The 72,089-nt window shown below is 32.4% G+C and overlaps 1 protein-coding gene across 1 annotated transcript; it reads left to right on the forward strand.

Moving 5' to 3' along the window:
* Positions 1–13,665: 13,665 nt before the first annotated feature.
* On the forward strand, positions 13,666–52,326 carry LOC143064592 (uncharacterized). The gene is made up of 23 exons (XM_076237511.1): positions 13,666–13,768; positions 17,230–17,430; positions 18,816–18,890; positions 20,530–20,604; positions 22,525–22,606; positions 23,669–23,792; positions 26,094–26,166; positions 27,113–27,304; positions 28,513–28,639; positions 30,312–30,428; positions 31,165–31,274; positions 31,928–32,046; positions 32,395–32,540; positions 35,278–35,391; positions 37,384–37,475; positions 38,449–38,599; positions 40,054–40,238; positions 41,639–41,720; positions 44,559–44,876; positions 46,328–46,413; positions 46,797–46,926; positions 48,626–48,810; positions 52,000–52,326. The coding sequence occupies exons 3-23, from the start codon at positions 18,858–18,860 to the stop codon at positions 52,084–52,086; spliced, it is 2,628 nt and encodes an 875-aa protein (XP_076093626.1). The 5' UTR covers positions 13,666–13,768; positions 17,230–17,430; positions 18,816–18,857; the 3' UTR covers positions 52,087–52,326.
* The last annotated feature ends 19,763 nt before the right edge of the window (positions 52,327–72,089 follow it).

Below are 72,089 nucleotides of genomic sequence, written 5' to 3' on the forward strand. Positions count from 1 at the left end.
AAACCAATCAAAGAAAATTGATTTATGTCAAATCGGGATAACGCCATCTATGCCCGGATAAATTTGAACAATTTCGAAAAATATTGTCATTTATAGTTTTCAAAAAATTACCGCATCAATGATATTTCATGCAGTACAATAATGTACAGGGGAACGTTAACTAGTAGATTCATCGACCCAGGGGTTGTGTCAAATTAATCAGACCTACTAACAAGTACGTCAGGCTAACGTCTCGGCTATTCAATTATCATCAGTGGGATCCGAAATCGGCTAAGGCCCTAGATGTCAGTACATTGGAAAAATCTAGTTTTGCGATTGATTTGACCATATATAAGTAGTGATTGGATAGAGATAATGTTTGAATCCGGATTAGGCCATCAAGCCAAGGGTAGACCAACCTAAGTGTCTCGAACGATTTATTATAATTTGATCATTAACAAACAGTAGTTTTAGAGAAAATTACCGTTCAATGATATCATGTCAGTATATAAGATTGTTATAAACTGGGAAGGTTATACCCTCGTTGTCAAAAACATTACGAGTATAACCAACATCACAACAGCGTCTGCATATTGAGTATGTATGTCACGAAATTCATGTATTAAGTTATGATTATTTTTTTTTGCTAGTCCGGTCAGATATTTAGTTAAGTCTTATGTACGCTGTTTGATTATTTTTAAATCTCGCTCTCGGGTATTTCGTTGATTCTTTCTTTTTCGTGTGGATCCGGTTGGTAATTTTTGGCTAAATTGTTGTCCTTTGCGGTTTGAACTCTGTATTTTCAGCATATTTCACATATGCCTTAATTATCAGCATAGTCGCGTTACTCGTTGTCAGTCTACAGGTTTATTTCATGCGTGTTTACTGTTTGGTTTTACATGATTTGGCCTTAGATTGCCTTAGATTGCAGTTATTTCATTTTGATTATCCATCTGTATGTTAAAGGTGAGATAAAAAAATCAGCTACCTCATTAATATGAATTTTTGTTTAAAAAACTATTCGAAGGATTTTCTGTTTAAACACAGTTTTGATTTAGAAGAATACCTAACATGGTTTGAAAATACTAATAATAACACCACTACGAACACGAACAATATTTTTGTTATTGTTGGAAAACAAATAAAATAACATCATTGCAAAATCAATCCCGATATAATTTTTCTTGTACGTGTTTATAAATGAAACAAAATCTATTTTATTTTTAGAAATTAACTTGTGATAATATAAACGTCACAAAGAATACGTTGATCCATTCATGTGACGCGCAGTTTATATTTGATCTTTAAATCTTACAACTCAATAATTGGTCAACCTCATACTTTATTATATTTTGGCTTTACGAAGAGCTTTTTGTAAGATCTCTTGACATCAAAAGAAGAACATAAAACTCAGCCCAATCTGAAAAAAGACATGGTCAAATTATGTGCTTTACAACTGAGCGACCATTAAGAGTCTAGCATACCAAATGATAATCATTTGATAATTTCTTTAGCACAATTATAAAAAATATACACCTTGCAAACCTTAAATATCTCCAGCATCTTGTATTAATTGGATGCACATGCATTTATTTCAGTAACAACAAATCTGAATATCAAATCTTTCAAACTGTTATACTTAAAGGCCCAGCAACAATGCTAGGCCCATACGATGGTTCACCAGACGCAGATATAAATATTTCAGATATTATTTGGGATATGGTGAACACTAATAATATTTACAAAATACATGAACATTATCTTAACATAAACTTGTACTTATATATAAATGACAGCTGGTGATCTTAAATGATTAACTTACGACAATACAGTAATTTTCACGAAAGACGTCATTACATCAACTTTAGTCTGGAAATTATCCAAGTTTTAGTGTCAAAATGAAAAAGTACCAGTATGAATAAAAAATTTGTGATGAGAACTTTACATTCCATTAAGTTTGTCTGTGTATATGCACTAGTCTCGGTAAACAGGTTTCGCTTATCGTACCCTTCAAACCAGAATATCATTTTTTTAACAATCATTCCATCTAGGATATTATTCTTGGTGTGATTGCACAAGTCCAGTAGGAAGTGCAACATCATTTCAGTTTTATTTTTCATTAAAAATCAAACCGACCTTCAACAGTACATTCACAGTTGGGGAAGTATGTTATATCGCAGTCATTACATAACATAGTCAATTATGGTTCGATTTTTAAGTATATTCATGTCATGACTTTAAAAGATATATTGAAAATAGACAAAAAAGTAGGGATTTTCTAATGAAAACATTTTTTTTAAATCATCCTGCAAACAGAAAGAGAGCAATCGCTCTATATGCTCATGAAACTATTCTAAACCAGAAATCAAAATGACATTTAATAACTATAGGTCACCGTTCGAACTTCAACAATGAGTAAAAGCAGTACCATACACAAGTAGTAATTGTTAAAGACCAGAAAAATGACGAAAGTAGATAATTTCAGATGAAAAAAAGACTAGCGGCCTACAAATAGCGGGAAATAAATATGATATTCATCAATAAACGACAACCACTGAATTACAGGCTTTTTGTATAACTTTGGATAAGCACATACAGATATACGGTGTTAAATATGTTTGAAGGCGCCAATCACCGACCCAGGTCCAACCTTTGACAGTGGTGTAACAGTACAATATAAGAACAAAGTATAAGCATCAGTTGAATATGGTTTAACATAAAAGACACAAAAAAAAACCACAAGAGACACTATGTACAGATTAGAGAGTACTCGTAGTTACTAGAAGCTAGTTCACAGTCAATAAAAACAAATAATAAAATCATATAAATATATAAGACCCTGATATGATACTGTTTCTATTGTTGAAGATATCCTTGTTTCTTTTTGTTTTGTTTTTTAGGAAGAAAGACGGTTGTTAGAATCTCTATTTCATCTCTTCATATTAATAGAAACAATTTTTTTTAGAGATTATTTTTAGGGCACTTCTTCAAATAACAGTTTTGAGAAAAAAATTTATTAAAAGCGGTATTTCTAGCTCTTGAAATTCAAAATATAGTACTTTGCCAAGTTTTGATATAATGATAATTTCATTGGTTATCAAAGAGGGGCGAAAGATACCAGAGGTGCATTCAAATTCAAAGACAAGACAAACAGACAAAAATACATTAAACAAAGCATAGAAAAATAAAGACTAAGCAACACGAACCGCACCAAAAACTAGGAGTGACATCAGGTGCTCCGAAAGGGTAAGCAGATCATGCTCCACGTGTGAAACTGTCGTGTTGTGTTAGTATAAACCCGGTAATAAGTCTCAAACGGTAAGTCACATTCGTGAAAAGGGAACGGGACTGTTGTTACGACATAAGGAACATTTCCGCTATCATCTGTCCAAAGCGGTCAACCAACTCGTGATGGCTTCCGCAAAATTTACACAGGGGTTATTTTAGTTGCATCATTTGGAATACTTCGTTTAAATAGAAAATACCACCCCGAGAATATTGTATCAATTGGGAAATATATACTCCGTATGCAAGTGCTGCTGAAATGTTGCTACATAGAAATGGCAAGTTCACAATTTGGAAGCTGAAGTGATCTCTTTTGTCGTAAAGTTTTGTTTTCAACCGACCCTTATTGTCAATTTATTTAGATATTATTAGTTACTTAGTGTGCTAGTGACCTAATACAGTATATATAGGGTCAGAGAAAAAAGTAGTAGTGTTACGTCCTTTTATAAAAACAAAACCGGTACTGAGAAAAAATTCGTTAAGGTTTCAACAGACGAAGAAATTGATAATTAAGATAAAAATAAATTCATAAAACACATTTATAATTATTTAAACAGCTAGAAATACCGCTTTTAATATATTTTTTTTCTTAAAACTGTTTTATATATATATATATGGGGTCAGTAATTATCATTATATCAAAACTTGGCAAAGTACTATGTTTTTTTTTCTCAGAATTGTTATATATATATATTTTTGTCATGCATCCGATTTCACCTTGAGAGATTAACACGCCTGATGAAGCTAATTTGTTTAGCGAAACATTGCGTATTTCTATTTAAAATCTAATAGAACTTTTTAATGTATTATTAGCGTGTTTAAGTTATATTCTTAGACATTTATATAAATTTAATTCAGTAACTGTATCAGTTTATTTTCACAAACTGATCTACGCTTACATAGATTGAATGTTGACTGTTGCTATTTTTAGACATTATAAATGTATATATATATATATATATATATATATATATATATATATATATATATATATATATATATATATATATATATATATATATATATATATATATATATATATATATATATATATATATATATATATATATATATATATAATAATATTTTTAAATTTGCAAACTACATTTCACATCAAATAATAACAGTTCGTTAAAATATTGTCACTAGCGCTTTCATGCCTTCTGGCAATCTTCTGGCGACGTTTTAACAATGTCCTTGACGACACTGCCGTTGGTAACGTTTATTACGTTACAATAACGATAAGGGGAGATAAATCAAACGTGTTTACGTAGATCCGTTTAATTTTGGCTGAAAGTCCTTTATAAAGTGTGCTTTCTTTGCCAGAAAAGGGAATAGAAAAGGCAAAAGCTATACCAATGACGGAACTCAGGTCCACAGCACGTAAAGAGAGTAATACAGAACTTATCCCGTTTGTTAGCACTCATAACCCGTACAATCCTGACATATTCAACGTCATAAAAGCAAATTTGCCAGTTTTACAAAAAACGAAAAGATTAAAAAAGCTTTTCCCTACAGAAAAATTCCTGAAAAGTAAAAGACAGCCCTTAAATCTTAAAAAGATTTTAACAAGGGCTAAGTTTTATGACCCAAATAGAATACAATACAACGTTTCAAAATGTAATGACCCTAGATGTGGTCTTTGTGAATACATGGCAACCGGCCCGCAAATAACATTGAAAAACGGCCAAACCATTGTTCCAAATGCAGACATGAATTGCAAAACGGTAAACCTTATTTACTGTATTGTATGCAGCACTTGCAAGGAATGGTACATCGGACAGACTGGTAACTCAATTTTTCAAAGAGTTCGTGTTCACAGACAACAGATACGAGATCCATCCACACGAATGCAAGATGTGAGCGAACATTTCGAAACGTGCAGTAGTGGAAAATTTACCGTATATCCGTTCTATAAAATGAACGAATCGAACAAATATATAAGACTGGCAAAGGAAGCACACTTTATAAAGGACTAAAATTAAAAATTAAACGGATCTACGTAAACACGTTTGATTTATCTCCCCTTATCGTTATTGTAACGTAATAAACGTTACCAACGGCAGTGTCGTCAAGGACATTGTTAAAACGTCGCCTGAAGATTGCCAGAAGGCATGAAAGCGCTAATGACAATATTTTAACGAACTGTTATTATTTGATGTGAAATGTAGTTTGCAAATTTAAAAATATTATTATATACATTCTGTACACCGTGTTTATTTACTTTTGCTATATATATATATATATATATATATATATATAACAGTAAATAGGTGAAATTAGGAATTACATGTAATTACTAAACATTTCAGTAAATACCTGTAATCACTAGTCAATTTAGTAATTACATGTATTTACTAGTTGTTTCAGTGATTACAGGTATTTACTGATTTTTTTTGTCATTTTTACAGCTATTTACTAACTTGTAATTTTTGTTTAAAAAATAAAGACATGTAATTCAAGATATCAAATAAGAAAGTAAGGGGTAGGGATTTTTAGGGCTTACTTAAGGATCAAGGATTATAAGGCACATTAAAAGTGCATACTCTTCAGTGTTTGTGAATTGAAACTGGAAAATGGTTGTTTTATAAGTTTTGAAACTCCCTAAAAATCATTTTGAGCATGCAAGACAATGATATCAATTCAAAATTGAGAAAAACATTTTTGAGAAATTTATAGGCAACTTAGCCAGCTATTTTTTGAGATAGACATTACATTATGGCAAACTTGGTTAAATGCTCTTGATAAGTCTTAAAATCTCATAATTTTGTTATATTAAAATCTCCATCAGGCATACTCTGCATATCAACTTGGCCAATAACATGAGTTAAATTCCTTTTACAAAATAGGTTTTACTACGACTTCTTTTGTCAGACATTTGCGATGAAGCTGACATTCTTCACAAACAAATTTATACAAATTGATGGCGTTAAGAGTCACATTTTCATATTTCCGTGTTTTTATGAGTTTTTCAAGACCTCCAAACTTAAGCTTATATACCTCCAATGTAACGTGTGGAACTTGCAAAATACAATATGTTGGTGAAACAGAAACACCATTTAACATCCGACTAAATAACCATCGGTCATTTTATACAAAAGAAAGGAACTGCCCAATTACAAGACACCTTTTAAAAGCAGGACATGATTTTGAAAACGTCACATTTCAAATCATTGAGAAAAATCAAAATTGGGATACACAAGGAAGACAAAAAAGAGAGAGATTTTGGATGCACCAGTTACGAACTCTTGAACCTGATGAACTCAATGAGAGAGACGAAAAAAGATTTAAAAACAAATCAAAACCATAATTATCTTGAAATCATACAAATTAATTCATAGAAATTCATACAATTAATCGAACATCTATAAATGTGTTAAACTTTTATTCCAAGTTCATGTAGTTGTAGCTACAAACATATTTTATGCAACATCAATCAATATGTTACACTTTTCCTCAACTCTTGTATAGATTAAGCTACAAAAATATTTTTTTGTCATGCATCCGATTACACCTTGAGAGATGCACACGCCTGATGAAACTAATTTGTTTAGCGAAATATTGCGTATTTCTATTTAACATCTAATAGAACTTTTTAATGTATTAATTAGTGTGTTTAAGTTATATTCTTAGACATTTATATATATATATATATATATATATATATATACAACTCGTCCAAACATCAACCCAACAATGTTATATCTGTAAATTTGCTTGCGCAAATTTTTTGTTCTTCCCTCGCCGTGATTCGAACCAATGCTACTGAGTGCCCGTGTGTTACCTTTCCTCGTCAATTTAATCTAGCGTCGTACTACAGTACATGATGTATAAGGCATGGAGATGTAATTGTTACAGATCAGCTCAATTATCTATAGTAAAGAATCCTACAAATTAATGCAAGATACAGTCACAGAAAATAATTATATTTAACAGTACGTCTGAGTCAGTGACAACCCTACAACAAATTTATCTATCGGATCACCAGCAATGATGGTGATACATGGCTGTGTACATATAAATATATATTTTTATGGGGTCAGTAAATTCCATATGGGGTGAGAGCGAGGCTCGAATCCCCATATGGAATTTACTGACCCCATATTTAGCGTATTAGGTCACTAGTACACTATGTAACGAATGTATCTTACCGCCTATCTTTACGTGTGAAATTTAGACAAGTGACATCAAAATGAGCAAGTCTTCAATACTGTTAGCATTAAGAAACTACTTCCATTGATCCTACAAAAACATATACCAACAATAACAACTTGTTAGGTTTAATTATAAATGTGTTTATGAATTTATTTTAATCTTAATTATCAATTTCTGCGTCTGTTGAAACCTTAACGATCTTTTTTCAGTACCAGTTTTGTTCTTATAAAAGGACATAACACCACTACTTACCGTGTATGAAATAAGCCCCGCCTCTCTTCTACTTTATATGGTATATAAAGGGACGTAACACCACTACTAACCGTGTATGAGATAAGCCCCGCTCCCTACTAACCTAATATAAAATATACACGGTCTCCACGAAGGCACTTTTAACCAATCACATTCCTAGAAATGTATAGGAGGTAAGATAAATCAAGATATGAAGCAGAATTGATTGACTGTATCTGTTTTATCCTTTATTCCAGTTCAATGGGATAGATGCGTTTAACATGGTCACTCAATTTTGAATTATTTAGTGAGAGAACATCATATATATATATAGCGGAAAGTAAAGTTAATTGATACTGCTAACTTCTTTTCTTTCTTCTTACAAAGTTCTTGTATGATGTCAGTAAAAAAGAAATAAGTCGGAAAAAGTTGGTTCCCAAGAGAATGCCGATAAACACATTTACATATCGTAACTAATATGTCTAAAAAACATATTGGTAAATATGAAAAAAGATATTTTTACAACATCATCATAATAGATATATTTTTACAACATCATCATAATAGATATGTACCGCTATTCTTAATGGATGAAACTACAATATATGAAGATAGCATTATACAATCCATCTACCATGCATCGGCCAGCTAATTACAAAATTTATCCAAATGCCATAAAACTGTAATGATTTTGTGTTCTAGTCTTGTCCATCAAATTAAATTTAATAAATGTGGTCATGTAATTTTCCCATGTGAAAGGTAAATCCAGAAAAACTCTTCGAAAGCACGAAAATTACAAAGCGTTTATTCCATTAACTTATGTTTACTTATTATTATTTGATACTAGTGACCTTTTTTTTATATCTTATTTTAAAATAACTTGAACTTTAAATCAGACAAACATAAATTATTTTTGGACAGATTAAGAAACGAGGTTACTGTAAGTAGGAGTTTCAAGTGTGCAACGAGTTACTGTTCTCAAACTATTAAAACATGAATTGAAAAACTTTATTTATGGAATATTAATTCGGGTAGTCTAGATAGTCGCACAGTTTTAGCAATAGTAATAGAAAAGGTTTTAACATATGTATACAATTCTTATGATTGACGTTTTGGTTGATTACTTATGAACTAATGATATTATCATGTGTATATGCACTTATCATACATGTCTAATTTTTACTTTAAAATCTCCTAATGTGTCAGAAATGTATTTGATATGAATTGGCAGAGTATTCATATTCATCCATACAAACTGCGTAATTGAAAATGATAACCTTGACTTTAAATATTTCTAAATAATCGTTTTTAAATTGTGAGGGATGACAATTCGATATTTCGTGGGGTGGGATGGGTTTGGAGGAACATTTAATATGAATAGTCATGGCTGATTTGAGCGGAAAAAAAAGTGTCAACAGAAAAAAAAAAATAGTATTCAATTCTGCAATCTAACGGCTGGTCATAATACTTCATTGTTTTTATTTCTGATTTTATAATATTATTTGGCACAATTTTTTGGAATTTTGGGTCCTCAATGCTCTTCAACTTTGTTTTTGTTTGGCTTTTAACTATTTTGATCTGAGCGTCACTGATGAGTCTTATGTAGACGAAACGCGCGTCTGGCGTATAAAATTATAATCCTGGTACTTTTGATAACTATTTACACCGCTGGGTCGATGCCACTGCTGGTGGACGTTTCGTCCCCGAGGGTATCACTAGCCAAATAGTCAGCACTTCGATGTTGACATGAATATCAATTACATGGTCATTTTTATAAATTTTCTGTTTACAAAACTTTGAATTTTTCGAAAAACTAAGGATTATCTTACCCCAGGTGTAGATTACCTTAGCCGTATTTGGCACAACGTTTTGGAATTTTGGGTCCTCAATGCCCTTCAACTTTGTATTTGTTTGGCTTTTTAACTATTTTGATCTGAGCGTCACTGATGAGTCTTATGTAGACGAAACGCGCGTCTGGCGTATAAAATTATAATGCTGGTACTTTTGATAACTATATAGATAACTCCAAATATTGATTTACATTGTACTTAGGTAGAGATATTGACAATAAGCCGCCTATGTCTGTTACTATACAGTTGATCAGTATATGTATTTTCTGAAAGATGACGTTCAACCATTTTAAGTATTTTTCCCAAATATATGCCAGGGTATTTTCGTTTTTTTTGGGTGGATAAAATTGTCAAATAGATATTGAGGGATGAAAGAACAATATCGACTATTATATACATTACAGTATATGAATGGACTACAATCACCCAATACCAATCGTTATTTAAAAAAAACAACCCCATATGCAAATTAGAAGAATCGAACCTGTTTGTTCCTAAAAACAAAATTGAAAATTTAGTTTAAAAAGTATATTAACATAGCATTTCATCCCCTTACTTACAATTTAGGCATAAGGAATAAAGAAATTATTTTTTAAAGTGTATAAAAAATGCTATTGATACACTGACCACAGTAAGGACCAAATTTGTAGACAACGAAAATCAAAAGACGATAGCTGTGTCCCAGGACCATTTATTTGTTATATGGGCAGTGCCATCAACACAGTGTATGAAAAATTATCAAAGATTCCAGGCATATCAGTTGGTATAGATACGTCAGTCGTGCGTTTATTGAAGTTTATATTAAAATTCCCATTTTTGTCATGTTCCATGTTACGTGAAACTTGTTACAAAGTTACAAATCGTATAATATTAAGCATTACATTAGCGCAAAGAATATTGAAACACCAGATATAACTCTAAACAGTTCTTTGGATACCCTTTGTGTCCACGATATGACAATTTCAAACAGTACAGTCCTTGGATGGTGTAAATTTCCCACTAACACCATACTCCATTACACAATAGATCATACACCATTACACCATACACCATTACACCATACACGTTACACCTTTGCACCATACACCTTACACATTACACCATACACCATTCCCGATTATATCTACACGATCCAAAATTACCCATAATGCAATTAAATTTCACGTATTAAGATACAGTTGATCAGTATATGTATTTTCTGAAAGATGACGTTCAACCATTTTAAGTATTTTTCCCAAATATATGCCAGGGTATTTTCGTTTTTTTTGGGTGGATAAAATTGTCAAATAGATATTGAGGGATGAAAGAACAATATCGACTATTATATACATTACAGTATATGAATGGACTACAATCACCCAATACCAATCGTTATTTAAAAAAAACAACCCCATATGCAAATTAGAAGAATCGAACCTGTTTGTTCCTAAAAACAAAATTGAAAATTTAGTTTAAAAAGTATATTAACATAGCATTTCATCCCCTTACTTACAATTTAGGCATAAGGAATAAAGAAATTATTTTTTAAAGTGTATAAAAAATGCTATTGATACACTGACCACAGTAAGGACCAAATTTGTAGACAACGAAAATCAAAAGACGATAGCTGTGTCCCAGGACCATTTATTTGTTATATGGGCAGTGCCATCAACACAGTGTATGAAAAATTATCAAAGATTCCAGGCATATCAGTTGGTATAGATACGTCAGTCGTGCGTTTATTGAAGTTTATATTAAAATTCCCATTTTTGTCATGTTCCATGTTACGTGAAACTTGTTACAAAGTTACAAATCGTATAATATTAAGCATTACATTAGCGCAAAGAATATTGAAACACCAGATATAACTCTAAACAGTTCTTTGGATACCCTTTGTGTCCACGATATGACAATTTCAAACAGTACAGTCCTTGGATGGTGTAAATTTCCCACTAACACCATACTCCATTACACAATAGACCATACACCATTACACCATACACGTTACACCTTTGCACCATACACCTTACACATTACACCATACACCATTCCCGATTATATCTACACGATCCAAAATTACCCATAATGCAATTAAATTTCACGTATTAAGATTATTATTATTATTTATGTTTACAATTCGAAAAATGAAATAAAAAGTACTTCGTTTTCAACCAATGAAATGTCGTAAACCATCATTCACTCTATTCCCGATCGCACGTTACACAATCACACCATTCCTCAAACACCGTTACATCATTCCCCTTGCACCATACACCACAGCACCATATACCTTACACCATTGCACCATATGTCATACACCATTACACCATACACGTTTTTTTGGAAGTTTACACCATCCAAGGGCTGTACACATGATTATTATTACTTCAATGTAAAATCGACGAAAATAAATTCATTCATTAAAGACCCTCCTTCATCTGTTATTTGTAAATAGTTCGTACCCAATAATACCCAATCTTTATACATTCAATTATGAGGACCAATTGAAAGATGTTTCATGTTGAGCATCATTCATTGGAACTCCAGTATTTAAAGCGTTTAAGTCCAGTAAAAAGTTATAGCTATTTTGTTTTTCGGTGAGACAACTAGATTGACTAAAAATGTACATCCGTCACGCTATTTGTCTGGTTCATTTTTCAGTTTTGAGTGGAGCTATTCGTACAAAGAAAGGTAAGCGATAACCAAGATATGTACATCAAATATAAATAACTATTTCAATTACATTTTGTTACCTACTACAAAACATATTCGACGGAATCCTGACTATAAGGAGCCTGTAGTTTGAAGCGATTGTCGATGATTGCTGTCTGCTATAGATTTTAGATGTTTGTTGTTTTATCATAAATCTGTCCGTTGGTTTTTCATTTGAATTGTTTTACATATTACCTTTGGTTGTTTTTCTTACTGACTTAAATCACTTACCATTCAAAAGTCATTTTGAATTCTATGCAAGCCCACTTGTTATATCCATTCCAGACATTTATCGACCTTTCCTGAGCTCCTAATAAAATTTAAATCCCGGATTTTACGAGAAATTTAGCCAGCCCTCTTCCATTTCGATTATGAAATAAATGGAAAAACTGTATTACCACATGAAGTGCATTACAATACTTTTAGATATTTCCCTTATATAGACTATTGTCAAATATCAGCTTGTCGATAATATAAGATATTTATTTCATAAAATTAAATGCTTGCAAAAAATAATACAATCAGAAGTCTATATTTGACCATTTTTTAACTGGTTTGTAATACACAACTAATAACATTAAGCTGTACCAATGTAAGCATCATTTCGGTAAATAATTTTCTTAAGTGATAATTGAAGTTAAGTTATATTTAAAAAGTACGATAAAGAGCTGATATAATCGAAACAGTTCATAAGTGTAGACATATCTGGATAACAAATCACTGTATGCGTATAAATGCTTGTACATTCCTAAATATCAACGATTTTCTAGGTTATACCACTGAACATTTTATAAAACCAATATCCGTATTTTCATGCCAGTAAAAAAGGGTGAGTTACACTTATGCTATAGGTAAAAGTTTATATATATTAATATTCGAAATTAAATTCAAAAGTCGAAAGGCAGATTTAAATGAAAAGGTATAAAATTATAGGAAAATGCTGTTACATTGATGAACACTTACTTACTAGGAATTCTCGATTTACCTATGCTTGAGGAATCTATATTTTAGAAAAAAAATCACTTAGCTTTAATTGTCCGAGATCTGTTTATTTTTTCATAATTCAAACTTAACTAAAAATTGTGTACCAGGGTAACTATTAAACAACAACATGGAATTCAGGAGTCATAACATGACTTGCAATATTGGCTTATTCATGTCGGACAAATAATAATTTCAAGAATATTTCGTTTGTTTTTATAGTTTCTTAATTTTTTAGTCTTCGAAGAGATAATGTTTACCTCTGCTTGATACATAAGTTGTTTCACATATTATTGATTATACTAGTAAAGAAAAGTTTGAACGAGTTTTGTATATTTTGATTGCTCTTGGTTTTTTTTAAATTTTTTTTCTAAAATTTTGTTTATCTGGCAAAGAATTTTGAGTAGGAAGAAGAATTGTTTTGATTGTATTACTTTTCCGTCTGATTGTTTTTTTTTCTACAAAAAAAAACTGGAAGTGACTATTCAGGAATTGTACAACCTTTATTTAGGATATGTGTTTCATTTTCTATTTTTTTATATACAGCAGAAACCATTAATGAATTGGATAACCTTTATGGAAGACAATTACGTGAGGTAAGTTTGTAAAACATTTTTAACTAGCTATGATAAAAATATAGGGTCTAAAAATAGCAACGATTAACATCCAAACTATCTTGGCGTGGACCAGTCTCAAGTCAAATTGTGCAGTTACCAAATTAGATTTTGTAAATGCTTAAGAGTGTAAATTAAAGATGCTGCAAATGTCAGGATTCTAAAATTATCTCCCCATTACGCCATTTCATTTTTACAACCGTAAAAATAAAAGCCATTGTAGGGATGACGCGCTACCAATTTTGCTCTTGAAAACCTATAAATTAACCCACATAGCACCATTACGATCCTAATATGTCAGTTGTATTTTAAAAGACAAATGTATCTACTAGCTAATGCGCATCAGTTATTGATCTTGTCTGCATTGATTCAACTAAAAACTATTGTCTGATCGGTTGTCAGGTGGAATTTTCGGAAATTCTTAAACCTTTAAAAAAAATTCTAATTTAATATTTCGTGGAAGGGCAGACTAAAAATTTTCAGTGGTTGAAGATTATAAACCCTAGTTATCACACACAAAATATTATATTTCTTCGAAGATATGCATTTTCATCATCGAACTTAAAAGACTGTCGTCAGATACTTTTAGTAAAAAATCGGAGGTTATGCATTTCCTACATCCAATTTGATAGATACCCATGTCGTCGACTTGATATCTAATTGTTCTGCATAACTATGCAATAGATAAATTGAAAACTTATGCAAATGATGTTTGTAAAATAAAACACTTCGTAATTGAGAAGAAAATTGTCGTTTGTTTATGTTATTTATACGTGTATCTCGTTTTTTAGCTCACCTGGCCCAAAGGGCCAAGTGAGCTTTTCTCATCACTTTGCGTTCGTCGTCAGTCGTCGTCGTCGTCCGTCGTTAGGTTTTACAAAAATCTTCTCCTCTGAAACTAATAATAAAACCTAACTTAGCCATAATCATCATTGGGGTATCTTGTTTAAAAAATGTGTGGCGTGACCCGGCCAACCAACCAAGATGGCCGACATGGCTAAAAATAGAACATAGGGGTAAAATGTAGATTTTGGCTTATAACTCTGAAACCAAAGCATTTAGAGCAAATCTGACATGGGGTAAAATTGTTTATTAGGTAAATATCTATCTGCCCTGAAATTTTCAGACAAATCGGACAACATTGGTTATTGGGTTGCTGCCCCTGAATTGGTAATTTTAAGGAAATCATACCGATTTTTGGCTATCATCTTGAATATTATTATAGATAGAGATAAACTGTTAACAGCAATAATGTTCCGCAAAAAATCTACAAATAATGTTATATGACTAAAATAATCAGTTGACCTTTATAGTCATTTTTTACCAATTTAAAAAAAAAATGGAATCTTTTACAAAAATCTTCTCCTCCGAAACTACTGGGCCAAATTTAACCAAACTTAGCCACAATCAACCAACCAAGATGGCCGCAATGGCTAAAAATAGAACATAGGGGTAAAATGTAGATTTTGGCTTATAACTCTGAAACCAAAGCATTTAGATCAAATCTGACATGAGGGTAAAATTGTTTATCAGGTCGAGATCTATCTGCCCTGAAATTTTCAGATGAATTGGACAACTGGTTGTTGGGTTGCTGCCCCCAATTGGTAATTATTAAAGAAATTTTGTCGTTTTTGGTTATTATCTTGAATACTTTCATAGATAGAGATAAACTGTAAACAGCAATAATGTTCAGGAAAGTAAGATCTAAAAATAATTTTTATATGACTAAAATGGTCAGTTGACCCCTTAAGGAGTTATTGCCCTTTATAGTCATTTTTTACCAATTAAAAAAAAAATTTGAATCTTTTACAAAAATCTTCTTCTCTGAAACTACTGGGCCAAATTTAACCATACTTGGTCACAATCATCATAGGGGTATGTAGTTAAAAAATGAGTCCGGTAACCCGGCCAACAAACCAAGATGGCTGCCATGGCTAAAAATAGAACATAGGGGTAAAATGTTGATTTTGACTTATAACTCTGAAACCAAAGCACTTAGAGGAAATCTGACATGGGTAAAATTGTTTATCAGGTCAAGATCTATCTGCCCTGAAATTTTCAGATGAATTTGACAACTGATTGTTGGGTTGCTGCCCCCAATTGGTAATTATTAAAGAAATTTTGCTGTTTTTGGTTATTATCTTGAATACTATTATAGATTATTTACAAATAATTTCCTCTGTTACTAATGGGCAAAGTTCATTATAGATAGAGATAATTGTAAGTAGCAAGAATATTCAGCAAAGTAAGAACTTAAAACACATCACCATCACCAAAACACAATTTTGTCATGAATTTATCTGTGTCCATTGTTTAATATGCACATAGACCAAGGTGAATGACACAGGCTCTTGAGAGCCTCTGGTTTTATATAGACCGTTGGTTTTCCCGTTTGAATGGTTTAGCACACGTAATTTTGGGGCCCTTTATAGCTTGTCGTTCGGTGTGAGCCAAGGCTCCGTGTTGAAAGCCGTACATTGACCTATAATGTCTTACTTTTATAAATTGTTATTTGGATGGAGAATTGTCTCATTGGCAGTCATACCACATCTTCCTATATCTATATAATATGCATTATAAATTAATTGTTATATTCAATAGCTTCACGCAATATCTTAATACTCACACTAGCTTGGCGGAGGGATCAAGGAGGGGTTGTGTAGTGGGCACAATTCTCTCATTATTTGAAAAAAAAACATATCACCTTAAGCAAACAATCTTCAAACATGTGTAAGCCGAGCTATACTTGGAGTTTATTCTTCACTTTTATAAATCTTGGATCCGACCCTGAACTATAGTTTCATCAGTGTACAGCCTCGTAGGTAACTTTGGCGGATAATAAGAAAATGTTGCAGCTTATTGTACATTTCGTGCAATTTTTCACAAATCACGCGACCTATGAAGCTAGTTTGTCGGATGAAATAGTGCATGAATCTTTAAAATATCACCATCTTTATAACACATATAGCGTGTTATCGTCTCAATCTGATGCATTTATACATAAAGAAGATGATGCATTCTCGTATCGATTTATTCCATTTCCGTTATCTCTTTAATTTGATGCATTCTTATAAAACTATTCTATTCCTCAAAGGCTACTCTGAGAGAAACGTATGTTATAATATTATTTATAAGACATGTACAAAGATCTTTCATGAGTAGTTGTCTCGGAAAAAATCCCTGGAATCCTGTCATACATCAATTAATTGTATGTTTTGTTCCGTAACACAACTATTTTTACTCATGTCTGAACCTCAAATTTTTTCCGTATACTTTTTGTACATAAATGTCTAACGTGGCTAAGAAAAGAGGAAAAAATTACCTTTCATCGTATATCGCTTTGCTATTTGTTTCTGTGTTTTATGCTAGCCGTTTCCATTTGTACATGTAGCTATACTTTAATAACATATATACAATTGCATTGTAAAATACGACTACTTTAGATAAGTCAACACAGGCGATTACAGGATAGAGACGAAGGCTATATCAGCAATGGAAATGCCTTTCAAGGCAATAGAAAACTAACTGAAAACTTTCGGACACTTGACCAGAAATCAAGCCTTGAGAAAAGAAAGAACGTAGACAAGCCGAAGGGAAATGGAAAAAAAGGTCTCGAAGAGGGTTACAAATTTGATAAACCAACGGTATGTGTTTTAATCTATATTCTGAGAAATCAAATAATTAGTAGTTATCTTATAACAAATGTAATCCAAAGTAGGAGGTTGAACTGGATTCTTTCAGGTTTTATAATTGAAAGGTTATTAGTTCTTTGTACATAATATATATGTTATTTAGTAAAAGTTGTCTTATTTTTAGTAGAGGTAATAGAAATAATGGTCTGTTGAGTTGCCTATAGCGGAAAAAAATCTTCCATAAAAACAGTGCCTCATTCAACAGAGGCTAAGAACAAAACAGTCTTTTACTTTATGAAATCATATTGGAATATAATGTCTGTTCTTATGGCATTAACCTATTTAGTTTAAAGCCTCTACAAAGCGAAATGAAGAACCTTAAATAGATGCTAAAATATCAAAGTAAAAAGTGAACCTGGCAATATGATTAAATAAACATGTCAATCCTTAAAATCACACCAAACAGCGATGTTTGAAAACCTAATGAAAAAAATATGTTCAAATATATATACATTCGATAAGTTGTTAAGTCATTAATTTCGAACTACTTCAAAGCGCATCTTATAAAAAATAAAATTACAAAATAACAGAACTCCTTGCAAAATTCAAATCGGAAAATAACTGACATATTCATGACTTGGTACAGATATATTCTTATGTAGAAATTTGTGGATAAAACCTGGCTCATTAGATAGCTCAACCTTTCACTTGTATTACAGTCGCATGAAATTCCATTAAGTAGACAACAATGTGTGAAACAATTTATCAATGGATTTTAGCACTAGTATCTACCGTCTCTATAACAAAACAAAAGGGCTTGTTGCTCAATGTTCAGTTTTCTGTTCAATGCTTTTCTTTTAATCCCATTTAACAAGTGTCTTCGGACTGGAGATTGTTAGTTCCTCCAACTTAAACAAAGTTATTTATATGCATTTATATGAGAAGAAAAAAAATCATTTACTTAATACTTCCTAAGGCAGTAATCTGATAACAATAAATATCTAAACACACGATGCATTTAGAGGTGTAGAGTTGACATATATGTAACATAAAATGCAAGCATGATTTATGAATGTTGGCTGAAACTCAAAAGGTACACCGACTAAAATAACCAAATTATTTAGGGCGTTATAATAGTGATTATTCACAAAACAGCAAACCAAAAAATCATCTGAAAGAGATTTTCGTCTGATGAAGATCTAATGTCATTTTAGGGATAGAAACTTGCAGGCAAAAGTCGACAATTTTCATGTTTTATATGGACTAATACTGTGACGTATCACCGTCCAATCATTCTCAAAACAGGCTGTCGGACATTCGAACAAGTCGGCACAGCAAAACAATACTTGACGAACAATTTACACTTAAAAACATTGATTTTATATTTTTTTTCACAGGATCTTGACCCTGATTCGGATTTGGCGTTTTTATTGGATGGAATGAGTATTGATGACCACGGGAAAATATACCAGGTACAATTTACTTCATAGATAGTGTATGCATTCAGTCTAAAGTAATTTTCTTATTGTCATTAGAAAAATAATGCGTTGACCGTGATTACCGTCGACTGTATTGGATTAAATTCCACAATCTTGCCTTCTTATCCGAAGATTATGATTCATGTTCTTTTAAGATAAACAATGAGTGATTACAAATTGAAACTTACACTCACCCTTTTTTATTATTTGTTCATCTCATTGTTAAAACATCTGAGAATAATAAAAGATGTACTATTACATAATTTAAAAGGACTAGGCTTAATATATTATAAAATAAGGAGATGTTATATAATACAGTAAGGCAACTATTCACTGGATACCATTACGACAATCAAACACACGGCCTTCATCAATAACCATAACATGTGAAAGACATCGACATCATCACGTGTACGCCAATTCAAATGAGAAAACTAAAACTACTATTTAAGTGTAAACGTAAGTAGATTATTCAGATTTTTTAATCTAAAATGATGAAAAACTTCCACGGAAGAATGACAATGTGTCGCAAAAAAAAAGCAAAAAAGTCCTCGCGACCTTTAACTGTAACATAAAGGCTCTCTATATTGTAGTAGTATGTTCATTATAGATTTTAAACAATATTTGTGAAAATAGTTTTCATTTTTAAATTTCACTTTCGTTCAAGGCTAGGGGTTAAATAATAGATTTTGGTGATGTCTTAGCCAGAATTAGACAAGCGGTATTCACCAATCAGTTATTGCACCATGCATAATCAGCTGATTTTACTGATCATATTTTACATGTTCAATAACCTGGTACCTGGAAATATTTATCAATTGTAAGCACTTGAATGCTTTACGCGGGGGGTTTCGTATTGTACAATGTTTAGTTTTGTGTGTAGAGTTGTGTTGACTATTGTTATTTCTGTCTTTTTTCTTTTTTATCATGGTTTTGCCTATTTTTTTTCGGCTAGGGATTTTGTTAGAGCCCTCTTGGTTTTGTGTGTACCTCTTTTGAAATAAGGTTGTGACATTCAATTACGATATTGGGGTATTATTTAGTAAGTTTTAAAATTTGTCAATATACTTTTAATGTTTAATTGTTTTAAAATGTTTGACGATGATGACTTGATGTATATGTATTGTACAGGCTGCGAGTTATAATGTTCACAAACGTTTGTTTTAACATTTAAACATTTGGTCGTAACCGTATCCAATGAAAGTAGTATCTGAAACATTTGAGAGTTGCATTGGTGTTGAATGTGTAAAGCGCCCCAACACTGTTGTCGTTTCTAATTTCATTTTCTATATTGACTTATACATCTTAGTGTTTCAATGTTTGGGGTTTTAGGGCTTCGGACCCAGTATATTCCAAATATTAACATTGAACATTGCATTGGTGAAATATTTCTTTTTTTAAATAAAAAAGCGGTTTCTGATGACATACATTCTCTTTGGCAGAATTGATTTGTAATGATTTGTAGTTGGTTAACACGTTATCATAGAAGTCATCTTCAAAATAGTTTTGATATAAAAGTAAAAAAAGAGTTACAATAACAAAAGTGTTAAAAAAGCGCAGAAAGTACATAATGCTTTTTTACATGTCTGCGTTTTTCCTTTCTTACCATAACCATTTTATGACAATTTTTTAGCCCATTGGACGTAATATCAAGGATAAAACGAGAGCCATTGCAGACGGCTTGGATTACCATCCAGCACCTCCTTCAGTGAGTAGTTTTATATAGAGAGTTCGAGTTTATGACAACATTTTAATGTCAATTATACACATTCTGTCATAATAACAAAAATAAAAGTAATGTTTAGTGAGATGATTATAAAAGAAAAATACTTAGTTCCGAATGAAGGGCAAAACATTTGGGCTGACACTGGAATAGACGATATGAACCATAAGGTCAAATTTTCAATTTCGTATGAGGCTAACTGAAAGATATTTCAAGAACTTTTAACATGCAGAACAAGACCCGATCTCTCAACTTCCTTTCCGAATTGACTTCGTACATGTATATACATGTATAAATCAAGCACAGTTGAATGAATCTAAGTTCAACTTTGACTGTAGAAACAAAACTAAAATAGATAATTCCGACAAAATGATTCCATCACCGCCTGATAGGCAGTATATCTTGTCGTATTAGTAGGTATTGGACCCGTCAATTCAAAGTTTGTTCATCCCAGTAGGTGAAATATATTGCAATTGTTGTCAGCATCTTCTAACCGCCAATGACAAAAATGTATACCAATATAAAATAAAAATATAATCATTGTCGTCTGGTTCCAAACAAAAAGCGATTCGAGCGTCCCAAGAGTATAAAACATAATTGCTTTTTGACCTTGTTTAAATAATGAATATTTTTGCTAAAGAATAATGTTGTAATTAGAATTAACAATGCAAAATTGTAACCTAGGCTTAAAGTATCGTGTACCCATTTAACATTCAATGAAAATGAAAACGAAAAGCGGACGAAAGAGGGTATCGAAAATATGAAACTTAACGGTTAGCGTTTTGAGTCAAACATTAATGGGACGATTTTATGCTACAATAATCATATAATTTTAATAAAAACGGATTGTCCTCTACGCCACACCTTAATCCGCCACTGAACAATACCCCTTAACTGAATGTATCGTTGATCGATATTTTAGCGCTTGTTCCTAGTCCGACCTTTCTTATTCCCCTACCGACGAAGTCGAAGGGGACTTTAGGTGTGCACTTCTGTCGTCTGTCTGTCTATCCGTTCATCCGCCATTCTTGTAAATCAATTTTTCACCCTTTTTTCTTTATTTGATAATAAGTATATTGCTTTACAATAATAAGTTACAGATCAAGTCCGAATTTTTTGTCATGCTTGAAGATATTGATTTGATAATTCGAATATAATTTATCATGACATGTAACATATCAAGCTTGAAATTTGTTCTGGTCTGATGATTGTGTGCAGGGTTGTGGTCCTTGGAAAATTCACTCTAATAATTGTTTTCCGCATTTGTTTCGTCATGCTTGAAGATACTGAGTTGATAGTTTGCATATGGTTTTATCGTGATGAGTTACAGATCTAGACTAAAGTTTGTTCCGGTCTGGTGATTTTGTGCAGAGTTATGATCTTTGAACTTAGAAAATAATATATTTACAACAATGTGTGAACAAAACAAACAGACATAAAAGGTTAATATGTAATATAGGGCACAACAGTCAACATTTTGATATAATCTTAATCACTATAAATAAACCAAATATGTCAACAAAGAAATACAAAAAAGGCATATTAACAACGCACATTAACAAAAACGAAGAGAATGACACACAAAGATACCACAGCACAAAAACACGAGGACGGGATGTATAAGTATCGAGTCTCGTCAAATGGATAGTCTTAAAAATAGACTAAACAGTAAAAGATAAAAATTTCAAAGACAAATAAAAGAACACTGTAACACGTATTTAAGATTCGGGTATTCATAAACTAATCAAAGATAAAAGGATAGCAGTTTTATTCTCGGCATTACGTCTTCATCTCGTAATGAATGTAAATGAAATTATCACATGATTAAGGAACCGGTAAAAAATTAGCTTTCTATACTCGTAGATCTTGTAGTCTTAATGTTGGTATATATTTGTTTCTTTTTAGGATCCAAATAAGAGAAATTTTGACCAATCTGTACATTTTTGGCCGGACGGGATTGTTCCTTATGTGATTAATTCAGCATTTAGTAGGTTGATTTGTATTTAAGACAATTGTAAATAAATGTTTTACTAGGAGTTAAACGGTACATTTTATTATACTTTATCATATACATACATACATGTATTTTTTGTTGCCATGCCACATGAAACGAATATATCATAAAAGAATAGACATTTTTGTATAGCTTTTGAGAGTGGTCTTCAACCAAACTCAGGCAACAAGTTTCGTTTTCAAACATTCAAGTAACGTGCATTATAAGAGATAACGCAAAAGTAACATTTAGATGAACTCAGTACTGTTCCATTTTAAGTTCATTCTATTCCGTCGCGTCTGGTACGCTTGGTTTGTATTTTCCAAATAAGTTTTTAAACGTCGGTAAACACTTGTGATAGTTAACATATTCGTCATTATGAAGCATGTATGTGTAAATTTAAGGTAGCAAATCAAATGGAATGTGTGCCGATGTTTTTGATAATTTCGTTTCATATATTAACCTTCAATCAAAAACTTATAGTCCTAAAAACAGTTAGTGATTCGATCATTCGATATTCGAACAGACCCTTACAGTTCTATATCAATGACACCATAATCAATTTATTTAATTAAGGCTGCCTTTTTGTTTATCTAATTTATTATTCTTTATATCTTATTAGTTTTGTTTGTTTGGCTCTCTATTTTTTTTCTTAATATTTAAATTCATCTATTTGTTTTACTAAAAGTTTATATTACTTCAAATACAATATTCTGTGATATCATTATTACGATAATTTTTAATGATGATTCGAAAATTCGACATAATATAAGAACAAGGCCTCACAATTCTCTAGGATATCTTTATCAAAGTATAAAGTTCTGTATTAAATTTACCTAATTGATTATTCTCTGATATCTTTTTAGTTTATGTTTTTTGACTATCCATTTTTTTTTAATTTCTTTTACAAGTAAAATACTTCTAACTAAATCAATTTGAAAACGCCTTCAGCATAGCCATATAGATAAATCTAAAACCCAGTAGTATCATTATTCTTTCTCCTCCTGTCAAAGCCACCTAAAACATTAAATTATGAAGATCAATATTTATTTGCAGGTGCTAATCAAAGAACAGTTATTATTAATGCAATAGCAGATTTTAATGATAAAACATGTGTAAACTGGATACCATATGACAACAATACTCATATTCACTACGTTGAATTCGTTATTGATACAAAGTGAGTTAATATAGGAACATCATTCAATGTGTCAAAGATACTAATGATAACAAGAATCAAAAACAATACCGCACAGTAAAACAGACTACATCAACAACCAAAACTGGACTCCTCTAAAACCTACCCCGAGGAACGCAAATGCCAGAAAGTCAACATGTAGTTGGGTTAAACTAGTTGTACATGCGTCCAAACCTTGCACTTTGTCGTATGTTATTTACCTTAAATACACAATAAAATATTTCGCAGTCAGGCTATAAATTAGACGACCGCTACCTGTAACATTGGATAAAAAGCGGTACCGAATTTTTAAAAGAGTACCACAATGTGTTCGCCAGTTCGGGAAGCTAAACACGCTAAATCTAAAAATATTCCCGATTTTCTATTTTTTAATTCTAACTTATATCAGATCAAGTTAATATTTGTTGAATTTGGAGGTATAATTTTTCATTAAATTGACGGCATTCCTATATGAACGAGCTATGTGGCACTTCTAGCAGACCTCTTCTTATTTTCATATGAATAGGAGTATCTTCAGAAACTTGTAAAAACAAGAAAATCAAAGAAGCCAGGTCATTTAATTTCAGATTCAGATATAATGATGATGTTCTTTTCATTAACAATCCAAACTTTTCAGATTGGTTTCCATTGATATCTCCCTCAGAACTTTGAATTAAAGAAACAACAGACACGGCTCCCTCTGCCTCATTTTTAGACCTATACCTCGAATTTGACAGACGCGGTTATCTCAGTACCAGAATCTATGACAAACAAGACGATTTTATTTTTGTAATTATCAATTTTCCACATCTTAGTATCAATGTACCAACATATGGTATATACATTTCCCAACTTATTCGGTATTCAAGAGTTGCAGCTCCTACTCAGACTTTGTAAAAAGCCACCAGTGTCTGAACAGAAAGTTTTACGAAACAGGGACATTTCAATGAACGTCTCGTAATTTTTCTAAAAATAAGTTCATCGGAAGGTGCCAAGACCTTGTTGATAAATATTCCGTACGAATTCTAAAAGAATACACGATGTTCTTGAAGTATAGATTTTAGGTACTGAAACTGTTAATCATCTTATTAACGTGTTATACTTGTATTTTATTTGTCTTTATGAATATAACTTTTACTGTTTAGTCTGTGTTTATTGACACCCATTTGACGTGGATCGGTACCTGTACATCCTGTACCTTTGTTATTGTTCTATGATAACCCTCGTATTCTTATCTTTCATTTTTGTTTATGTGCTTTGAATATATGCCTTTAGGTGTTTTCTAAGTACATATGACGTGGCTCTGTACTTATACATCCTGTTATTGTGCTTTTGCAAAACATTTTAATATTTTGTCTTTCCTTTGTGCTGATGTGCTTTGTCTATATGTCTTTTAATGTTACTTTGATACATATATGACGTGGCTCTGTTTTTATACATCCTGTCATTGTGGTATCGTACTATGGTAAATTCGTGTATTCTTGTCTTTAATATTTGCTAATATACCAGGTTTATATGCCATTTTGTGCTTCTTTGTTAAATTTTTTATTTTTATTTTTATTTTTATTTATACCTCAATGACTGCTGTACCTCTATTTTTGACATTTTGACATGTTATGTCTATTTGTTTTGTTCACAAATCGTTGTTAATATAATGTAATTTGATGCGACTATCATACATGTGAGGGGTTAAGTTAGTTTTAAAATCAGGTTTAATCCGTTTTCTATATAAGACAAATACCTGTACCAAGTCAGGACTATGACAGTTGTTATCCATTCATTTGATGTTTCTGAGCTTTTGATTTTGCCATTTGATTAGGCTTTTTCTTTTTGAATTTTGCTCGGAGTTCAGTATTTTTGTGATTTTACTTTTTAAAGTGGTCAAATCGTAAAAATATTCCAGATTTGAACCTATGAACAATGTTTACAACATGAAGATGCTACCAAATTGGTGGTTTGGGATGAAAGACGAAAAATTTTAGTTGCTACTTATAAACAATAAGGTAACAGATTCAAACATTTGATTTTCAGTCAGATCTCATAAGAACTCACGGAGTTTTTTTTATCGTGCAGAACTGTTGACATATCCCTACACGAGGCATCAGATTAAACGTTCCCATTCTAAACGGACTGCAAGAACACTGTACTATACCACAGTTACTCATGAGCTAAATGTGATAACTCAAGCGTATCTAATCAATAGTGTACACTAGTACAGCTCCTTATGAAATGCCTGTTAAAGGTTTTTGTACAGATTTACAGCCATACATATTATTTAAACATTTGTTTTCTTACTACTTGTAGAAATTGCTATTCGTATGTTGGAAAAATTTCAAGAAGTCCACAACTGATAGGTTTGACAAATGGCTGTGTAAACGTATGTACTGGGTATTTTTGTTTTTTGTTTCTTTTATTATTAGCCTAATGATAATTTTATTGTTTTAACATTCATGATACTTATAGATTATCGTTGATCATCTCAACGAGATTGGTTTTCTCGCTTGAGCCGGTACGGCGAGAGTGAGAAAAATCAATCGAGTTGAGATGATCAATTATAATCTGTTTATCACTATGTGACCTTTGTAGAAGTTGCTAATTTCATTGACAACGGGCACGTGTGCCCTTAGTTTCTAGCGATAATTTTTGTTCATATATTAGAGAAAGGCATAAGATACCACAGGGACATTCAACTATATCAATATGTCCTCTTTAAAACATTGTATCTAGTTTACAATTTCAAATCAAACAGAAAAAAATCATTATTGAAATCATACTGGATTTATTTAAACAAAAGACAAGGTTGCAATGTGTATTAGAGAAAAGGGAAATACTGTCTTTAGAAAAAAACGCAACCACAATTTTATTTTTGTTAGGTTCGTGTTTATTGTTTGAGGGGGGAAGGGGGGTGTAACCCTTCAATTATAGATTTTGATCCAAATGTAACCATAGTTGAAAAAAGTGTATTTTTGTGATAATAACGTAGGGAATGTATAATTCAGCTTATTCAATTTATTTACAGTGAAAAAAGTTAGCATCTACAGATCTAACGTCAGTCAGTTTAATAACACTATAAGCACCAAGAGATTTCATATATTTGATAAGCAAATTACTTGATTTTAAGCAGATTTGTTAGGACAAGTCATAAGAGGTCTGGTCAACCTGACCTGGCCTGTCCATGGTAAAACTTACAATGTCGTTATCAAAATAACAACTGATAACATTCAAATAAACAAATAAAAATCAACAAAACAAGCCCTGACACTATGAATAATATAATGTTCTTATTTCCTATTATATTTCAATTTTTATTGTTACTTTTACAGACAGGAACAATTATTCATGAAATGTTACATGCCATTGGTTCTTGGCATGAACAGTCTCGACAGGACCGAAATAACTATATGACTGTTGACATGGATAATATACAAGATGGAAGGGGAGCTAACTTCTTTATAAGACAAACAAGTATTGATTCTCCATTTGACCCAGCATCCAATGTAATGTACGGTATATATGTAAGTCTTATTTAGAATCAACATGTGTTTGTATTGTATGTTCGGGTGTCTGTTTCATTGTTTTATAACAAACATTTCCATTTATAAATGCATTATCAGATATACATACATATATATTAATTTTGTAATATACCTTTATGTGAAGCTTATCGTTTGTTCCGATTTCACAAACAGTAATATGGTATTGGTTTTGGTAAGCTTTATACGGACAATTTGGTTACTAACTTATCACATTTTATTGTGATAGTCTTGTGTTTGTGTAACATATATTGAATTAATAAAAAGACTATCTGGCTGATACGAGGGCTGGTGTTCATGATTTTTTCATCAGAAGTAAAGTCTGTTTTTATCCTCTTACATCCCAGATGTTAAATTTGCAAAACTTAATGGATTTGAAATTGAACTTTAAAATATTCTGCATTAACAGTAAAAGATGGCATTCAAAAAATCATTATGATAGGTATATCCATTTAGCTGTTTTGTTTAGAAATATTATGAGTATATGTATTTCTCCAGCGGTGTTGGAATCTCATATATCAAAATAAATTTCAAATTTAGAGTACTAACGAAAATAGAGAATTTGCTTCATTTCTCGAGCTTTTCTTCGATACTGACACACATTTGGACAAAAAAGAACCTATGACAAATGTGATGATATAAATTTCCAATAAACACCAACTTCTCAAAAGTAAACCTCTCCCAGGTTTATGACGCTCGCATATTGTGCATGATTTCTTTTTATACAAATATCTGTAGGCAACAGAAAAAAATCGTTTAATATGTAATTTAACATGCCATTTTAACTGAGTGTGGGGATTGCAGATACTGTATGCATAGCAGGGAACGAATACAGTGTCAACTTAACAAGTCTCGCCCTTTCAGTTTATGAGATTCCCTCTGGTTAAAGTTTTAGCGCAGATTTGTCTTATTCATGGATTTCCGAGATGTGAACATTGGTAGACTACTGTTGCCTAAAAATATTGCATACACGTTGCTCTTTGTAATGCTCTATTATATTTGTTTTTCTTTCCTATTCATTAAACAACGGTGCTAAGTTAATAATTCCGGCGTTTTTGATTGCCTTTATAAATTTACCCTTTTTCGTATTAAAGGCAGCAATATGTTGTGTAATGAACTGAATAGACTGTGCTTTTATTTTTTTTATAGGCAGAGTATTCTTTGTAGTTATTTTTCACTCTCCTTTGTAGGCGTTCACAAAAAATGGAGATAAAACAGAAATCTTCCATGACTGGAGACAAGAGTTTCTTGCAGGAACTGGTAAAACTCTAAGTTTCTATGATGTTGCTGATGTTACTGCGGCTTATGGATGTACTGGTAAGCATATCGTAATTAATTCTGTTAAATTGTTGAAATATAGAACCTATATGTTTGCATTTGTCATTGTGAATTAATTGTTTTGTATGAGTCGCTCTACGTAGCAACATTCCATCAAAGTATATATCTCCCAGTTGATAGTTCTGGTGCTAATATGACCTATCATAGTTTCCTCGATAGAAGGTTGACCCAAGAGTTCCAAAGGGTGAAGTTGAAATCTTCCCTTCGTACATGTTAAGGCCACCAGCACGAATTGGTTCACCGTTATGAAATAACCGTTTCACAGATGCTATCGGATATGGTCCTTTCCACGAATATGACCTACCATATGAAAATAATTACCGCGTTTGTAAAAATATGATCAACACGACGGTTCCACATAATGAGCAGGATCTGCTTACCTTTCGATCCATGAATTTGACTGTCCCTCTGGTATCTTTCGCCCCCTCTTTTACAATAAACTCTATTTGCAATTTAAGTATGCGATAAAAGATTAAAGTAAACGAGATGTAGATGAGTGAATGAAACAAATTCAAATTTTTAATTTTAAATCTGGCTCGGTCAATACATTTTCTTAGTGAAGTTATTTGAATGTTTCAAACATTTAATGATCAGAAAATTTACCGAAACATTTTTCCTTATAAAAAAGGAATATTTTTTCTGTGTTTCGCTTTTAACATGTTAACGAACATTAAAACCACAAAATCATATCTGAGTAATGAACATATCTTTGAATTTAATACGCAGAATACGATTATCAAAAGATTTAAAAAAAATCTTATTTATTGCACTTGTCAACGTTATCTATAACTATCTAACTAGTAATACATAATTCTTGACGTATTTCATAGACACTTTGTTATTGTTAAGTGTTTATATTTAGATATTTTTATCTAAAGGTTGTCCATGTTGTCGTTCTTTCCATATAATTCATAGTTTTTCAATTTTTCAATCGCCTACTCGCCCGAAATTGAATTGTTTCTTACTAATTTCTTTAAATAGACCTAACTATAATTTAGGCTTTGTTGCTAACAGGAACTTCTTTTTCTCTCCACGAACAATGTTTAATAACATAATAATCTTATATGTTTTATCAAACATTTGCATACACCAAAATTGTGCAACACATCGTAATATGTAAATGAACATAACCTATATGATCGATCCATATTCCAATATGACAATTAATGGTAAACTGTACGTTGTAGTTTCTAAGAGCACATTCAATGATTTGATAGTTGAACAATTTCTTTATATAATAAGCCGGAACCCTGCCTTTTAAATCGCCAAAGCAATTCAAATGCATACATAACCAATAAATCTTAATCCAAAATGACAATAACCCGTTTTACATCTTATCTAACTAGTTGTGAATATAGTTAATTATATTAAACGCAGGAGGAATTCCTAAAATCAACGAAAAAATAAATATCTATCTCCAATTGAAAATAAAATTTCCGAACAATTTCCTTTTGTGTTATGTGTTAAAGTGATACAATTGTCATGTAGCTGTTCGAGATTTATTACGGGTATTATTTCATAAAATTTCAAAAAATTATCAGATTTTCGCATTTTTTATAATAGTTATTTTTTATATAAAAAAAGACCATGAGGTCTCTTTTTCTGTTTTCAAGTAACCCCAATAAGATATTTATCTGTACTCCTATTTTAGATTCGTGTGTCTCACCACCTACCTGTCAGCATGGAGGATTTGTTGATAAAACTTGTTCATGTTCTTGTCCTGAAGTTTTAATGGGTACTGTTTGTCAACAACTTGTTCCAAGTACCGGTATGTAATAAAATCTGAGTATAAAGTGTATAAAACTAAACGTTTTGCCATGATTTGTTTTTACATTTTAACATGTATACTAGAGTATACATGTTTTGACTCTTTCGTGGTAGAAGCTATCTGAATGAAGGGAAATAAAAAGTACAGTGTAGTTGATTCACGGTCAGTACTGCCTGATGGATTTGGAATTTTTATATTCTTAGTGAATCGTTATATATCAAAGCGGGGATTTAGAAAAATATATTTATTATATATCAAGTCAGTTGCCAGGTACTGACTTATGAGCTGATGATGCACTCGAAGACTGACAGTCTACCATCAGTGGTATCAACCAAATTAATAAGTCAATTTAGAGGTTTGAATTACATTGAGATATCATTGTTTTGGTGTCGTATAAAATATTTCTCACATTGAAAGTCATTATTTGTTTTAGTGCAAAAAAATCTGGTTTATTATCCGCAAAGCACACGCACTACATGCCAATATGTAACACACGTTTAAATGTTTTCAGGTATGAATCAAACTTTGAAAAACAAAAACATTCTAAGAACTTTGACCATAGTGAAAATATTGCTTGAGTAATTAAAGGTTTACCGAATTGACGTACACATTAAAGATAAAAAATGAATAATAAAATGATATAGAAATTGTTGTTGTATATTAATGTGGAAATATGATAAAAATGGTGGAAATTTTGAATTAAAGAAACGGTATAAAGTACTGATATTAATTTTAGCCAATTGTGGAGGTATTATAAACATAGCAGGTGGTCAAACATATGTCCTGAAGTCACCAAATTACCCATCGAATTATGACACCGGTTTGGAATGTGTATGGTTAATACAGGTATCTATTATTAATAATAAACTTCTTATTAAAATCATTACAGTAGTATTTAAAAAATTCAAAGTGTTGTAAACATGATTTATAATTATGACCATATCAATGGTCATTCATGTCAACACAGGAGTGCTAACTACTGGTCTGGTAATACCCTCGGGAATAAAAACTCCAACAGCAATGGCATCGACCAAGTGGTTTGAATAAAATCATCATAAAGAACTTTAATAAAACAAATGATAGGCAGTGGCATTGTATTAATATTTGGATACAGTATTAAATATATGTTAAAGTGGTATGTGTGTACATATTACTGTGGTTTTGGAACTCTTGATTATCACCTTTGATAAAGAAATTTGATCTACTAAAGTTAGTTTCATCAGAAGTTTGTAAGATTTAGCTCATTTTGTATGTAAAATACGAATGACAAGTTTTCGGCTGCTCGAGTGTGAGCCAAGGCTCCGTGTTGAAGGCCGTACTTTGACCTATAGTTATCAACTTCTTATACATTGTGATCTAGATGGAGAGATGTCGTATTGGAACGCATATCACATCTTCCAAATTATACTCAATATGTAGACGAAATACACGTCTTGTTTTTAGCAAATTATAATCCAAATAATTTCTTTAATGAGATATTTAAAGTCTTTATTTTATAGGGAGATCCTGGCAACCATATAAGAGCAACTGTTACCGATATGAATATAAGCAATAACGGCAATGCGTGCTATCACTGGATAGAAATAGTTTATGACCTCCTTGCCAACAAAGGGCCAGAGTACGTTATGTAATCTATATGTATGAAACAAAGTCGTATACGAAAATTGCTTATGTAATTAAGTTAACAATGGAATCATAAAGATATTCAAACTTACAAATATTCATAGATAATCTTACAAAGAAGGATAACACAGTCGAAGTCAAATATTTATCGTTTAGAAATTTTCAAAAATGCTAAATGCGTTCAAAGTTGTGTAGTTGTGACCTACAAACTTTCATAATCATTGCAGTTATTAAAACTTCTGCTGTTGATTGCCTGATAGCTTTGTTTGAAAAATATTTGTTTAACAAATGATGCTACAATTTTCTAAAACTTAATGAGCATATAAATAGTGATTATTTTTAGGCGATGCGGTACTTCGGACCATGAAGTCTGGGATACATCGTCTGACGAAGAAATGAATACAATGATCATCAAATTTGACAGCTTTGTAGGAAGTGATAAGGCGACTGCACGGGGATTCAGTATTACATTAGAATCAATTGGAACAGGTCGGTTAAAAGTATATATAAGTATCATGTAATGTCTTAGTAACTGAATGCTGTCTAGTTGTATACTATTTTAAAGAAGGCTATTCGTTTCCTTATATGATTGTTTGAAATAAATATTTACATAAATTTGTATCATAGTATATAAGGATTAATTAAAAGCCATAGCCAGTATTCAATAGGTATTATTTTTACTGGTATTGTGTACGTTGATGAGCTGAACAGGTTGATGAAAACCCGCCAAAGGGGAACTATTCCCTAAATGAGAAACAATTCATCATTTGATAGTACTATAAAAACATAAATTTCTTAAAATGGGTTTTTTTGCTTAAAATGGTACGAATTTATATAAAATGGAATACCTTTTTTCATAGAACTATATCTTTATTGTGGGTTTTGCAAAAGTTAGTGTCAATTTTGGAAGTTTTCATATGCTTATAATTTCTTAGTAAATCTGTCTCATTTTTCATGAGGATGTGCCATTTTAAAGAAAAAAAGACTAAGTTACGAAAATTTAGATGTTTAGCATTACCAAATGATGCATTAATGGATTGATTGTTACTCATTTTTGGAATAATTCCTCATTTGGCAATTTGTCTCAAAGCTGCAAAATAGACTGCAAATGTATTAAGCTTGAAACTTTTGAGAATATTTACTTAATAGTTCATCTTAATTGTATTGACATTCTTTGTTGTTGGAAAGAGTGATGATCATTTTACCTTTTATAAACTCAAAAATGAGACTGACGTAAAAAGGGAGATTAAAGAAAAAGGGAATTTGTAGATTCTAGCAGCGCTAAATCGTTAACGAAGCAATGATCTTTAATACTAGTTAAAGCTTAGTGAAAAATTATACCTCGATCAAGCGAAGCTATACTTATATATATGTTGCTCATTTATTTTAGAGGTATTAAGGCCTGGTTTTGAACTAAGAAAATATAACGTTTGACAACTATCTCAAATTTGCACATAATGTTTAAAAATGTATAGGGTCAAGAAGTATAAATGGAAAACATAAAAAAAATTATATGATGACATCATACTTCCGTCATAATATGTATTGTTTTCACAAAAACGACGAAAAATACAGAATTTATCCGTCGTCGTTTCCATACACCTTATCGCTATATGTCCGCTATTTCTGGATATCACATAGGTTCCCGTAAAATTTTGACGTCATAAAACAAAATATCTGACACCACAAAAGTGATTGTTGTATGTGTCAAAAGTTCAGGCGGCCGGGTCAGCCGGGATTAGCGATAAGGTGTATTGTTGAAACATCGTGGGCAGGTAAGAAACAACAAAATAATTTAACAGAAGTTTTATTATAACTATTGGCATAATCTCACTAAATTTTAATTTGTTTCTCGGGTGCACACATACCAATCTATGATTTACTAAAAAATTGATGAAAAACAAGGAAAATCAAGACATTTTTTAAAATATGAAAATTTTGTCATGCTGTTTTGCCATGGTAACTCATTCAATGTGAAATTTGTTTTTATTTTCTGAATGCCTTGTACCTTAATTTAGTTTGGACAAATCTAAGAATATGTATGATAACTTTAAAATGTGCAGTTATATTTGGGCATAATAAAGGCCTTGAATTCACAACCGTGATAAAAATAATTCTAAAACGCGCAGGAATATAAAGTGATACATTTACATATATTTCGATGATCCTTTACAATAATATTTGAAATGTTATTATTTTATATAAAAAATAAACCATGTTCCAATGCTAATTGTTAATGTCACCTGATACAGATATGACCCAAAAGTTTACTATGCTAAGCTTTCAATTCTTTTGTGTTTTGATAAATGTTACGCTTAAAATTTGCATCGGTATTGTTGTTTATCATCTTCACGGTAGGTGCATCTCTTTCCTAACACCTACAATCCAATTAATATGTAATTATAAACCAGGTTTAACCAACAATTTTCTTGTACCAAGTAAGGAATATGTCCGTTGTTCTCGATTCGTTCTGTTCGTTGATAAAGTCGAGCGTTTGGTTTTGTCAGAATTTTTCGGCCTCCCCAATTTTTAATCAACCTCGGAATTCGGTATTGTATTTATACTTGTTTGTGTATAAAAAGGTGCTAAAATATCAGATTAAATATTCATCAAATTCTTATTCTTCACAACTAGATTTTAAAATTTGATTTCATGATATTATTCCAATAAAAGAATGTCAATCATGAGTAAATTTGACAATTTAATGCTTCTGAGTTTGTTTTGACTTCAAAACAATTGCATATGCACAAAATAATGACAAAAAAGCCATATTTTAGTTACACACATAGATCAAATTTGATGCCTAGTTTTAAAATATACGAATCTGATAATCTCAATTGACTTCAAATATTCGCATCCGTAAACTCTTGCAAAAGTCAGGTATCCTTTGGGAAGTATCGGATTTACTTTAAAAGTAGTTTAATATCACATGTAATGTATAAGTGTGCTGATTTTAGATCTTTCATTTCCATTTGGTTGACACGTGTTGAATTGGATTATAGATGAAAAGTCTAACACCATATCATTCAGTGCGTATAAACCAGTTTATTTTTAAGTGTATTTGTTTTTATTTACAGTCGGTGTTTATCAACAATAAGAAATACAACGACGTATGATTGTGATATTATTGCCAATGGCATGATAATCTAACAAAATCTAGCAGTCATGTTTTTTAACATTCATTACAGTGATGACAGATATTTATAAATGTTATTGTTCTTTATAGGATGCGAGAATAATCCGTGTGTCCATGGCTCATGTTACAGTCCAATGAATTCAGACAGCTATACCTGTACATGCAACCAGGGATTTTTTGGAACCAACTGTGACGTACCTTCAGGTATAAAAAAACTCACATACTACTGTATTTTATACAAAGTTATTAGAAATATAATATCGTATCATTGCAATTATACATATTGATTTCCTGGCAAATGAAAGCGATATTTCACATATCAAATATGACATCATTGTTGTTTTCTTAAAAGCGTTCAGATCTTATACGAACCACTTTTTTCTGCCTAGTAAAACCAAAACCCTTATACTATTCCAAGAGATACCACCTTTTTGTAAATGCGGTTAAATAGGTTATTACGTTTTGATTTAGGTATTGATGTACATTGATTTCATATTCTTTCATTGTTAATGTATGGACAATATAACGCATACAACACTGTAAGAAAATTTGTTGATATGTCTCCCCATACATTTATTAAACTCAAAAGAAGCGGAAAATAGACATCCCATTAATTTTGTGCGTCCGAAACTCTTTATGTAAAAACCTTCAACGCTATGACCTCTATGACCAAAAGACGGAGGATACTAATGCTATATTGAAGACTCTTGAAACAAGAAACTAGCAGTGATTAAGCAAAAAAAAAAGACGACCGACGACAGACAAGTACACAAAACTCAACATAGAAAACTTATGACTCAGCAACACGAAATCATTAAAAACTGGTCGATTTTAGGGGCCTTTTGTGAAAGGGCTAAGCACATCCTGCTCCACGCGTGGCACACACATGTTGCTCATGGTAAGTATATTAAAGACTCTTTCCGTGATGTCAAAATCTAGAGTTAAAGGAAGGAATAGGAAAATATCTTAGGCTCACCATCAGCAAAGACCTCATCTAGACAAATCACATCAACTAGACCACAGGGAAAGTCTACAAAGCACTTGGCTTCTTACAGAGAAATCTGGTTAACGTACTCCGTCAAGAAAAGCAACAGCTTACTTCATCTGATTTAGACCAAACTCTAGATTATGCTTCCCCGTTATGTGATTCTCACAACATTACTAGCATATGCAACATAGATCAGGTACAAAGACAAGCAGCTCGATTTGTTTATAGTGACTATAATGCCCTAGCCAGTCATAAATCGATTAAGAGAAAATAAATCTGGGTTACAGACTACAGACGAGGAAACACATCAACTAGAAGAGGAAAACAAAGGAATAATAGGCAAATAATAGAAAACAAACGCCAACATACATAGAAACAAACTATTTGATAACGACTGCCATTTGCCTGACTTGGTACAGGACATTTTAAGGGAAAATGGTGGGTTCAACCTGGTATAATTGCTAGTAAAACCTCCCGCTTTACGACAATGTTATAAAGTAAAACAAACGCAAAAATATTCATCACAGAGCTATGCACAAACAAATGATACAACATGCAAACTGCAAAACAACAACGAAAAACACTTCAGGATAACCAGTGTATATAGTTGTAATTAATTTATATTTTTTTTGTAAATACCAACCAGTTTCCTTGGACTTTTACTTTTGGCCAGAACAGTGGCCTCCTGTCTGTTTTAGAAGCGCCCGGTCAATACAATCAGTTGCAGAGTTTTGTTCGTAAGCGAAAGAAGAACAAGAATAAGCTTTGTCATAGTTTCAAGGGCAATTACTTCCAGTTTAGTCGTAGGTGCATAGGTCAATACTTCCGGTTTTGAAGTGAAGCTGATTTTCACGCTGAGTATGGATCGTGAGTTTGAATTCCCCTGACCGGTGCTGATGACCAGTGTTGCTTGCGATTCAGATGTTTTTTTTAAATTTGACATACCAAACATTACTCAGTTTCGTGTTTATGATATTCCTACTCCATTGCTTGTCTATTGTTTATTGGGACATATCAGATATACTATTGAACATGTTCAACCTTCACATTATTGCAATTCTTCGATTTCAAAATAAGACGTTTTTGTCAAGTTTGATTTATTTAAAATGCAACAGCTGCATGGTTTAAAAAAAATACACAATTATGTCATATTCTAAAAAGACATTTCATCTTTAGGGCTTGACACATAGTTTTATTTTGTTTTACAGTGTATTCAATATTCGAGTGTACTGCAGAGATCGACCGAACCTGTGTTTTCGTTCAATCCACTGATGATACATTTAACTGGGGGAAACGATCAGTGAGTAAAAATATCAGTATTGTTTATAAATGTTGTTCAGTTATAGGAATTAAAGTCTTTGCCGTTTAAAAATCAATCGAACCTTACATCAAGAATTACAAAAATAAAGATGGGCAACACTTTTATCTGATGATATAATGTAGCTAAACATTGTAAATTAGCGCAGCGAACAGCACATGGTTTAGAGACCATGACTTTGAACAGTCAAAAACTGTTGAGCGGTTAAATCAAGACCCATATTTCCATATCGAGACCAGCTATATGGGACTAGCTGAAACACAATATATAATATATTAAAATGATAACCCTTACTTGATCAAGGAAATAAAATAACATCATTTGAAAACCAGGGTCAAAATATGTTTCGTACTTATCGAAGCTAGATAAGGCAGTTACAGTTTTTGGTTTACTACTATTGCTCAGAAACGTAAATGACAGAATCTGACACAACACTACATACAGCTAACATAAAGAAGTCTTTACAGTTATAACATTTTTTTGTTTTCTGTTGGTGTCAACAAATTGATTCACAATTTAAATTTATTTTTTACCATACTTTTAAGTTGTACAAACGTTTCAGAGAAAACGATAATCAATGCAAGGAAAATATCAACAATTCCTGCAAATTTTAAGCTTGTATCTATGATGAGTTTACATATCAACATAAACAATGTTATACAGTCAAAATCGATGCTACTGTCCATAGTGTTATCGAATGCATGGTTCAGTGACAATTTTCAATTCATTCATTCTGTAAATGTTACTTTTGTTTTTGAAAATAATCTTTGTTGCTGTTTATGCACAATGAAAGAACTCCAGATGCAAGTTTTACTTATAGGTACCTACCTTTATGAAACAGATATTTCGAGTAATTTAGCGAAATGTGGAGTTCGAATTCACTATGCTGAAAGTAATTTTAATCTTTTCACGAGCGTGGTTGTTCCCTAGTCTAAAACACTCCACTTTTCTTCAGGGTCCAACTAAATATCATACATATAGTGGAATAACGGGCGTGACTGGTCCTGGTGGTGCAAAAGAAGGATTTGTATATTTATATACAAGGACTTATCCAGAAAGGAGACCGGGCGATGATGCAGTTATGTCTACTGAGATATCTTTTCCAAGTGAGAGCTCTTAATACTTTGATTTTTTTCTTTACTCAATTGTTAGTTGACAGGTAGAATACTTTTTTATTTACCTATGTCAACTTATAATAAAATTGTTTTCTCTCAATGTATACTATATGGTAATGACACTCAAATTCTGATAATAAGATTGGTTGCGTAGACAGACAGTTCATTCTCCAATAAATCCACAACGCTTGGAAGTTCAAATTGTATCTACTAACAAGACTAAGGACAAACAAACCGATAAAATATTAAAAATGATGATGTTGACTTTTAAAATGGAAAATAACACATAACCAAAGCCAGCGTATAAGAATCAGAACAGTTGAAGAACGGGCTATATGACCAAAAAGGACGTTAAAATGACATCACACATATATTGACCTACACCTAAAGATTTACCATGGTGATCGATTGAGAACATAAGTGGCGCTCCATTGTGAACAGTTTAATGTTTCAACATTTCTACATCACCTTTACCAGGAGTTATTCCCTTGTAAATGCAATAATTTAGGGATAACACTGAAGCTATTTAACCAAGGTTTAAATTTTCGGCTAAAGTTATACTGACGCCAACAAATTTGATTCGCCGTCATAAAATATCTGTGTCGCCAATCGGTCACCATTGTAAATCTTTAGGTGTAGGTCAATAAATAAAACAATGATGTAGTTATATCTGTGATGTCCTTTATTTTAAATCCGATTGGATGGATGTGATCAAGGTTACCAGATTTTTTAAAGTGAAAGAAAATCGACTATATATGAGAACATTAATTAAAAAAAAATACTGATACTAGCTTTGTATCAATCTCGCTTTTGAGGTCTGGAGTCGGTTTCACAACAGATCTTACGACTAAGTTTGATCGTAAGTATAATGATTTCTTCATGACCTAAGATCAATTTTAGTCGTAAGTATTTTGGTGAAATTGACTCCTGGTCTATACTTAATAGTTATCAAAAGAACCAGGCTTACCAAGTTGATGATGAGAAAAAACGGGTTGCTGATGGTTAAAATCTGAAGGATATATGCTGTCGAAAGATGCTGTTAAGCTTTTAAGGATTTGAGTTAAACAAAACAAAATGAAAATATTTTGCCACATTTGCTACGCATTTTCATCTTTGTATTTTCTTTATTAGGAACAACCATAGCCAAAAGAAATTACGCATCTTCATTCAAGGTCATGTAATAAAAAAGGCAATCTTAGAATAAAAAAAATTATTTAGAATTTAATATTGATTCGGCAATAAGTGTTAAATTCTTTTAACAAGGAAAACGAATAATAGTAATCCGTTCGAAACTGGTTGAATAGTACGACACCTAAAGATGATTGTTTATGTATTATTATTATTTCCCAGAATCTTAGGAATTTATTAGATAGGATAGATTTTACTATTTATTCGTATGCATCAGTATTACTTACAATGCACTTTTTGACTTTTTTGCTTGATAGAGGTCGAGCGATGTTTAACTTTCTGGTATCACATGCGCAGTTATTATGCAGTACATATGGGGACACTACAGATTACTATGACAGATGGTACTGGAGAAGAAACGTTATTGTTTACCCGATCGGGCAATCAGGACAAAGAATGGATAGAAGAAAAAATAAACATACCAGCTGTAGATGATTTGAAGGTACGTAAATTTTACTTCTCTCTCAATTTAAAAGATATGTTACTCATTAATAGGATAATAAGAAGATATGGTATACAACTGCCTCTAAGATAACTATCCAATAAACATCGACAGATAAGGAAGGTTGGAAATAACATCATGTCATCGTATGACCTTTTATAATGAACACATTAAAGTTACACTGAAGGGAATGATATAAAAGGTGCTTGGATAACAACGAAAAACAATTTAAAGCAAAAACATGAGGCTGAATTCAAACAAAGGCTATTGACTTGAGATATTCACACAAAGACGTACGTTGGCCATTGTAAAACAGCATCACATTTTACCATACTAAAACTCAGTCGAAAAGTACTGAACTCGTCACTCATATTAATGAACAAGTTTACCCTTTACACATGAAATATTGTTGATAGACAAATTTGAAACTATAGAAATAAACTAATCATAGATACCAGGACCAAACCCTGTATATACGCCAGACGCGCGTAACATTTACAAAAGACTCAGCAGTGACGCTCGAATCCAAAAAAGTTAAAAAAAACAAAAAAGCCAAATAAAGTACAAAGTTGAAGAGCATTGAGATAGAAAATTCCTAAAAGTGTTGCCAAATAAATGTTTTCTAAATCCAACACAAATCTGAACCTGATCCCACGGTCTTCATAGATTCGTGTAGAAATTATGAATATAACTTATAAACAAGACTGCCAACACTGATTAATGAATGCTCAATTAACACGTAAAAAGTAAAATCACAAAAATACTTAACCCCGAATGAACAATTTTCGACATATCAATCGAATTATTTTGGTTTTTTGTAAAATTGTCTATTTTCGATTCTTTTTTAATTCCAATTATGAAAGACACACACCAGAAGCATCGATCTAGTGTAGGTATACTTCTTGCTGTCTGGTTGGCATATGTGGCAGCAATAATACAGTTTGCATCATCTGAATACCTATATGATAAGCATGACAAAATCTACACTAAGAAGTTAAAGGAACGCAGTCATCAATGGACCCCTTCAACCTTGAAATGGTTGATTATTTCAAAAGAACTAGTGGGACTTTAAATAGCCAAAAAATATCAGTACGATCATATCTACAAATAGTCTGTAAGGCCTCATATTGTCTATTGAATCCACAAAGCTATGTGTTTCCTAATTTTTTAAATGAGTTCTGGGAGGAACGGACCTTGTAACAATCTCGCCACGCGATCACAATATGCAATTGCTGTTCAAGATCTAAATGTTGCATATTGCTTCCTAAATCAGCGATTGAAGCTTCTTTAAGTCCCTAACCTTTGGATGCATTTAGAGGTTTTGCCTTTCTTTCTTGTGCTCGAAGACTCGATAGCACAGCCATTGTTAAAGTATATTACAGAATTATTTATCCTTACAGCTTACAATTAACGGAACCTCAGGGCCTGGTTGGATGTCAGATATGGCTATAGATGGTATATATTTGGTTCCTGGTACCTGTGGTAAGTATGACTTCGTTAGCGTTATTAGAAAAAGGATCCAACTATCATTTTTAAAACTCACCTGGAGTATATAAATCAGGAGAAAAGTGGCATATATCAAACAAAGCTAGAGGGAGTGCACAATAACCGAATTTATATTAAACCTCATTTGATATCTCAGGTTTATTGTATTCAGAGGTAAATAAATAGTGTAGGATTGGGAATGCCACATTAAAGGCTGGCAAAATCAGTTATATGCCTGGAATGTCAAAATCATGTTTATTTATTCGTACGTATTTAAGTTAGATAATTCCTTCTGTATTTGTTATGCAAAGCTTTAATATATTAATCGGATATTTGTTAAATGGACATTTAGTTAGTAAGTTTCGTTCTATTTCTACAGACTATGTGGTCCTTTGACATTATATAATTGGTTTTAACTTTTCAGCACTTTGCTCAAAATGTTTCAATCTATAAATTTGTAGCCTCCCAAAATTGTAAATTGTTAAAAAAAAAAAAAACTGTTACCCAAACTTTTGTCTGAAATCTTAACTGTATTAGCAACAATATTTTCTCCTTTTGAAATTAAAAAAAAATCAGCCTATCCCTTTTGCACAATTGAATGCATTGTCTCAATGTAATGTGTCAACTCATCTAATCATCGGTGTCTGTGCAGTGCAAGCATTATACCTTCAGAATGCTAGGTCATGTTATTTTTTTTAAAGAAAATTCAAGTTTTACCTCCATTTCTTCACATTTTTAGCTCACCTAGATCGAAGGGCCAGCGTGAGCTTTTGTCATCCCTTTGCCTTAATCGCCGTCCCTTAACTTTTACAAAGATTATCTTCTCTGAAACTACTCGCCTGAATTTAACCAAACTTTGCCATAATCATCAATGGGGTATTTAGATTTTAAAATGTCTCCGATTTATACGCTTGCAAACAAGCATGGCCTGCATGGCTAACAATAGGGATAAGATGTATTTTTAGTAGGGATGGCAACGAGTACTCGAGTACTCGGGTACTCGATCGAAAGGCCGAGTACTCGAGTACAGTTTTAGTACTCGGATACTCGTTTGACTGTTATACATCTTAAGATATTTCTCTTCACATGCCCACTCACTTTAGTTCTTTTGAAATAACCCATTCGTTATACTTAAATAAAATCAATTAACACCATAAATATAATATATTGAGGCTACTTTTTGTTATAGTAGTACCAGCAACGTCCTTTCCTTCCGAGGGAATTTTTTCATATACATTTATTGAAACAAAAATAGAAAGTCAAACAGTCTTTCGTCTGAAATTGTTGACCAGATCATATTTCTAAACAAGAACAAAATGACCTGCGTTAAACCCTACACAACTGATTAGAAACATTTTTAACGGTGTTTGTTCTCGATCAACACTTTCATGGATTAATAATTAACTCATCACAAGCCGTAAAAACTTACCTTTGTTTGTTAATCAAGATTTCTATGTAAACGTAATTGGTATGAGATGTATATCTAAATTAATTTAATTACTCTGTATTTGAAACTGAACCTTAATTGTTTTTTTTTTCAATTTAAAGATATAGGTGAGAGCGACATTCCAACCCAAAAGTCGAAAATAAACTGACAACGGCATGGCTAAAAAAAAGATCAGACAAACGATAACGCAAAAAAAAAAACCCACAGAAAAAGTAAGACTGAACAACACGAATAAGCACAAGTAACTGAAGTCCAATATTGTTGTTGCCAATAAATGGACAAGTCGTATTATAAAAAAATACGAACTCCTAAGAAACAGACGATACAAACATGTATATTGTCTACTTTGTCGGACTGTATATGTAAATACTTTTGATTTTTGTTTGGAATAACGTTCATGAACACGAACACAAACAATTATTGCTGTTATGATTATAGGTTATTTACAGAAACGGCAGTCGGTAATTCATTGTTTAATTGACACAAACAAAACAGCATCAAGCTATGTTTGTAGTACTACGTTTGTCTTTCGTTAACATGTTTATGAAAGGTATAAACAAAAATACTGCATCCCACCTAAAATCTAAACTTTTCAATAAACATTTAAGCTTCACCCGAGTACTCGTTAGTACTCGAGTATCATGACCGAGTATCCGAGTATTAAATTTCAGATCTTTTGACATCCCTAATTTTTAGTCTTTTAAAACATGAAAACCGCTACAGAAAAATTAATCTACATAACTGTCAGACGACTACTTGTAGAAGTAATTATATATAATTGACCCTTAACAAGAATGTTTCCAAATTGGTTTGCTTTATTTATGACTTCTATCTCGAAAATTATAACAGAAATGCAGAAACTTTGAATATCAAAAAGGGACAACAAGACAAGATCTACAAATAAATCAACATGATCGAAATCGTCAGTCAAACCTTATTGTCTTTTTTTTTAACCATGGCGTTGTCAGTTTATTTTCGATCTATGGGTTTGACTGTCCCTCTGGTATCTTTCGCCATTCTTTAATTGAAGTTATTAGTCTTTATTGACGATGTTTCTCAATTTTTAGCATGTTTGCCTATTATTTTGGAAGTTATAATAGATAGATATCCACTTTAAATAGAAGAAAAGACCAGCAAGACAAACTTTACCAATACATTAGTATGACCGAAAGGGTTAGTTAACTGCTTACTGAAGCTATGGTCTGTAATGGCGATTTTCCTAATTTTTCCGAATTACCTTGAAAACTGAAATAGATACAAAGACACTTGAAGAAAGGAAAATGTCTTTTTTTAACTTATTTGGGCTTTTCTTTTAATTAATTTACTCAAATTTTATTATGAAAAAAATACCATTTCCAATCTCACTTTAATGTATGTGAATTTTACAGAAAGTCCTCTAACAACACTCTCTCCAACTACACCAACCACAACAACTGCTCCGACCACTACAACCACTCCGACCACAACAACTACTCCAACTACAACAACTACTCCAACCACAACAACAACTCCGACCACAACAACTACTCCAACTACAACAACTACTCCAACCACAACAACCACTCCGACCACAACAACTACTCCGACCACAACAACTACGCCGACTACAACTACTTCGACCACAACAACTACTCCAACTACAACAACTACCCCAACCACAACAACTACTCCGACCACAACGACAACAGTTCCTACAACTAAAATAGGTATAATGAAGTGGCATCGACGGAAATGTGGATGTAGTGTTTTATTATTTTACTTCTTCTAAATCATCTCGTAAGACATTTTGAAGGATTGTTCACATGTAATGTATGCATCCTTTTTTCTCTCTTATGGAGTATTTGATTTTCAGACTTAACTAAAATTTAAAGACATGACTATTTGCAAGGAGATAATGATTAGTTCGATTTAAAAAAACAAAGTAGCAACGAGCAATTCTCAGCTTCTTTCTTTTCATGATTATTGACACAGTCACTATCCACTATCCACGGGAAGACTCACTTTCAACGTTTATTTACGAGAAGGTACCCAACTACTTTTTCACCTCTCCGCTTCAAACCCTTATTTCGCTGTCAATTCATTCTCAAATTTCTAGTTTCATACACCATTCGATTCAGGATTTTTTTCTTTCAGATGATATGCATATATTTACCCTTAGAGGACCCCTTACCTCCAATACACAAGATTCATCAATAAATGTTCATGCGATCATGAAGTCCGCCTACAAAATACAACAACTACCGGTTTAGAGCAGCCAAATTCAATACCGCTTGTGATTGGTCAATTCATAGGGTCATTCAAAAGTAAAAGGTCATCACACTCTCTAGATTTAACTTAATCATTTGTGACTCTCTAGACTTATCATTCACTGTTTTATGCAATTATCTAAGACTTAAACTTTAAAGACTAGATGAATAAATATATCCCATATATTATCTGATTTCTTAACATTTAACTAAAAAATACACCATTGAAATGATATTTCTAGCATCGTTTAGTTCTTTTTAAAAAGTATTCAGTCCTTGAAATTCTTTAAACTGGTAGTTGATGAATATATTTGTTTAGGGGCCAGCTGAAGGTCGCCTCCGGGTGTGGGAGTTTCTCGCTGTATTGAAGACCTATTGGTGACCTTCTGCTGTTGTCTGTTTAATGGTTGGGTTGTTGTCTTTTTGACACATTTCCGATTTCCATTTTCAATTTTATTTGTAGGAGGTCCAAACACGATCACATGAAAATTTATTGACAAATCTTGTGTATTGGAAGTAAGGGGTACTCTAAGGGTAAAAACAATGCAATCATCTGAAAGAAATAGTTTTCATGAATCGAATGGTGTATGGAACAATAAATTTGAGAACGAATAGACAGCGATACAAGGGTATGAAGCGGAGAGGTGAACAAAAGGTAGGTGTGTACCTTCTCGTAAATATACATTGATAGTGGGTCATCACCTGGATGGAAACAAGGACCTGTTGTTATTGACTCTGAACGCAATACTTTACTTATTCTCATTCAAATGAAGGAAATAATAAAAGGGCGGGTCGAGATGTAACTTGTTGATTGAGCTCAGCATTCGGTCTCAAACAGTTGCTATATCAAGTACTGGGTTTTTTTCATGAAAAAAATATACAGACTTTATCATTGCCTCTTTTCTCTTCAGTTATTGAATGTGGATTTGAACAAGGACAAACATGTGCATTCGAAAATACTAATGACGACGACTTCGATTGGACTTTAGATAAATCAGTAAGTTTTATTAATAATCAAATGAATAATGGATATTTATCTACATTTGTATCACATAGTTCTGCTATTTTGATTGTATTTGTCGTCGTCTATGTGTCCTTTTTGTGTCGATCAAAGTATTGTGTTATAGCAATCACTAAAATATTTTCTTGTCGAACAAAGTATTGTGTTATAGTAATCACTGAAATGTTTTCTTATGTCTAAAAAAGTATAGTGACATAACAATCACTTAACTGTTTGCTTGTGTTGAACAAAGTATTGTATTATATCAGTCGCTGAAATGTTTTCTTGTGTTGAACAAATAATCGTGTTAACTGTAAAACATGACAACAAACAAACACAATTTTGTTTTTTCATATTATGAATATGTCATTGCAATACAGGGCTCAACACTCACCAAAAACACTGGTCCTTCTTCTGCACACAGTGGTGACCAATATGCCTATATTGAGGTAAATGGTCAAGAGCAGGGCTTTGTGGCCTTTTTGAGCTCAAAGAATACTGACCTGTTCTGTAAGTATTTAAGACATTTATTTATATATGTTGTGACTTTACCCTTAATTATCTAACAGGTCTTTAATTAGTATTTTTGTGATTATTTTAGTATTTAACTGCACTTGTTTTTCTTGTTACTAGCTTTCACGTTGTCTTTATGCATCGTGAAGACAGTAGAGTGTCTCCTCGTGCTCCAGGTTCATGCTCTTATAATATGCAAGTAAATGGAGTGTGTGCCAGAGAGATATGATTTATTGGCCTTCATCCGTTATCTGCTCTTCAATCGGGTTGTTGTCACTTTGACATATTCCCAATTTTTATTCTCAATATCAATTACAACCAGCCGTCGATTTTAAAATTATCGGATATCTGTCTCTTTATTTCCGATGCAGTTGGTAGATTTACGAAATTTCCCCTTTGCCCTTGATGTTGCTTAACTATTGTAACAGCAAAGTTGTCATCTGATATCTGTTCTTTGCTTTTACACTAGTCATTTTGGTGGCCCTTTATAGCTTGCTGTTCGGTGTGAGTCAATGCTCCGTTTTGAAGACCGTACTTTGACCTAGAATGGTTTTCTTTTACAAATTGTGACTTGAGTTACGAAGTTTTCCCACAAACTGTTGTGTGCTGGTAACACCAATGACACCATTTAGTAACACTATTGACATTTTAAGTAATTGATGTTATGTTATATTTTTTTTTTGCTTAGTGTTCTTTGTTTTATTTCAGTACTTAATACAAGTAAAAGTTAAACTGTGTTGTCAATGGTGATACTTTTGTGTCATGGTAGTTACTGAAGGATCAGTAGCGTTACTATATACAAATGCAATAATTTTTATTTTTTATTACCAAATGAAAGTTTGTTACTGCCGTATACGAAAAATTAGGCATTATCTTATCATTTAGTCTTACACATTTTACATATATTCAGTTTTAGTGTATATTTCAATATTAACAACAGACATAATTATGAAAGCTATGTTGTTTTTCATCAATTTATTCTGAAATGTATGTTCAAATAGAATGCATTCCTATAAAAATGATATCAATTAGTAGTAATTTAAAACTTAACAACAAATTGCTACCCGTTTAAGAATAGCAAGACATAGTTTAATTTATAAAACAATGATATTAAAACAATGATATCCGAAAAGCATCGGTGTGATATCTTTGAAGCTATTGCATGGAAATTACCATCTTCCAATCAATTTAGGACCATCAAATACTAATTCTGACGAAATTCCCGAAATTTTCCTCATCTAAACAAGCATTTGTATTTTAAAATGACATACTATGTTTAGGTGCATATCAACAGGAAACTATGATTCAAGTAAGTTTCTAGGACTAATTTTCCTTTGAACAGTTTGTCAGCGCAACTTTTCTTGAACCACACAATAAATGTTCATGAAAATTTGTAGTCAATTAGAACATATTATGCAGATGCACATATTCACAAGAAATTTAGAAAAGAACCCTTTAGGGGTTGTGTGTCTTTGGACTTAGGAATATGGTGAGTTTTTGTTTGTCCATTGACAATGTAGGGGCGTGGGGGTATATGCGCGTGCTATGAAAAGTTGTTAAATTTCCCTGTTCATTTGTATGAACCTCATATTTCACTTGTTTTGATAATGAATTATATAGATATTACAGTTTGTGTTCCAATAATCATATCTTACATCGTTGTTCACTTGTCGAATTATTATTGTGTTTATTTCAGCCTCTTCGTTTTGCCTAAGGTTTTATTATCACATGTATGGCAAACATATTGGATATCTATCAGTGTACGCACAAGAACGCGACTCGGGCTTTTGGTCCAATGCTTGGCATCTTTCTGGAGATCAAGGAAATAAATGGATAAAAGCTAGTGTTGATATTACTGGTAATTTAGAGTCAGACCTTGTTGTAAGTATACATTTAGAATATCGGTTATTCTTTCACTATGCTCCTCAACTTCGTACTTTATTTGGCCTTTTTAACTTTTTTGGATTCGAGTGTCACTGATGAGTCTTTTGTAGACGAAACGCGCGTCTGGCGTATATACTAAATTTAGTCCTGGTATCTATGATGAGTTTATTTACAACCACTGGGTCGATGCAACTGCTGGTGGAGATTTATTTCCCCGAGGGTATCACAAGCCCAGTAGTCAGCACTTTTTGTGTTGACATGAATTGTCATTGATATGGTTATATTTATAAATTTACTGTTTACAAATTTTTGAATTTTTTGAAATACTAAGGCTTTTCTACCTCAGGCATAGATGACCTTAGTTGTATTTGGCAAAACTTTTAGGAATTTTGGTTCTCAAAGCTCTTCAACTTCGTACTTTATTTGGGCTTTTTAACTTTTTTGGATTCGAGCGTCACTGATGGGTCTTTTGTAGACGACACGCGCGTCTGGCGTATATACTAAATTTGGTCCTGGTATCTATGATGAGTTTATTTATTCACACTGTTCCTAACAGAGTAAACCTCATATACACTTTCATTTGTCGGTTCATATAATTGTACTGAGATCGCGTAAGCGTATTATTATTAGCAATGACCTTAAATAAATCTTAATCGTTGACCTTTGACTTCGGTAATTGCTATGAAGTATCATATTTTAGAGGGGAGAAACTCAATTTTGATTGGACTGTCAGTGTTAAAAAATATTGGGACTATGTATGGTAGAAATATTTTTTTCCAAAGTGATTATTCTGATTCTAATATAAATAAACTAGCAATTTTCAATATCGCCATCAGTATATTGTAGAAAATGTACTGAAAATATTAGAACTTCATCTCAATCAAATGTTTGACCCAAATAAGTGAAAATTATAATCACAAAAATACTGAACTCCGAGGAAAAATCATAACGGGAAGTCCCTAATCAAATGCAAATAGCAAAACCAAATGCTAAAAGATATCCGAAACAAATGGATAACGACTGTCATGTTCCTGACTTGGTACAGGCTTATTCTTATTAAGAAACTGGTGGATTCACCTTGTCGGTTCTTAGCAGAGAGTCACTATATATTGCATATCGATGGCATCATAATGCTTGTTACTTTTGACACTGCTGTTGTTTGTTGTTATTTGATATTACTAATTAGTTTGTGCTTTCTGTATCTTTTTTGCAGCAATTGACATTTAAGCAAAATGACAGAATATTTGAGCGATTAAAAAAGGAGTTTGATTGTCAAAGTATCGGATATTTAAGCGAAAATATAAATTAAGCACAGGAAATTTTAGCGAAAGAATAAAAATAAGAATGACAAAGGAGTACCTCTTCTGATCTAAATATTTAATATGTTACCCTTGCTCAACACGGGAGGTGGAGGTAGAGTCTCGACCAGAATAGATTTAAGAAAATGTGTTATAAAGAGTTTATAACGCACAAAATTCAAAACATCTTTTAACTATAAGAAATATAAACACTGTCATAAAACATAACACTCGTCAATGTCATTAGTTTCAAGTCAGTTCGGGCTTGAAATTTATATCCAACGCTTAACTGACATAGATATCTATCCTGATCGAAGATTCGGGTAATAAGTGGGGAATACGTTTGCTTAACAGACGGACGAGCGGCTGCAAGTGTTTTCGTGTGATAACTTGATAACCGTTCTCACATTGCTCTTAAATGCGCTGCTATTGTTTCTTATACTACAATGGAGGATAAGTCCTATATTGATGATTTCCACTTTTGTTCGTCAGAATTAGTATTTTATGGTCCTTAAGTGCTTGGAAAAAGGCAATGTCCATGCAGTAGCTTCAAAGTTATAGCACCAATGCTTTTCGGATTTAGATATTTTTCTTCCTATGTGACGTTGTCATTTTCTGACGTCAAACACGCGACTCTATACACTAAAAGAGGGACGAAAGATACCAGAGGGACAGTCAAACTCATAAATCGAAAGAGGTAATTAATGTGGTCGACGATTTTCATTTCTGTAGTTCAGGAGTTAAAGCCCTTGATAGTTTAAATAGTAACACTAATAAAAATAATGAAAACCCGTCTTGCTGTCAATTCGACAGCCTGGTGATTCAACAACGATTCTGCTGATCAATTGACATTTACATTTAGCTTTTGTAATTTAGAAAAATAAAATCTTAACCTTGCGTTGCAATTTTTTAAATACGGATACTATAATTACATGTAAGTCAACTTCATATCATTCTACTTTATCGATGCAACATATCTTTTTCTAACTTGATATATTTTATCTTCCCTCCTCATTTAATATGTAGCGGTGTCTATATACTTTGGTTGATGACACGCCTGTCCTTTATAATAGGGTGAATGTATGAAAGACGAGATTTTGTGTAACACGATTTATCCTAAATGCATGGAACAAATTTAATTGTATGCATAGCAAGAAATAATTAAGAGGTAAAATAACATAAATACAAAGGAAACATCAAAACGGAAAGTGTCTTATTAAATGGCAAACTCAAAAGATCAAACTGTTACTCATCAAACGAAATTAAGAAATACTGTAATATTCCTTACTTGGTACAATATGGTTACTTTTATGGTGTAGCCATATATATGAACAAACATTACTAAATGATTTTATCCTATAATATCTAAAATGTCACTCTTTAATTTTCAATGTGTGTCAATAAAAACCAGGTTAAATGGTGAACATGTCACAATTCTATCTTTTTCCAAATAAGGTACACGAAATAAATACATTTCAAACTAATCAGAATGTGAAATATCAATTACATATAGCTACCGACTGAAACATTCAAAACACTTGAATGAAAAAAAAAAAAAAATGGAAAACAACACGTTAAATAATTTGTAGCATCCGAAGCGCTTTTCTGGATTTACCTTCATCTGGAACGCTCAAAGCCAAACATTTGAAATCCGAAGATGTATAAAAAACGAAAATCGTGGAAGAGCTATATTTCAAAAATACCTAAAATAAATTGCCAAATTCATCTAAAGCCTGAGGGAGTTAAATCATGTCGGATGACTTATCTGGTCGAGAAAAAAAATATGACATAAAATGTAGTTCAAGTTAAATATAAGACTATAAAGTGTGAATAGCAAATGTTTTCCAAATTCTCGCAATAGTATTTTCTATATTGATATTTTTTTCAGATTGAGTTCGAGGCTTCGAAAGGAAGTAGGAATAAAGGTGATATTGCAATTGATGATATAACATTGAGTACCGGTTCTTGTAATTAGTTTGTTACACTAATTGACTAATGTTATCTGTTCTAGAAATGTACCTGTTAGTCCAGCTTAAATTGCCCGACATTCTCCTTTTAGTTTTGTTATTATATCAGAAGATATTTACTAAAAAACCAATTAGAGACTATAAACAAGTGTTTCAAGTATTCAATGACATTTTTCTTTGTGCAGCTATTTTTTTCTGAAACAGATATCTTATTAAATGTATGAAAAACTAATAAAAAATCAATTTGCATTCAACAAATGTGTTCTTTATGTACTATAATCTTATTAAACCATACCATAGTTTGCTACACATTGAACATTTTATTGCGGCTCCAACGTTTGTATAAGGTTTTAGTTTTTTCTTATATTTAGGCCTCGACATCGATGAAGACATTAAATGTCGAAATCTTGTATCTACTGTGGGTAATTTGGTAGCGTAATTGTTATTTCTTACTTTCATAAGTAAACCTGATTGAAAGTACTTGCTGGATCATTTCAAGACAAAAAATCCCTACATGCACTTTACGAAACATAATATTAATCAACACATATGACTGTCTGTTAATTAAGAAATAATTGATGCAAGCTTTACTATATTGTGGTTTTAACATGGTAGGCATTATATTTGTGATTATTTTTTTCCCGAGCGATAGTGATACGCTCTTCCATGCATGTTCTTTATTTGGTAAACAAGCAGACACATGCAAATATATGTTTTTTTCAGAGGGAGTAGCTTTGAAAAGCAAGCACGAACGTTGCCGTATCTAGGTCATACATGTCATCTACAAATTGTAACACATAGTAGTCATTCATTGTATATATGTATAAGAAACAACAATTCATTTTTCTGCAGTAGTCAGTATACGCATGTGCAAACACATATTGGGTTTCGAGCATGGGTTTGTTTACAAAGCTAAAGAATGACGTCATATAAGAATTTAGGACTTTCTTGGTCATTCAGCTTTTCAAGTTTGAGTTCTTAAACATCCTTTGCTTTCAAATGTTCGGCTTTAAGCGTTCCCGATGAAGGTTAATCCAGAAAAGTGCTTCGAACGCATGGAATTTATTTAGTGTTATTTTCATTTTTTACGGGCACTGGTTTGGTATCGTTTCTTGTGTACTATTAGTCCGCGAAGGTATCATCGGCAGTAACCCGGTAATTACATGATTTATAACAAACCTTTCGCAGATCGAGACCATTTTCGAGTATTGTCTAGAGGAAACGACGATAGTCAGTCGGAAGGGGACGCTAAAAGGCTGAGCCGTGTTATGAGAGAGCAATATCTCTTGCACGTTAACGACACCCTTGTAGATTTCGAAAAAGAGCAGGATAATGCTGCTACAAGGCAGCACACGCATCCGCAAAGTGGAAAGAGATCAATATAAGTTGCAATAACTTGTTTCCTAATCCACTATGAATAAATATATTTAAACTAAGTTCAAGTGTCCATAACTATGGGGAAACCAGAGCATCTTATCTATATTGAAGTGTGCATATCATGAACACGACATTTTTCTAACTATATCATGAAACCATATAGAACCCACTGGTTCTAACAATGTATGAGGCAACCATAAAATCTATATGATTTTTATAACAATATACAATGCTACTATTAAACCACAAGATTCTTCTAACAATGAACCAGAATACCATTAGACTCAAGTGATTCGTCTAACAAAAAGTATAATAATAGAAAAAAAAAAACAACTGAACTCCGAACCAAATGACAAAATCAAAAGCTCAAACACATCAAGGAAGGGATAACAAAAAAAGTATCATGTGACCGTTATACCAAAGAACTCTTCGTACACTATAGCTATATCCATATACGGGTTTACCTTATATGCATATACCATTATATCAATGGTATTTGTTTCTAACAATGCATCATGATATTATTTGACCCACAATATTCTTCTAAAAAATATCGCGGTAACAATAGACCCACATAATTCATTCTACTAACAAAATCTATTGGTACCATTAGACACTCGGAATTCGGTTAGCCATTTATAATGATACAGTTAGAACTACATGGTTCTTATAACAATGTATCATGCTACCATTTGACTGACAACCGGATTTTTTTTACTTTTTGCTTATTGTATGGCTTTCTTGGTGGTTGATTTCTTTTTGAGAATTGTATGAAGAGCTTGCTTGATGTAGGAAATCATTTGGTTTATTGTATGTAGGGCTTGCTTGAAGTGGGGATCATTTAGTTTATTGTATGTAGGGCTTGCTTGAAGTGGGGATCATTTAGTTTATTGTATGTAGGGCTTGCTTTATGTGTCATACGTCATTTGGGGCTATTTGTATGTAGGGCTTGCATGATGTTTTACGTCCTTTCGGGGTTATTGTATATTGGTCTTGCTTGATGTTTACTTCATTTGATATTTTACGTTTTTTTCTAGAAATTTACTATGAGGGTCGATTGAACAACAAAGCTTACGACGAAAGAAATGATTTCAGCATCCCAATTGTGACCTTTTCATTTAAATTTCAAGTTAAAAATCATCACTTACATTGTAGTGAATTTTACGGACGCCATCATGAGTTGGTTGACCGTTATGAAATATCCGTTATACATACCATATCGGATATGTTTTTTTTTTTTATGTCGTAACTACAATCCTTTTCCCTTTTCATGAATGTGACCTACCGAATTAGACTTTTTACCGGATTTGTAATAACACAAGCAACACGACAGGATCTGCTTACCCTTTTGGAACACCTGAAATCACCCCAGGTTTGATGCGGTTCAAGTTGGTGTTGTACCCCTATTTGTGTCATTTTGCTCATGCATAATTATCAATATAATGGAATTTGATGCGACTGTTAAGGTGGGATGTTTAGCGCTATCCAATAGGTGACACTAAAGACGGGAACAATTCCATCATTGTACGGTTCCTGTCGAATCGTCAGATGCAGTTAGTTTTCAGCACTAAACGTTTACTGAAAGGAAACATAAAAAAAAACTTTCATTACTGAAAACCTTACAAATCATTAATACAATATTTTGCACAGACTAAACACATTGCGTGAGAAATGGTCAAATAAATTGGTTTTGGACACATGACGGGTCCATATTGATTAAACAATCTGAGAATTATCGTCCCGTCCGAAAGTGGTAATTTCAAGGCAAGACATATTTAAGTTTGGTGGGTAAGTTTTCAATGTATTATATTTCCATCGGAAGACAGTGAGCCATCTGATACTATGGACAGTAACACTAGATTTTGCTAGTTGTGGGTGGTCAGTTGATGTCTATGTGATACAAGACCAGAATTTCCATGAACAGTATGTGTCACACCTGGGAGCACGTCAAAGTAACCTTAACCACCAGTATCCAAACACTCTTGGTCAATCAAAATTCTCATCCATTAGATTTCGACCAACAACAAAATATTTTACTTCAACAACTTCATTCAATGAAAAATAACTACCAAATTTAGATATGACTTCTGAACAAATGCAACAAATCCAACAGCAATTTCCTTAGTTTACTAATCAAGTACAAACCATGTCTCAAAATGGATATCATCAACAACCTGAGCAGTACTTAAACAAAAGACAGCAACCCAACCAACAAGGCGGGATAGAATATCAATACTACCGTGACAACTACAAGCCTGATCCACCTCGATATGAAAAATTTCTCAAGAAAGTTAAACAGGTTGGATGTGAGTACTAATTTAACAAGTCTTTTAGTTTGCTGATCGTTTTTTGTTACAGTTAATTGAAACGTGTTCATGGTACACACAGATTAAATAATAGACAATTATATTTTACAATATAAACCTGCATTTAGATACTAGGTACTCGATATTTTTTTAAATAATAATTTAAAAGGTTCTATAATGATGGTCTCAGAGGCTTGCTTAGTTGGTCGATACAACAGATGTCTATTTTATGTGACTTTTTTAAAACTCGAATGAACATTTTATATAATAGTTGTCTTATTTACTTACATTTACAGTTTATTTATATCAGTTCTGGTCACTGCTTACAGGATTGGGAATCATATAGGCTAATACATTAGTATGTAGGACTGATAAAGGTAAGATTCATCGGACACAAACAATGGAAATCTTGAACTGGTAATATCATGATATAATTTTCATGCCATTCGTCTAAATTAACCAAATAATATATTATTCAAACCAACTAGCTTAATTAAAGTCAACTATTAAACAATGAAATACCAAGAACACACAGTGTGAAATATCACAATAAGAATAGAATATAAGATATTACCAAGTAAAACTTTACTCTCATCATTTTATCATAAATGAAGATCTTTATTTACATCTTTCTAGAGCATTTGCAGGTTTTATCTTATGATTGACTTTGATAGACTAAGTACTTGTTACTTAAACGCTAAAGTGGAAGAAAAGGATAAGTGTTGATCTCAGTCAAGATCAGTCATGTTATTGTCGAGGTTAGATTTAGTATTACTACGTATAGAATTTGACATTATGTCAATTATCTAACTGTTTATTATCCCTCATTGCTAAATGTACATATACTCGCGCTTTCGGTTTTACCGCCGTCAAATTATTTTATCCATGCAGAGTACAGATAAATGCGCAACCGTAAAGGGGCACTAGCTACGAGATATGTAAACCATTTTAGTGTGCAAAGCTCACAATATACCTTTTCTGAAAGTAGTGTCATAGGTCCATAAATTATGTATACAATTATGTCTATACTGGATCCACTATCTTGAGTATTTTGTTCAATAGGAACATTTTCCCCCTTCTTCTCATTTGTTTTAAAACTGTTCCGGCGTTTCTCTTTTTTTAAGTAATTTATTAAAGTAATCACTTTCTCAATTCCTATCAACTATAATCTAGAAAATTGGTTAATAGTTGTATTGAACTTTTTTTTAACATTGAATCATACCTTTGATGATAAAAATACTAATTATATTTATGTTTACTTTTCAGGTACCTGTTGACTTGTTCAGTTATCTACAATTATCTCAGAGACATATAATAATGTACAGAACGTATCAACCATATGTAAAATTGAGTGAAAATGAATGTCACATACTTCAATTATGTTAAACAAAATGCCATGTCTTTAAGATAATTGAAATTACACCAACAATATACAGATTTCCAAACGCTGTTTGTTTTTGATATAGTGCATATGTTGGTTTTAAGGGGAAAACCCTACCATGATTCAAGTTACTAATGCAGCATTTTGTATTTTATTTACAAAAGTATGATTTTTTCGAAATACTAAGGATTTTCTTATTTCAGAAATAGATTTCCTTAGCCGTAATTGGCACATTTTTTGAGAATATTGGGTCCTCGATGCTCATCTTTGTACTTCTTTGACATTATAACTATTTTGATCTGAGCGTCACTAGTGAGTCTTATGTAGACGAAACGCGCGTTTTGCATATTAAATTCTAAGCCTGGTAACTTTTATTACTATAATAACACCACTGGGTCGATGCCATTGCTAGTGGACGTTTCGTCCCTGAAGGTATCACCAGCCCAGTAGTCAGCGCGTCGGTGTTGACATGAATATCAATTATATGGTAATATTTTTAAATTTCCTTTTAACGAAAGTATAAATTTTTCGAAATACAAAGGATTTTCTTATCCCAGACATAGATTACCTCAGCCGTATTTGGCACAACTTCTGGGAATTTTGGGTCCTCAACGCTCTTTAACTTTGTATTTCTTTGGCTTTAAAACTTTTTTGGTCTGAGCGTCACTGATGAGTCTTTTGTAGACGAAACGCGCGTCTGGCGTATTAAACTATTTTAACTGAAGTGCTGCATGTGTGCATGTACTTTTAATAATAATAATTACATAGTAACTTTTATATTTGACATTGCAACTTATGATATTGATCTTTATAATATATTGTTTTTTGTCATTAGATTATCAAATCAAAGAGCAGAATGCTCTGAGGGATACGATTGCCATAGTTTTCATTGACACATGTATAGCAGTTCTGCCAACTTTTCATTAAGCAAATGCGTGAGATTTGGCCAAAATTTAAAAAATCAAAGAGGGAAAAAATAGATCAAGGATACTGCCGCAAAAAAGCATGAACATGCGTGAGTCTCGCGCATTTTTGGCAACCCTGGTACAGCTGGATAGTATTATTTATTTTGCAAAACTAATTCAACTGTACATGCAAAATGTAATAATCAGAATAGTCACTCAGCTTTAAAAATGGCCAATTCCCGGATACAATACCATACAAGTGTATGAGCAACGTACTTATTGTGGTTTTTTTTTTGTATTATCAATTCCAAGTTTATTTTCCACAGCAGTCACTGAGAATGAGAGAAGGTATTTCACTTCGTATCTTATCACCGTTAATTCTAGGAGGAACCCCATTTCTAACGCTTTAAATATTAATTTCCTTTGGGTCAGTGGGCATGACTCCTTTCCGTACACACTCCTCTGTTTAAATTGAGATCGTTCTTAATATAATACGACGTTTATCGACATCTAACGAGTGTCTTGACGAGTCGTACTGTATTTCAATTTTGACGGAAAATACTTCCGGAAGGGAGACAACTCGAAACGATAATATGGAAGACTCCATTTCGGCTGAAGGGGTATTATAGCTAAACCCGTTACGATGTGGACATTTATTTTTATAATTTAAATGATGCATACGATTTAAAATTATGCAACAACAATAAATCCCAAAAGCAGACAGACATAGAAATAATCCCATGAGTTTCAAGTTAATCAATGAAGCGGGGAATCCAGAGCAACCTCTCAATCTGATACCCCTTGAAAACAAGAAAACTATACGCATGCGCATTAATACATAAACAAACCCGCGACTTGCGATTTGGAACAAAAACGTTTATTAAATGATATGATGAATGGTTCTCCATTTCTCTATAAGAATACAGTATCAAATATCAGTTTCATAACAGTAAAATATAGAAAAACTCCACTTCAGTTCTTATATGACAGAAATAGAATTATCGGAATTCAGAGAACTCTCGCATTTATCAAAAATGGTGGAATTCCCTCTGACGTGTTTCTAAATTTATAAAAACACTAAATATAAATACTGCTTAATTCTGATTTTCCGTGTTGTTAAAAACACGCATATAAGTCAAGGGAAATATCAAACATGAAGATTATAAGAAGAACATTACAGGACAGTTGTTTATGTTCAATCCTTTTGCTTGTTTTTACCTTTTAAAGCAAGACAATCATAAGAATCTGAGATGTTGGTGAATGTTTAGAATAAAACGGTTGACGTGAGGGAATGCAGCCCTGAGTCAACGGTAAAAGTCTACAGATTGCTTGAAAGCAATCGTATCCCCAAAACGTTTTATTTTATTTCTTTACAATGTATCAGACAAGCATCAAGAAATCTTACTGGTGTTTATCACAATAAAAAGAGTACAATATTCAAAAAATATATTAAAAAGAATAAGGGTAAAAACAGCATATTCCGCCATCACCCCCCCCCCCAAAAAAAACCCAAAACAAATAAAGAAGAAGTATGCCACTATTCCTTGAGCCAAATCAGCACACGAAAAAATGCCGCAAATTTATTTGACCCATAACAATGGTGTCACAAAATCATAATGGCCATTTTCAAAAGTTGGCAGGTATGATTTAAGAAAATTTAAAACCGTGAACTTAAAAGGACGCATCAGAATTAAACAAATGTTTAAATCTAAAAGAGGGACGAAAGATACCAAAGGGACAGTGTTACGGCCAGAAATCGCCTTTAAATTGTAGCCAACAAAAGACACAAATCAATAATAAAATTTAACAATATTTATTATACAAAAGTTTACAAGAAGTATTACACAAATATTACTGTCAACTTAACTGTCAAAATATGAGTCCAATCTTTTATCTTTATCTGTATCCGGATATCTTTCGGAATCCAATCTCAATATTACGTTCACTACTAAGGTCACAATCCAGTATGATGTTGTTTGTAGAATAAAAGTGTCAATCCAAATGCTGTGAATGCTAATGTCTATCGATGTCTAAGTCCAAATCCAAGAGTGAGAGTTTAACTTTAGTGTCTGTATATATATACTTGTCATGGAAGATTCTAGAACAGTCTATAATGGAACATCCTAGAAAGTTACAATAGAAGTTTCTAGTAAAATGTAGAAGTTTATATAACGCATCTTTTATTAGGATCATTCTGGAAAGTTCCAATCATTCTGTAATTGTTCCAGTGATTTCTAAACTGCACAGTTCTAAGATTATTCTGTAAACAACTATCAGGCCACACAATACAAATCAGGCCAACATAAATAAATACAATAATTACAATATCATTTACATAACATAATTACAATATCATAACACCTCCCCCCTTAAAAGAAGTTTTAGTGTAACAAAAACTTATCATGAATAAAATGAACAAAAATACATAGTATATACAAAGTGTTTTAATAAGCTCTAGATAAAGCATCTGCTATTACATTATCTTTACCCTTAATATGTTTTACAATTACATCATATTCCTGTAACAATAAACTCCACCTAGTCAACCTCTGATTCTTGTTTCTCATTTTATGTATAAAGGTAAGAGGATTATGATCAGTACAAACAAGAATAGGATATACAGTGGGATTCAAATATACATCAAAATGTTAAAGTGCTGACAACATTGCAAAACACTCTTTTTCAATAGTTGAATAATTTTTCTGATGTTTATCTAATTTCTTGGAAAAATATGATTTAGGTTTCTCAACATTATCATCTGTCTCTTGATATAAAACAGCTCCAATTCCTACATCGCTTGCATCAACGGCAAGTTTAAATTGTTTTTCAAAGTCTGGAGTAATCAGAACTGGACTATTAATTAAAAGTGATTTGCTATTTTCAAAAGCGTTTTGACAATTTTCACTCCAGATAAATTTAGAATCTTTTCGTAAAAGATGAGTCAATGGTTGAACCACAGTAGCAAAACTTGAACAAAATTTTCTGTAAAATCCAATCATGCCTAAATATCTCATAAGTTGTTTTCTATTTGTAGGAGGAGGAAATTTGGAAATGGCTTCCACTTTAGCCATAATAGGTTTCACTTGACCTTGGCCAACTGTATGCCCTAAATAATCAACAGTGGCCTGACAAAATTCACTTTTACCAAGATTAACAGTCAAATTTGATTGTGACAATCTATCAAAAGTATCATACAAATGTGTTAAATGCTGTTCCCAGCTATCACTACATACAATTAGATCATCAATATAAGCATAACAACAGTTTAAATCTTTTATAACATTATTGATCATTCTTTGAAATGTAGCTGGTGCACTTTTCAGGCCAAATGGCATTACAGTATATTGAAATAAGCCATCTGGTGTAACAAAAGCTGATATTTCACGAGCTCTCTGTGTCAATGGAACTTGCCAATAACCTTTCAACAAATCAAATTTGCTCACAAATTTTGCTTGACCAATGTTGTCAATACAATCGTCTATCCTTGGAATCGGATAGGAATCAGATTTTGAGACTGAATTTACTTTTCTGAAATCAGTCACGAAGCGAAAGGTTTTATCTGGTTTTGGTACAAGGAGACAAGGAGAGCTCCATTCACTGTTACTCGGCTCAATAATATCATTGTCAAGCATATATTTAATTTCTTTTCTCATAGCTTCAAGTTTGAGTGGATTGAGCCGGTAAGGATGTTGCTTAATTGGAGAAGCATCTCCTACATCAACATCATGACAAACAGCAGTGGTTTTATTTGGCACATCTGGAAAAAGGTTTTTAAAAGAAAATACCAAAGTTTTTATTTCTTCTCTACGATCAAAAGACAGATGTGCAAGTTTTGAGTCTAAATTTGACAAAATTTCTGAATTTTTCAATCTAACCGTCTCTTCCATAGTTTTAGAACTAAAAGGTGGTTCAATTACCTCTGGTTTGTCATGATTGTTCTCAAATTTAACCATGCCTAAAGTGGCAACTGGTTTACTCTCACATTCATTAGTACGCTCAAAATAAGGCTTTAACATATTAATATGACACACTCTGTTTTGTTTACGCCGACCTGGAGTTTTTACAATATAATTCAAATCATTGATTTTACTCTGTATTGTATAAGGACCACAATATTTAGCCTGTAAAGGATGTCCAGGAACTGGCAAAAATACAAGTACCCTATCACCAGGCTCAAAAACTCTATCCCTGGCATCTTTATCATACCATATTTTCATCTTGTTCTGTACATTTTTTAAGTTTTTCTGAGCAATTTGACAAGCAGTATACAATTTTTCTTTAAATCTAGATACATAGTCTAAAAGATTCAAGTCAGTATGTTCAGTAAGCCACTTTTCCTTAATCAGTTTTAACGGTCCCCTTACAGTATGGCCAAATACCAACTCAAAGGGACTAAATGCAAGGGATTCTTGAACAGCCTCTCGAACGGCAAAAAGTAGAAAGTGAACTCCATCATCCCAGTCTCTGTCAAATTGAAGACAAAAAGTTCTAATCATGTTCTTCAATGTTTGATGAAAACGTTCTAAGGCACCTTGAGATTCTGGATGGTACGCACTTGATCTATACTGAGCAATCCCTAACTGGTACACGACTTGCTGAAATAGACCTGACATGAAATTTGATCCCTGGTCGGACTGTATAGACTTAGGAAGTCCTACTAACGTGAAAAATTTGATAAGTGCTTTGACAATAGTAGGTGTCTTGATATTTCTTAGCGGAATAGCCTCAGGAAAGCGAATGGATGTACACATGATTGTCAATAAATACGCATTTCCAGTTTTGGTCTTTGGTAAAGGTCCAACGCAGTCAATTAGAATTCTGCTGAAAGGTTCGTCAAAGGCTGGAATAGGCAGAAGTGGTGCTGGCGGTATTTTCTGGTTAGGCTTACCAACAACCTGGCATATATGGCATGATTTGCAGTATTCTGCGACATCATTTCGAAGTCTGGGCCAGTAGAAATGCTGCAAGATCTTAAGGCAAGTCTTCCTTATACCTAAGTGTCCAGCCAAGGGGGTGTCATGGGCAAGACCAATAATTTCTTGCCTATAAACTTTAGGCACCACCACTTGGTATACCACTCTCCATTCCTCCTCTGGGGTAGCATCAGGAGGCCTCCACTTCCTCATTAAAATGCCGTCCTGATGGTAATAGCATTCGGCCACTTTGTCTGCTTCCTCCTGTGGTTGAGCCCGCTGGTTGAGCTGAAGAACCTCAGGGTCTTTATGTTGTTCTTCGAATAAATTCTTTCGGTCTAATGAATGGCTGTTTACGTTTGGCCATGGCATAATAACATTCTTGTTAACACTAGGTGGTCTTATTATGGCCTTTTCTGAGCTACCAGGACCTTCAATGTCAGCTAGGAAAGTGTCAGAAAGGTCCATGTAATCAAACTGGTCTTCTTGCAAATTCTCATCTTGTTGTTTTCTAGCCATCGCCCTAGAAACAACACAAGCTGGATACAATTCAGCAACATCTTCAGGTGATTTAACATCCACCACTGGTTCACTGGTAACAATTGGTTCAGCAACCACTTTGTTCCTAGCTAGATCATTTCCTAGCAATAATGTAACACCCTCTACAGGGAGATTAGGACGAACACCTACAATAACTGGTCCAGTTATCAAATCTGACTTCAGATAAATACGATGGAGAGGAACATCTATACAACCTAACTCTACACCTTGTAACAAAACGGAGGCACCAACAGAAGTCTTCTCGGACAAAGGCAACACACCTTCTGACAATAAAGACTGAGAAGCTCCAGTGTCCCGTAAAATCTTAATAGGCTGAAAAGTGGTATCACCAACAATAGAAATAAACCCATCAGACATAAAGGGTTTATATTCCTCCATGTAATCACAAAAACTGGACTTAAAAGCCTGACTCGCAGGACATTCCAACGTACTGGTAATATAAGGTGTCGTACACGCACTGGACTTCGGCTTATTATCTCGTTCATTCTTCTTCTGGAGTCTAAAACAATCAGCCATCAGGTGACCATTCTTCTTACAATAAGCACAAATCAGTGACTTCTTCTCAAAAGTATCAAATTTATGACTAGACATATTAAAACTGGACTGACTCTTATTCTGTGCAACTGGCTTACTATCAGTACGCTCAGTGCTTTGATTTTTGTAATTTCCACTTGAATTATTAACATTTTGACCCTTGAAACTTCTTTTATGTGAAAGGGTATAATTATCTGAAATTACAGCTGCATCATGTATTGTCCCAACAGTTTTGTCGTCTAAATGTGTTTTTAAGTCTAAATGAACACATTGTTTGAACTCTTCTAATAACATCAATTGTCTTAGGTTATCAAAATTGTTGTCTGTTTTCTTTGAAGTAAGCCATTTATCAAATAAATCTTCTTTTTCCCGAGCAAATTCCACATAGGTTTGCGAATCAAACTTTTTATAAGATCTAAATTTCTGTCTATATGCTTCTGGTACTAGCTCATAAGCTTTCAAAACTTCCTGTTTCACCGTGTCATAATCGGAACTTTTTTCTGTAGGAAGTGCGGAGTATATTTCAGCGGCCTTTCCTTCAAAAACACTTTGTAGCATTGTAGTCCAATATGGCTTTGGCCAATTCAAATTATGAGCAATTTTCTCAAACTGTGGAAAATATTTATCGAGTTTTTTCACAAAATCTGGGAACCAAACGTATATTTTTTGCTGCATCAAAATATTCTGATTTCGGCTGGACTTTAGTGTTGCTTTCTTCCTTGACCATTTCAATTTTCATTTTCTCCATCTCTAGCCTTTCCTTCATTTCAAGTTCTTTTAATTTAAATACATCTTCTTTTTCTTTTTTATCCATTTCCAACCTTTCTTTCATTTCCAGTTCTGCCTGTTTTAATTTAAGTTCATCTTCTTTTCTTTTCTCCATCTCTTTCATTTCCAGTTCTTTTAATTTAAATTCATCTTCTTTTCTTATCTCCAGTTCTTTTAATTTGAGTTCATGTTCTAATTCCAGCTGTTTTAATTTAAAGGCGTCAATATTTTCGACCTTAAGTTCAAGAGCCTCTTCACCTAAAATTTCTGCGTCAACTAATTTGTCTATAACCAAATTTTTTATAATTTGTTTTCTCATAGATACTTTAAAATCTAATTTCAGATGTTTAGCAAGCAACACTAATTCCTCTTTCTTTAAATTATCAAACCCCTCCAGGTCTGGCGTTTTCAAAAATTTACCGGCATCAAATGCCATTTTGTAGAATTTTGTTGGCTAGTTATAATTAAATACTGGATAAATTTTGAATAAGATATTTTCGTAATCCCGGACGAGCCCCCAATTTCTGTTACGGCCAGAAATCGCCTTTAAATTGTAGCCAACAAAAGACACAAATCAATAATAAAATTTAACAATATTTATTATACAAAAGTTTACAAGAAGTATTACACAAATATTACTGTCAACTTAACTGTCAAAATATGAGTCCAATCTTTTATCTTTATCTGTATCCGGATATCTTTCGGAATCCAATCTCAATATTACGTTCACTACTAAGGTCACAATCCAGTATGATGTTGTTTGTAGAATAAAAGTGTCAATCCAAATGCTGTGAATGCTAATGTCTATCGATGTCTAAGTCCAAATCCAAGAGTGAGAGTTTAACTTTAGTGTCTGTATATATATACTTGTCATGGAAGATTCTAGAACAGTCTATAATGGAACATCCTAGAAAGTTACAATAGAAGTTTCTAGTAAAATGTAGAAGTTTATATAACGCATCTTTTATTAGGATCATTCTGGAAAGTTCCAATCATTCTGTAATTGTTCCAGTGATTTCTAAACTGCACAGTTCTAAGATTATTCTGTAAACAACTATCAGGCCACACAATACAAATCAGGCCAACATAAATAAATACAATAATTACAATATCATTTACATAACATAATTACAATATCATAACAACAGTCAAACTCATAAATCGAAAATAAACATATCCATTAACTTAAGAAGAAACAAATCAAGGGAAATAAATGAGGGATTCGCATAAAGTCAAAAACGAGCCGAGATTGGGTGAGACGACATGGTAAACATCTACTGCCAACTGTGCACCAACTGCCATTGACAATCAATTGGGTCATAGACACATCGTATTGGTCAACCAATTGTTAATGTCAAAATTATTCAATTGTAGTAACATTTTAAACCGAGCGTTTGTCCTTTAATCTGCTGTTTTCCACACCCCTGTTAATGAAGTCCGTATAGTAAACGTGCATGCGTTTCTAGATTCGTTATTAATCACTGAAATGTGGATTGATTCAAACGCAATCATAGGTTTGAACGTTGTTTTCAATTTAGCCTTGTTTTTTTTTTATCGTTTTGGCTTGTATTACCCATATTTGCCTTCGGGTTTATATGATTCATTCATCCTATTTCGACGCTTTCAAAATTCAAGCCTATCATAAATTTAGGCAAACTATATAACCTTCCAAATACTTTCTCGATTCCTAACATCTCTTAAGAGTTATTTATTGTCGAAATCCGGATATGGTGTAGAAATTTTTGCACCTCATCTTTGTGGTTTACCATCTTTTCTGTTTGGTAATAAACAAATAATAAGATATATTTTGTTACATATGGTCATTTTTTTTTTTTTTTGGCAATCGACAATGGCAGTCAGCAGGACTTAAGAACATCTGTTATTTAACCAGCTAGTCAAATGCATTTTGTTGAAATATACTTATTCACTTTTTTGGTCTTTTATAAAATGTTACTTGTTCTGTATTTGGACCCCTCTACCAGAGATTTTTTGCATAAATACGTATACAAATTGCGATTTTTATCCAACGCATTCATATGTTGGGATGTTGTTTTCAATTGAGACTTGTTTACATTTTCCGATTGAGCTTGTATTATCTTTCACCTTCGGGTTTATATGATCCGTTCATCCTATTTCGACTGATCTAAATTCAAGAATCTATCCTAAATTGAGATAAATTATATGGCCCTTCCAAACACCGTTTCGATCCCTAACATCACTGAAGAGACATTAATTGTCGAAATTTAGATATAAAATTGAGAATAGAAATATATACTAATTTTAGCACCTCGTGTTTGCGGTAAACCATCTTTTCCGTAAGTTTATTGTTTTTTGTTTGGTATTAAATTAAGTTGTAAATATCCATTTTGTTACATCTGATGGTTCGTTTATTTTGCAACCGCCAATGGCAGTCAGCAGGGTTTTTAGCACATCTGTTGTTCGACCTGCTAGTCAAATGCGTTTTGTTCAAATATACTTTTGTACTTTTTTGGTCTTTTGGAAAATGTTTTTGTGTTGTATTTAGACCCCTCTTCCAAGAGATTTGTTTTGCCTGTCCACGTATTAAAGTTGAGATTTTTATCCAGTTCAATCCTAGGTTTGGACCTTGTTTTCAATTTATACTTGTTTATATATTTATATTAGGACCAGATTTTTACCAATTTTACCAATTGATATTACGTTATTAAATGTTGGACTTTCAAAAAAGTTTGCTTCGAAAATCATCGCAGAGAAAGATGATTGTTTGTCGAAATGTATATCTGGTGTAGAGTCTAGCATATTTTTATTTTATTATTACCAATGGTGCTAAAATATTTATATAATCTGCTGGTAAACCGTTTGTCCCAGAACTAGCAGCAGCTCAGTACCTGTCCTCTTATGAAATTTAAGTAATAAAATTGAAGTAAAGATTTGAAATTAAGGATATCTCCCTCCACAATAGCTATGATTCCTGGCTCTGGCTTCAATCCTGGTATCTATGATGAGTTTATATACAACCATTGGGTCGATATCACTAATGGTGGAGTTTGTGTTCCCCGAGGGTACCACCAGCTCAGTATTCAAATTCTGTGCTGACATGAATTATCATTCATATCCAAAAATCAACGCCACTTTGTTTATTTGAATATTATACAAAAGAAATCGGATACGGGTCACGGAAATTATATTAAAATGATAGGGAATTTTGAAAAATGTCTGTTTTAAACTTTAATTTAAGTGATAGACAGGTTGACGGGGCAAAAAATAAATATACCTAACAATATATGTAGGATTTAATAATGTCCCTCATGAAAAAATGTCCACTGGACACATTTTCACAGTAAATACTGTCCATGGACAATATATACTTATTTAAATGTGTCCTGGACACAATTTCCTATGAAAATATGTCCTCAGGTATGAAAAAGTGTCCATGAACATGGACATGATTCACAACCATAATATTGTCCAGGGGGACATTTTTTCACAGGACATTGTGTCCGCCAGGGCATTTTTTGATATGATTAAAGTATTAAATGATATTCATTGCCTTGTTATTACTGGACGCATTTTAACTTTTAATTGCGACCTTTAATTAATTGTTACTTTGACATAGAGTTGTCTCATTGGCACTCATATCATCCTTATCTTCGTATCTATCTTTTAATATAATATATACATGTATACTTCAAACTCAAATAAGTAACAGATGCTGTCAGTATTATTTTCCTTGGGGACACAATTTATTAACATTCACTACAAAAATGTGTTCTGTAGATGGACCATTTTTCATAACTGTTGCTGTAAAATGCTGTTCACTTGGGAGACAATATTTCATGGCAATGGACATTGTTATTTATTTTTAATTGCCTTCTTCTCTGACATAATACATATAGTAAAGATCTTCAGATTTAAACTTCCTTCTTATTGTTATTCTATCATTGTCATTTAATCATTTTCCGGAAATTTCTTAGAACTTAAATTTCTCTATATTCACTTCCATCCATTATTTGTTTGTTTACATTAATTTTGTATATTATTCAATTTCGCATCAATCCTTCACATTTTAATTAAATTCAAGTATAATAAAACTTTTTAATGACCTTTGTATTACTTCCCTTGGAGGACACAATTTAATAGAAACTATTATGAAAATTTGTCCTGTGGGTGGACACTATTTCATATCTTTTGCAGTAAAAATCTGTCCATTTGAGGGACACTATTCAATGGCAATGGACATTATTAAATACCCAAATTCTATGAAAAACTGTCCTCATGGACACTTTTTTTTACAGTACACGTACTATTATGTCTTACATATACACCATTTAAACAAAACATAATGACTGTTGTTGCAAAAATCAAGGTTCCTGAGCTATTTTAAAAAACGAAGCAAGAGCCTTTTAACATTGCAGTATAAAATACAGGCTAAACTGGCAGAAACGTAAAATTTGCAAACTTCGTGTTCAAAATTGGCTTACAAGGTCATCAGAAAAACAGGTTGCCTGGGTGAAACTAGTCCAAATAGTTATGACGTCTGGCAAGGCTATTTTAATTTTTTTTCTGGGACGTAGGAAGGCGTCCCAGAAAAAAAAATAAAATAGCCTTGCCAGACGTCATAATTATTTGGACTAGGGTGAAACTTGAAACTTGAATGTCCAAAGAATACGCAAGTCCAAACCTTGTATGTGTAGTCGTTGAACTCTAGGTTCCCACGTTAAGTTAAAATGACCCTATCTCAAGAAGAATAAACTCACGAAAACACGAAAAATTCACTAAATTCGCGTTCAATGTTTTGATTTCGACAACTTTACGGAAATATCAGAGTGATTATAAACAAGGACTCTGTGACGGGCAACTTATAATATCCGTGTTTTAAAGATTTTAATGATATCAAGCCAGTCCAGTTTAACTATTATCACGTGGTACATCAATTACATATTATGAATTTTAATTAGCAAAAGCACTACTAATTTCTGGCTATGTGATATGGTCATAATTATAAATTAACTGTTGTACACAAGAATACGCAAGCAAAATTTAAGATCAAACAGACCAGCTACTCACTTAACGAAGTATTTATCAACAGTAGCATAACTACTATAAAAATATCTTGAATAAAGTTCATTCAGATTTTTGTTTAAATTCATTGGATACGCACCTCTTTCTTGTAGTAAGATTGAAACGAGATTTTTTTTGTCTTCAAGAAACATTTTTGGAGAGTAAAAAAACTAATATTTATGCATATATGTTAATGGATTATATGTGTTTTTAGTTTGATAAATATTTTGTGTAGAATTATGGAACGTCACAGCTGCCTTATGATAACAATAACCATATCAGTAAGGGTAGAGATATACAAGTAATAGCTTTTCTAAAAAGCTTGCCGTATTTTAGCTGATTACATTGAGATCAGTGGTTTGTGAGTATACTAGGTTATTTTTATTGGAATATTGCACTCCAAGCAATATGAATACATAGCGCTTTTTTCCACTAATTTGTAAAATATTAATTGCAAATAATTTTCTTTAACATGTTGTCACCTGTCTTCTTATATTTTTTAATATATCACTTATCATGGTTTATAATCTTGACAGTTTTTTTTTATAGATGAGAGCTTCATATTAGTATTAGCCTTTAGTGCTTCATATTTGGTTGCACGTGTAATCAAGCTTTTGTTAGTTTGAATATTTATATTTTCATTTGTGATGGCAACCAGTTCATGTAATACATATAGTCAGGATTATTAGTAAGTTGTATTTATATAATAATGTTGTGTTTAACATTGACTATGCGAAAATAGTAGCCAGGGTGAGAGACAATAGTGCACGACCCGAAGGGGAGTGCACTATTGTCTCAAACCCTGGCTACTATTTTCCATAGTCAATGTTAAACACAACATTAATATCATTATTATACTGACTGTTAACTATTTTGAATAGTAGTGTATTTCAATGTAAAAAAACTGCCCTTTATGTAACTCTGCATATACATGTATTTATACTGCAACTATTCGTGTTTATTTACGAAATATAATAACATAGCTATATTTTGTATAATATCAATTTCATCATGGAACATTTTCTCCACAATCAGAGGTCCATTAAGGGATGAAAATAAGATTCAAAAGATTCAAAAGCATCATTATTGACTAGTTAAACAAGTAGAACTCTGCTTAAGTTGGTGCTAAAGGTTGTCTTAAACTTGCTATGAGGTACCTTTATTTTGCTCTTGTTGAAGGCATGAAGTCATGTTGACTTCAAGATGAAGAAGTACCAAAAAGGCATCGTGTCATAGCTTTGATTGCCCGGTATTGTTTTGGATTTTGTCTTAACAAGGTTTACTCCATACCCCTTCCATTTCATCCTCATTAACACTTTCCTTAGTATGCAATAACTTACAAAAAAAACAGTGATGTGGTCATAACTATTTATCTGCAACAAATGACTTCTAAAGTATTCAAACAATTTTGGCTTCAACGGCAGTAAACAGAAGTAAACAAAAACGTTCTTACAGAAACTAGAGTATTTTAAAGTCTCTTAAAATGTCAGATTTTAAATGGTATCGACTATTTCCCCCTTATTGTTCAATTGTAATAGTTAATTAATTGTCAGGCTAATAAATCCAACCCACTTGTTTGTCAAAGCAACTTAGCTCCGCCTTTGCACGTGAAATTGACAATGATTGACGTGAAAATCAATAGTCTGTTGCAACAGGAAGGCATACTATTTTCGCATAGTGCAGGTAACGCTATATATTTCTTTTCAAAACTATGCCAAAATAGAGCAATTTTACTATAGAAGGACATTCTCACAGGAAGTATAATAATTGTTAATGTTTATTGTCATGATTGATATGGACTATATAGAATTGCTGTTTGGTGTGAACCAGGTTTTGCGTTGATAGTTTAGTCAATTTGTTCTAAATAAGGGTCAACCTCAAACTAATTGCAACAAAAGATTTTAATGGTAAAAACCAAAGTTTATATACATATACATCACATAGTAAAAATATACAAAAATATATTTTGCGGATAAGGGTCATTTTTGGGTAAAAAAAAAAGATTTTGAAACTAAAACTGCGGAAAATATGGAAAACTCTAAAATTCAGTGTTTTTTTTAACTAATGCTGATTCTTTTTTCTCTAGAATGCAGAACCTTAATGAATGAATTATTAAAAGATAGTAAGACATTTATCTGCAATCAATTTGTTTATATATTATCATTATTACACTGAAAAACATCATAAAAAACAGCTAAAACCGGGGAAAAAATCAAAGTTTTAAGA

This window comes from Mytilus galloprovincialis, chromosome 2 (assembly GCF_965363235.1).
Source record: "Mytilus galloprovincialis chromosome 2, xbMytGall1.hap1.1, whole genome shotgun sequence".
Taxonomy (NCBI): domain Eukaryota; kingdom Metazoa; phylum Mollusca; class Bivalvia; order Mytilida; family Mytilidae; genus Mytilus; species Mytilus galloprovincialis.

Excerpts from the sequence above, each read along its gene's own strand:
- LOC143064592 (XM_076237511.1), top strand. The coding sequence starts at position 18,858 with ATGAGTATTGATGACCACGGGAAAATATACCAG. Across the intron at positions 22,607-23,668 it reads TGTGATTAATTCAGCATTTA|GTGCTAATCAAAGAACAGTT; the intron begins GTAGGTTGATTT and ends ATTTATTTGCAG. Across the intron at positions 23,793-26,093 it reads GAATTCGTTATTGATACAAA|AAATTGCTATTCGTATGTTG; the intron begins GTGAGTTAATAT and ends TACTACTTGTAG.